At 44.0% G+C, this 72089-nt stretch overlaps 1 protein-coding gene across 1 annotated transcript; it reads left to right on the top strand.

Annotated features, from left to right (window-relative positions):
* Nucleotides 1-49522: 49522 nt before the first annotated feature.
* On the top strand, nt 49523-57787 carry PROKR2 (prokineticin receptor 2). The gene is made up of 3 exons (XM_080683832.1): nt 49523-49627; nt 51707-52309; nt 54805-57787. The coding sequence occupies exons 2-3, from the start codon at nt 51852-51854 to the stop codon at nt 55499-55501; spliced, it is 1155 nt and encodes a 384-aa protein (XP_080539958.1). The 5' UTR covers nt 49523-49627; nt 51707-51851; the 3' UTR covers nt 55502-57787.
* Nucleotides 57788-72089: the final 14302 nt, after the last annotated feature.

The raw sequence follows: 72089 nt of genomic DNA, 5'->3' as shown, positions 1-72089 counted from the left end.
TACAATATGATTGGATGGACAAAACATTCACACACTGAAGTTATAATTATCCTAGAGGCCCAGTGCACGAATTCATGCATGGGTGGGGTCCCTCAGTCTGGCCAGCGATTGGGGCCATCTTGCCCACTCCTGATGGAGCTGATCAGGGCCAATTGGGGCTGGCCAGCTGGGGGACAGGGGAGGGACAGCAGGAGGTTGGCTGGCCACAGGAGGTTGACTATGGGATTGCACTGGTCACCAGGGGGCAGTTCCTGCATTAAGCATCTGCCCTCTGGTGGTCAGTGTGCATCATAGTGACCAGTCATTCAGTCAACCAGTCATAATGGTCGCTTAGGCTTTTATATATATAGATTAAGCAACATTGACATTCTGAGGAGAGAGAGACCACCTTTGGGATGGCTTAAAAGAAGATGCTTGTAGGACATGTAGAATTCAGTTATGCTGGGAAGGGACTGAAGGGCACTCCAGATAAAAGGAAGGGCCTTGGCAAAAGCATGGAAAGAGAGATGTTCCATGTGTTGAGTTGTGGGAAGGTGGGCAGTGTCAGTGAGTAGGCATCTATAATTAGATCATTGAGTAGATATGGTAACTATAGGAATCAAAACTTAAGGATGTCCATGGACTTTGGTTTCTCTCACCCTAAATCTGGTTCCAAGAAAACACACACACACACACACACACACACACACACACACACACAATAAGCCTAGAAATGAAAGAGCTTAAGACAGAAATTTTGAGATCACTTTATTCATTGTTAAAAATATTATGAGGACCTGCTATGAAAAAGACTCCATGTACACAAAAATAAATGTAATTGAGTACCTTTTTATGTTTTATATGTTTTAATTCACTTGATTACCAAAACACCTTTGTAAGGTAGACAGAAAGGAGAAGATGTGTACAAGGTCCAGAGGAGAAAGCTAACCACAGAGAGTTCAGATGGCTTGACTAAGGTCATGAGGTTATTTAGAGACAAAGTCAATACCATCATCTGAGTCTTTTTCCCCCCACTAGGGTAGATTTACGCCAAATATCACAAGCAACCCTGAACCTTTCTAGAGAGTAATGTACAACAAAGAGAGTAAGAAATTGTGTCTACTGAACATCAATAGGTCACCAATAGGTGCCTATTCTGCTAGAAGGTATGGAATTCAGCTGTAAAGGAGTCATGGTCCTGACACCATAGAGTTTTGCTTAGACTTTAGCCTAACTTAGGACTCTGTCTTAATTATTGATCCATACAGTGTTAGACTCTTGCAAAAGCTGACACATGTGTTCTACATAGTGGGAGTGCTGGGATGTGGGACAGTCACAGAAGCTGATGCCCACCTCTTTCCTGCTAGGCAATTTGCAATAAGCCAATTTGGAGAAATCTCCCCAGAGGAGGTCTCAAACCTTACACTCTAATTGGCTTGATCCACCATGTAGACATCTAAAGAGATTTGTTCCCCAAGTGAATTGATGTCATGTTTAAAGAAGGTTGGACATATGGGATTCCCCTCTTTTAGGTCTAAAGTCAATTGGTGATTATGCAGGAGATGTAATTGATCCCTCAGGGTTCTCCATGCTTTTGTAACTCAGTCCTATTTTCCACTGCTTGCTTTTTTAGCCACTTAATTAGTACTATCACTTAAGAGTAGTCAAGGTTAATAAAGGGAAGGAAGCCATGTGATCCATTTCAGCACACGTTTTGGCAGCACCACCACCAAATCCTTTTCATCACAAGGCATAGGCAGACCTGTTTGCTATGTGATTCCTTAAAATGATTCTTAGTCGGGGAAGATATTAAGGCAGAAGTCATGTCTTATCGTCTTGCTTATTCCAGAACCAATATCTTGCTTCATTAGTCAGTAAATATTTAATCTTCAACTCAGAATAGTTTTTCCATTGATTATTTTAGAGAGTAGAAGGAAGGGGGAGGGAGGGAGGGGGAGAGAGAGAGAGAGAGAGAGAGAGAGAGAGAGAGAGAGAGAGAGAGAGGAAGGTGAGATAGACACATGGGATTATTTTAGAGAGTAGAAGGAAGGGGGAAAGAGGGGGAGAGAGAGAGGTAAGATAGACACATGGACTGGTTGCCTCTTGAATGCACCTCGATCAGGGCCAGGGATCAAACCTTGACCGGGAATCAAACCTGTGACCCTTCAGTGTGTGGACTGACACTCTATCCACTGAGGAACACTGGCCAGGGCTAGTCAATAAAAATTTTTTTTTAATAATAATGACAAAGTGATGAGGACACCTAGTCAGAATTGTATGAGCAAATTACAGGATTTAGGAATCAGCAATCTGATATCTAATCTACCACTTCAAATTTAAAAGACCCTTTCTATTGACTCTGCCTATATATTTGTCAAAATAAACCCATACTCCTATTTCTCAATATATTTTTCTACATACACATGCCTCCTTGAATAATTGTATTATTTACATAAGTGTCTCATTAGATTAACTATGTAAACTTCCTAAGTCTTATGTTTTCCTTAAATATATTTTCTCCCACCATGGATATGATTAGAGCAAATGTTATGCAGACACAGAGAATCCTAAGATTAGAATGGATCTCTAGTCTCACCTTCTATTTTCAATAAGTTACCTAGTTAAGAATTCTAAGATGATTTTTAAGAAATTTCCCCTATGATTTTTTAACAAACCTTCATCTTTCCTGGATGTGGAGACAATAAAGTGAGTCAATATACTGAGCTTAGGGATCTCTAAAGTCCTTTTCTTCAGCCTGCTGTCCCATTACCAACTCATGTGATCCTATAAACAAGATCGATTTTTTTTCATAAGCATCTTCAAGAGTTGTAGGGTCCTTTTGTGGAAGTCCAGACAGGTTGCATTATCTGAGTTCTTCCAGCAACCTAGTTATTAGAACTCAATTAAAAATGAAAGTCTAGTAAGAGTGACTCAGGACCCAGGTTGTTCTTATTTGCTGTTCATGGTTTTATTGTGGCTCAGAGCAGGATGCTGGAGCTCAAGGAGAGGGGGGGCTGGTAGAATAAAGTCACTAATGCAGGCTTTCTGCCCAACAACTCTATATTGCCTGTAGACTCAGGGTGTGAATTATTGTGGGAGAGAAAAGAGTAGTGTGAATATATCAACCAGTAGATGACTGGTATTTTGTTTTGTTTTGAGTTACGAGCAAAAAGTTTTCTCTCAGCTGGCTCCTAGGCTGGAAATACTGGAAGAAGAAAATGGTTAGAGCATTGGTTTTTCACCTTGGCCGTGTATTAGATTCACTTGGAGAAGTGTTTAAATCCCCTGTGCCCAGGCTGCATCCCAGATCCATTAATCAGTATCTCTGGGGGTGGGACCAGGCATTAGTATTTTTTAAGGCCTCCCAAGAGATTCTAAATGCACAGCCAAATTTGAAAACCACTGTCCAAAAAGCCACTAATTCCTGGGTCCCATCACAAGCATCCAGATGCAAAAGATCTGGGGTCCAGCCTGGGCACTCGGATTCCTACAAGCTCCCCAGGTGATTTCAGTGGGGTAGCCAGGCCTAGAGATGAGGGAGCAATGCAGTGTCTGTATAAAATAAAATACGTTCTATCTGTAGTGAGAACACCTTCTCATCTATCTTATTCATCACCCTTTCTCCCAGCCAGGGGAACATGTCTATGCATTAGGAAGGCCTAATCTTTTTTTATTTTTTTTATTTTATTGATTTTTTACAGAGAGGAAGGGAGAGGGATAGAGAGTTAGAAACATCGATGAGAGAGAAACATCGATCAGCTGCCTCTTGCACACCCCCTACTGGGGATGTGCCTGCAACCAAGGTACATGCCCTTGACTGGAATCGAACCTGGGACCCTTCAGTCCGCAGGCTGACACTCTATCCACTGAGCCACACCGGTCAGGGCAGGAAGGCCTAATCTTGCATAGAGCGTTTCCTTATCAAGCTCCTGAGAGAGGACTTGTAATGTAATGGGGCAGCTAGGTAGATAACTCTACTATGTACATCTGCTAAGGGTTTCCAACAAGAAGCTGCCTCTAGCAATGTAGGCTATATATGAGTTTTAGGCTCTCAGGAAAAAGGGAAAGCTTTCTACCTGGAGTGGAGGTGACACACACCTCACAACCTCTCCTTCCCACCTCGGGACTTTGAGTTCCTGTACCTGACAGAGACCAGGTACCTCTGATTCATATGAGGCCACCAGAAGTTTCAGAATTAGTAAGACCCACGTTAGAGTAGAAACTTAATGGTTCTTTATACTGGAAGGGAGAGACGAGTTTGAATCTTTGGAAGGATGAAAAGATAGAGAAGGGTGGAAGAGAGAGGAACTGCCAAAAGAAAGGGTCCATCGTGGTTGGACACCTGAGAATCGAGAAGACAGGTGGGTGATCAACTTGGTGACATATCATTATTTAAATTGCTTCCAAACTCTGTTACTCACAGGAGAGTCACAACCGAAGAGCCACAAAGGTGACATTTGGGACAAGTCTTTTAGGCCTCCTTCCTTTTTGAACAAAATCGAAGCCCTGGAAACATAGTGAGCAAAGGAAAATGTTTGAGCCAGTACTTGGACATCAGAAAGCAGCAGGATTTCACATGGGGAGAAAGAAAACCTGACATGATTATATTCACGGTTTCTTCCCAACCTGCAGAGCTTATGAGGCCAAACAGAACAAAATTTCATCTTATAATACCCCAAATACCTATTTTCACACATAGAGTGAAAGTGTGATTCTTGAGTGTAAAAATGCATCTTTGTGTTCTCTCTGAGAGAGCATGTGGGCCAGGCGAGGCCTCTCATACAAGCCCCTTATCCCTGCCCACTCAGCCAGCTGGCTTGGCCTTGGGCCCAGGTGGCATTCTTGGTGGGCAGGGCCTCCGTCTCTGGGATGACCAGATGATGAGGAGGCAAAGAAGGTTGAGAGAGGTGGCTGGCATGAGAGACTTGTGCCATTACTGACTTTCAATTATGCTCTTATCCTGGGATTTCTTTATTGACTCTGATTCAAAGCCAGTGGTCTGCCAGCACCATGGTGTCAAAGACGCCCATCACTCCAACTCTTCTACTTCTCACCTGCTCTCCACAGCATTACTCATTTGGCAGCATGATCTTCAGGGCTTCCCTTCCCCTTTTGGTTAGCTTGTTATCTGCTTTTGAAGCTAAGCCCTCATTAATGAATTCCGGGATGAGAGAATATGCCCAGCCATTGCCAGCATAATTCATCCCTCAGGAATCCTTTGCTTCCCATCAGAAAAGGGGCAGACGTTTGGCTGCTGTTCAGCCTAGGGCTTTACAATTCCAGTTTGATAAAGCCTTGGAGGGCCTCTCTCTCTCTCTCAGAACCCACTTCCTCAATCACAAGCATTTCAGGGCTAATTACACTGACTTAATGCACCTGGCTTTCTCTTACACTTAAAACCTCAATGGAAGAGAAAATACTCTGATTGATCAGCATTTATTGGAGAGCCAGGGAACCAATGGTGCATAGTCCATTTCACGGCATATGCTAGGTCAGAGGGAGCAGTAGTCACCTTCAGCCCCGGGGAAAGCTTTCTACCCTCCTAGTGCTAGCGGGTCATAAATCATCCTGAGAATCTAAGTGCTGAGGCATCTGTGGGCTCCGGCTGCTTTCTGCAGGTTTAATGTGTGTTAACACAAGAATAGATTGCAAGCTGGTGTATCTCCGTGGGAGGCCAGAGAGAGCAGTGGTTAAGAGACAGGCAGCCCTGAGTTCCAATCCTATCTCCATCACTGACTGTATAGGATTCAAGATAAAGTAATTACTCTCCCCAAGTTTTCGTTTCTTCAGCTGTAAAGTGAGAGTAGTCTTACCTAGTGCATACAGCAGTTCTCAACGTTAGCCTGTACTAGAGCCACCTGGGTCTCACTCCCAGGGGTACTGACATGATTGGTATGGGCTGCATCGGAGGATTAGAAGGCTTTACACCCCCTACCACCAGGCGCAGTCAGGAGTGAGAGGCTCTGTCATGTGGGTTTATTGTGAGGCTGAATCAAGGTGGTGCATATAAAGCATTGCTACTCAACGTGTGGTCTGTGGACCTGCAGCATCAGCACTGACAGAACTTATTTGTTAGAAATGCAGACTCCCATGCCCCATCCAGACCTGCTGAGTCAGCTGCTTGGTGTATTTTAACAAGATTCCCAGGTGATCAGTGTGCATATCCCAGTTTGAGAAGAGCTGGCAAGAAGTACCTAGCCTTAGCCTGGCACAGGCCATCTTAACAAATTAAAAAAGAAAAGCTGATGATGTTGCATTAATATTCCATGAAACAATGTTATTTTGATGGATGAACTCAGCCTGGAATGAACATGAGCTAGAATAAGAATTATCCACACTCTGAGAAGCAGCAAAGTCCATAACCTCCTCAGAAAGTGAAAAACAGCCCACTTGCCATTTGGCCCTGCTTTCTTAAGTCCTTCTTATTCTAGTAAACCCCCAGCTCAAGCTCCTCCCAGCTCACTCCTGCCTGGGCGCCCCATGATTCCTGCATGAAGCCTCAGTGTGAGTCCTTTTGTGTTGTACTAAGCTCAGTAAACCTAACCTATCTTTGACTACAGAAGTGTACCTGGTCATCCTTGACTGGTGGGTGCTCACAGAGGTTGTTGTATGAATCCCTTTTTTTTTAAATTTAATAAATCTTTATTGTTCAGATTATTACAATTGTTTCTCCTTTTTCCCCCCATAGCTCCCCTCCACCTGGTTCCCACCCCACCCTTTGCCCTTACCTCCCCCCACACTGTCTTCATCCATAGGTGTACGATTTTTGTCCAGTCTCTTCCTGCACCCCCCCATACCCCTTTACCCCAGAGAATTATCAGTCCACTCCCTTTCTATGCCCCTGATTCTATTATATTCACCAGTTTATTCTGTTCCTCAGATTTTTAATTCACTTGATTTTTAGGTTCACTTGTTGATAGATATGTATTTGTTGTTCATAATTTTTCTCTTTACTTTTTTCTTCTTCCTCTTCTTTAAGAATACCTTTCAGCATTTCATATAATACTGGTTTGGTGGTGATGAACTCCTTTAGCTTTTTCTTATCTGTGAAGCTCTTTATCTGACCTTCCATTCTGAATAATAGCTTTGCTGGGTAGAGTAATCTTGGTTGTAGGTTCTTGCTATTCATCACTTTGAATATTTCTTGCCACTCCCTTCTGGCCTGCATAGTTTCTGTTGAGAAATCAGCTGACAATCGTATGGGTGCTCCCTTGTAGGTAACTAACTTTTTTCTCTTGCTGCTTTTAATATTCTCTCTTTGTCTTTTGCTCTTGGCATTTTAATTATGATGTGTCTTGGTGTGGTCCTCTTTGGATTCCTTTTGTTTGGGGTTCTGTGCGCTTCCTGGACTTGTAAGTCTATTTCTTTCACCAGGTGGGGGAAGTTTTCAGTCATTATTTCTTCAAATAGGTTTTCAGTATCTTGCTCTCTTTCTTCTTCTGGCACCCCCATAATTCTGATGTTGGTACGCTTGAAGTTGTCCCAGAGGCTTCTTACACTATCTTCAACTTTTTGGATTCTTTTTCCTTTTTGCTTCTCTGGTTGAGTGTTTTTTGCTTCTTTGTATTTCAAATCTTTGACTTGATTCTTGCGTTCCTCTAGTCTGCTGTTGGGTCTCTGTATAATATTTTTTTTTAATATATTTTATTGATTTTTTACAGAGAGGAAGAGAGAGGGATAGAGAGTTAGAAACATCGATGAGAGAGACACATCGATCAGCTGCCTCCTGCACACTCCCCACTGGGGATGTGCCTGCAACCAAGGTACATGCCCTTCACTGGAATCGAACCCGGGACCCTTGAGTCCGCAGGCCGACGCTCTAGCCACTGAGCCAAACCGTCTAGGGCTCTGTATAATATTTTTTATTTCAGTCAGTGTATGTTTAATTTCTAGTTGGTCCTTTTTCATATCTTCGAGGGTCTCATTATATTTATCGGCCTTTTCTAGGATATTCTTGAAAAGCCTTATAACCGTGGTTTTGAATTCTATATCCAGTCATTTGTTTTCCTCCATTTCTTTCGTTTGTGATCTGTTTCTTCGTCTCCCCATTTTTCACTGCTTCCCTGAGTTGGTAGGGTAGCTTTGTGTGCTAGGTTTCCTATATGGCCCAGTGGGTCGGCCTCCCCAGTTAACCTGAGGTGGACACTCTTGGTGCACCCCTTTGTGCACTGTGTGTACAGCCTTGTTGTACTTAAGTCTTGATTGCTGTTGGTATCACTGGGAGGAATTGACCTCCAGGCCAGTTGGCTGTGAGGATCAGCTGTGTCTACACTGGGAGATTTCCGGTGCTGGAGACAGCCTTATAGGATTAGCCTTGCCAGATTGAAAAAGCCTCTGTGCTCAGCTTGGAAGGGGTGGAGTCTCAGGGCGGAGCAGACAGTCTTGGCTTCCCATCAGCCCTGCCCTTGCACGCAAGTCTCCAGACCTCTGCCTTCCACGGTTCCCGAGTTTCCGCCTGACAGTCCAGATTTCCCCCGTAAGAGTGTGGGTCCCCAGGGGCTCGCCTGGAACTGCGGTTCAGTGCAGTCGGAACTGGGGTTCAGTGCAGTCAGTAGCTTCTGACTCCCTTCCACTAGGGATAGCCTGTGGTAACCTCTGCAGTCAGTCTTTGTGCGCACTGGCGCCTCCAGACCCCTGCTGCCGCGGCTCCCCTGAGTCTCCAAGTCTCCATGTGCCTTTCTCTCTACCTGACAGTCCAAACTCCCCCTGTATGAGCCTGAGTCCACAGGGTTTCGCCCGGAACTGAGGTTCAGTGCAGTCGAAACTGGGGTTCAGTGCAGTCGGGGGCTTCCTTCCCCCTCCCACCAGAGAAAGCCAGCCAGGCACTCCGCCGCCCTTCCTCTCTGCGCACACGTGTCTCCGTACCTCAGCTCTTTGCCGCTCCTTCTCCGTGAGCTTTCCTCTTTCCTTCTAGTTGTACAATTTCCACTCAGCCAGCTTTCCTGTGGTTCTGGATGGTGTCCGTTCTGTCTTTTAGTTGTAGTTTTGAAATTGTTGTGCAGGGCAGCAGTTTAGGTGCTTACCTATGCTGCCATCTTGGTTTCTCTGTATGAATCCCTTTAATTGTGGGACTCTTGTAGTCAAATCTCTGAGTAATGTCCCACTCCAGGAATTAGAGTCTAGTAACAAAAACAACAAAATCCAATCTGTGTGAAAGAGATCTAAATATACTACACCTCCATGCCCTAGCCCAGTGGTCGGCAAACTCATTAGTCAACAGAGCCAAATATCAACAGTACAACGATTAAAATTTCTTTTGAGAGCCAAATTTTTTAAACTTAAACTTCTTCTAACGCCACTTCTTCAAAATAGACTCGCCCAGGCCGTGGTATTTTGTGGAAGAGCCACACTCAAGGGGTCAAAGAGCTGAATGTGGCTCGCAAGCCGCCGTTTGCTGACCACTGCCCCAGCAGGTTTGACTCTGGGGATAGAGCGACAGCCTGTGGACCAAAGGGTCCCAGGTTCAATTCCAGTCAAGGGCATGTACCTTGGTTGCAGGCTGGATCCTAGGCCTGGTCAGGCCCTGCGGGAAGCAACCAATCAATGTGTTTCTCTCACATCAATATTTCTCTCTGTCTTTCCCACTATCTCTAAAAAAATAAAATAAAAATGGAAAAATATCCTCACGTGAGGATATAAATAAATAAACAAACAAACCACACCTCCAGAAAAGTACTGCTTCTCCTACTCACTTCCTTTACATGTCCACTGTTTGGAGGCATCTCCTTGTGACCCCAGTCTCCACACCATTTGACTCCTCTCTTCCGTCTCCTCTCTCTTTCCATTCATTTATGTAGATCAATTTAGTGTTCTCCCAGTGTGAGAGATGCTTCCCTAGGAGAAAGTGGGGGGGATGCGGCTCTGGTTTTAGGGTTCTTTGGGTGGGATAAGAAAGGGGGGAATGTTCAAACTGCCACATTTTTAGCTCTTTGTCCTCTCACTATGATGGAGTTCGGAAGTTTATGAGCAGGTTCCGTTTCAGTGACTCACCCCAATAGCTGCTAAACAACTGAGAAGAGGTGTTGGCAGTTGTGATTCTTCCCTTTGCAGAGTTGAGGGGAAAAGGCAATTTATTTAGATCATTTTTCTACGTACTATCTCTCATAGAAGATTTTGTGGTAGGCATTTTATACCTCCCCATTTGTGTCACTTTGGTAAATTGTATTTTTCTAGAAATGTATTAATTTCATCAAGATTTTCAAATGCTTTTGCAGAGTTGTGCAAAGAAGCCTCTTAATGATTTTTTTTAAAGTTCCTGCTTTGATGGTTTTTCCCTTTGACATTAATGGTATATGTTTGTTTGCTTTCTCTTTTTACTATTTAGGTTAGCAGTTTGTTTTACTGATCTTTTTTTAAGAAAACATTTTTCTTATTAACTTCTGCTTTCATCCTTATTAATTTCTTCCTTCTACTTTTTCTGGATTATTTTTGTTCTTTTTCTGCTTTTTTAAACTTGATTACTTAATCCATTTGTTTTTCATTTTTATTGATATAGTTATATTATAGATTATATCAATCACCTATTAATTCACAATGTTTCAAACATTTTTCCAGTAAAAAAAAAATGTTACGGTATATAACCAGTAAAAATATATCCCAGGAGTGGAGTTTCTAGGGTGAAGTGTATGTGTACTTTTCATTTTAAGTATATTGGTTTACCCTGTCCACTGAGGAGTGACAGAGTGGTCATTCCCATCATGTCAGTGGTTCCTCTGACCTTCTGCAGACATGGCTCCCAGAGTCCCATCACATCATGCAAAAGTACAGTGAGTGGACACACAGGTAGGGCCACCCTAGCCAGGACCTTGCACAGAAGGACCTTATTCCCAGACCTGCATCTCCCCACATGCAGGCAAATTCAGTACAGTCTCACTCGGCAGAGTATGGAACTCGGGACCAGGTGGAACAGAATAAATCACAACTCAATTCAGTGGTGATGATGAATCCTAAAAAGTAATCCTATGAAAGTAGACATTTTGGCTACAGATTCTACCCTGAGCAATTCGGTGATGTCCAGAGCTTCTAAGATGCACCTTCAGTCTAGACAATGCATTCAGTTTTCTCCAGGATTCCAGCAAACAAACGCTTCAACAATGTAGGCCAGTCAGACACTTTACCCAGTCAGAGCAGAAGTCTAATTCTGAAGGACACACAGCGGGCATGAGGGTCTGGACAAGTAGTTCATTCTAGCCAGAGAGTGGATGACAAGCTGGCAAGAGCAGAGGAGGAGGAGCTCTCAACGATGGCTCTGATCACATAAGATCTCAGAGAAGAACCCTCCACCCCAGGAGGGACTGCTCAGCAGCTATGCACTCCCTGAGAAGGCTGAGTAAGCCATAGAAGCACAACTGTGGGAGGAGTTTGGCTGCTCCAGACAGCAATTCTAGCCTCTAAATCCTGATCCAAAAGATGAAGGTGCTTAAACCCACTCACCAGCATGCTCCAAGCTGCTTGACAAACTGGACCTCTTTCCATGGAGTGAAGCAGAACAAGAAGCTGGTGAGCCCCATGGACATAAAGCCTAAATGCCCCTAAAGACCAATCATGGCAACCAAATTCTAACACACTGTGGACCAGACTTGTTGGGTGATGTTCCAGTCCTCTCTTGCTATATTTAAAAAAACACCACAATAGTTTAAAATAGCAACTGACATTTTGCTCAGGAATCTGCAATTTGGACAGGGCTTGGCAGGTGCGGTTCATCTCTTCTTCTTCTTTTTAATTCTCACCCGAGAATATTTTTCCATTGATTTTTAGAGAGAGTGGAAGAGAGAGGGAAAGAGAGAGAGAAATATCAATGTGAGAGAAACACATGGAATGGTTTCCTCCTGTATGTACCCCAACCAGGGCCCAGACCAGGGAGGAGCCTGCAACTGAGGAAATGCCCTTGACCGGAATCGAACCCGGGACCCTTTGATCCATAGGCTGATGATATATCCACTGAGCCAAACCAGCTAGGGCGAAGTTCTCTCTTCTTAATGGGATATCGGCCACTAGACTGGGGCTGAGTATCCACTTTCAGATGGCTCACTCGGGTGGCTGTCAGGATGGCACTAGCTGTCAGCTTGGAGCTCAGCCCGAGTTGGCATCCTGGGGCTCCAGTTCCTTTCCATGTGAGTGACTCTAAAGGTCTTCTTAAGCTTCCTCCATGGCATCTGGGTCTAAGAGTGAGTGTTCTGAGGGGCCAAAGGCTTTCCGATGACCTAGTCTCAGGAGTTCCAGAACATCACAGCAATCTCTAGGACAAGCCAGTCATTAAGTCCAGCTCAGAATCAGGGGAGGAGGATTGGCAGCCACCTCCCACTGGGAGGCATGGGAGGATTCACCTACCGCTGGTGGGACCTGCATCTGGCTGTGTAGTCTTCCTTGAGGAAGCCTCGGTGCATCTAAGCTGTGTGTCATGGTGCTTAGCAGTAGACAGCCATGCTCACTTGGTTAGGAGAGCACACTGGATGATGATATGGATGCAGACAGACTTGGAAACCCATGTTCACCATTTGATCATTTGAGCTGTGTCTAGGCACTGTCCTCATAGCCTTATAAATCTTTACAAACTATATTTTCATCTACCTACCTTTTAAGGGCCTAATGCCAAAGGGGTAAGAGGAACTAATCTAAACTGAACACATCATATAAGAAACTTGGAACAACTAGTGGACTCATGCAAGGAGATCACAAAATCCTTGTGGAATTTTACAAATTTAATAACTTAATGGTTTAATATTTTCACTAACATAGAATGTAGCTATAATAGAAACCTGGGAATTATCTTTATCAATCCATTAAGAACTTCAGCTATATGACATAAACTCCCCTCTGGCCCACAGCTGCCACTGTTCATTTGCACAGGATCTGAAATTAGAATAACTTGTGTGCAGTGTAAGGCATGCATTTTAATGAAATTGGTTTTGGACATTGTGTATGGGTTGTTTCTGTGGAACCTGCAAGCCCAAGTTATTAAAATTTAGGCATGCACAGGGATTTAATGAAGCACTCTCTCTAGCTCCTCTCCCTTTACTCACACACACATAAACACACATACATACACAAACATATACGCGCACACACACACACACACACACACACACACACACACACACACACTAAAGGCAAGATACATTTCTTTTTGATAAGAAAAAATTCTGAAAGAGGTAAGGGGACTGCATTCAGGTTCTTTGTGGCTGACAGACGAAAGTGCTGGAGCAGCTATGATGTTCCCAATTGGTTTCCCGTTTGGGCCTCTCTCTGCACTGAGTTCCTCCAACAGAGACACACACAGGCCCTGCGCAGGTGGTGGTGGCCCTCTGCAGCACGGAAGCGGCTCTGGCCTCTGAAACACACCCAGAGAGGACTCTGACTCTAATAAAAACTGTCTTGATTTCCAGAGGATCAACCATAGGTGTATGATTTTTGTCCAGTCTCTTCCTGCACCCCCCACACCCCTTTCCCCCTGTGGACTGTCAGTCCACTCCCTTTCTATGCCCCTGATTCTATTATATTCACCAGTTTATTCTGCTCATCAGATTTTTTATTCACTTGATTTTTAGATTCACTTGTTGATAGATATGTATTTGTTGTTCATGGACCTACAACTTCAAAAGCAAAATTATTCATTAATTTCTAAAAAAAATATTACCTACCCTTGTCTGAAGAAATCAGTAGGTTTTAGGAATGAAAAAAAAGGATATCTTTGCAACCCAAAGAATGCTACAAATTTTCTGAAATTGTGGCTGTTACTGTGTAGGACATCTCCCTCTGAAATATTTACATGCCTTCCAGAAAAAAAGGATGTACCAACAGCTGCAGAAGCTGGCTGCCCACTGGTCCCCCTCCCTGCCCCCCATCCTCTCAACCCCAATCAGAAAATGTCTTCTGTCACCTCCTACTTTCCTCCCCGTGTCATTATATCTCTACAGGTGGCTCCAAGTCATGGTAGGACAGAATACCTACTATTTCCCCTGAATTTAATGTGTTCCAGGAAATAGATTGTTTGGCCCTCATTTAAATGGTTTAATTTATTTTCTGTTTTTGTCCTTTTTGTGTGTCTTTGCGTCACTAGGACAAGAGAAGGAGCATACTAGTAGATGTATTCTGAGGTGAACTAGAAGTACAATACAGTCACCAGAAGTGGTGGAACCATTTCTTCTGTTTGTAAGCTTAAAACTGTGTGTGAACTTGGCTGTGCATGTGCTAACCCTCCCAACCCTGCTTCAACTCACTTTGGCCGTTTCTACAGAAACTTCCCCAGGCCAGTTTTCCTCGTGTGTCTCAGGGGGTGTGCAGGGGACAAAAGAAGCCACATTCAGGACACCCTCCCCACCTTGACCGTAGACACTGACTCTGGCCCCTAACCTGGCCCAGGCTGCGCAGGCTCCTCCTGGGAGGCTCCGGCTGCCTTGCATCTGGCCCTTTGTTAGGGTGACAGCAACCTAATTGCATATCTCTTTTCTCATTGAAGCAAAATTGTTGGCATTCCACAGGAGCTGTTGGCTGTATACTGTGCCATCTGGTCCTCTGTGATAAGGAAATAATTGATTATTCTAAAGACTTTTTTTTTTTCTGAAGACTCTTAACTCATCATGCCCATGGCACTGAATGAAAAAAGAGGGACCTACTTGCACGATAGCCCTACTCTCACTAAAATGGAGTAAGCGGCAGCTTCAGGAAGCCACAGTTCCCTTCTTCTTCTTCTTCTTCTTTTTAAATAAATCTTTATTGTTCAGATTATTACAGTTGTTCCTCTTTTTTCACCCCATAGCTCCCCTCCACCCAGTTCCCACCCCACCCCATGCCCTTTACCCCCCACCCACTGTCCTCATCCATAGGTGTATGATTTTTGTCCAGTCTCTTCCTGCACCCCCCACACCCCTTTCCCCCTGAGGATTATCAGTCCACTCCCTTTCTATGCCCCTGATTCTATTATATTCACCAGTTTATTCTGTTCCTCAGATTTTTAATTCACTTGATTTTTAGATTCACTTGTTGATAGATATGTATTTGTTGTTCATAATTTTTATCTTTACCTTTTTCTTCTTCTTCTTCTTCTTCTTCTTCTTCTTCTCCTTCTTCTTCTTCCTCTTCTTCTTCTTCTTCTTCTTCTTCTTCTTCTTCTTCTTCTTCTTCTTCTTCTTCTTCTTCTTCTTCTTCTTCTTCTTCTTCTTAAAGAATACCTTTCAGCATTTCATATAATACTGGTTTGGTGGTGATGAACTCCTTTAGCTTTTTCTTATCTACGAAGCTCTTTATCTGACCTTCAATTCTGAATGATAGCTTTGCTGGGTAATCTTGGTTGTAGGTTCTTGCTATTCATCACTTTGAATATTTCTTGCCACTCCCTTCTGGCCTGCATAGTTTCAGTTGAGAAATCAGCTAACAGTCGTATGGGTGCTCCCTTATAGGTAACTAACTTTTTTCTCTTGCTGCTTTTAATATTCTCTCTTTGTCTTTTGCTCTTGGCATTTTAATTATGATGTGTCTTGGTGTGGTCCTCTTTGGATTCCTTTTGTTTGGGGTTCTGTGCGCTTCCTGGACTTGTAAGTCTATTTCTTTCACCAGGTGGGGGAAGTTTTCTGTCATTATTTCTTCAAATAGGTTTTTAGTATCTTGCTCTCTCTCTTCTTCTGGCACCCCCATAATTCAGATGTTGGTACACTTGAAGTTGTCCCAGAGGCTCCTTACACTATATTCATATTTTTGGATTCTTTTCTCTTTTTGCTTTTCTTGTTGGGTGTTTTTTGCTTCTTTGTATTTCAAATCTTTGACTTGATTCTTGGGATCCTTTAGTCTGCTGTTGGATCTCTGAATATTATTCTTTATTTCAGTCAGTGTATGCTTAATTTCTAGTTGGTCCTTTTTCATATCCTTGAGGGTCTCGCTAAATTTATCGGCCTTTTCTAGAAAATTCTTGAAAAACCTTATAACCATGGTTTTGAACTCTATATCCAGTTGTTTGTTTTCCTCCATTTCTTTCATTTGTGATCTGTTTCTTTGTCTCCGCATTTTGGCTGCTTCCCTGTGTTGATAGAGTGGCTTTGTGTGCTAGGTGTCCTATAGGGCCCAGTGGCTCAGCCTCCCCAGTTAACCTGAGGTGGACACTCTTGGTGCACCCCTTTGTGGGCTGTGTGCACAGTCTTGTTGTAGTTAAGCCTTGACTGTTGTTGGTATCACTGGGAGGAATTGACCTCCAGGCCAATTGGCTGTGAGAGTCAGCTGTGTCTACAATGGGAGAACTTCTATGCTGTAGACACCCTTATGAGGCAAGACTTGCTTCAGTGGGACTTTGGTGCTCACTGAGTCTGCCCCCTGAGTGTGTCCCTTATGAATCTGAGGAGTTGTAATCTGGATGGTCTCACTCTGACCACTGGGTACACTGGCTCTTGGATCTCCAAGTAGGTGCTAATTTAGCCTCTGCCTAAAGCCACCCAGCAGGAGCTACAGAGAGATCTGCAGATTCCTCTTCTTTGTTTGGGTTTTGGAGGTGCCCAGATGAAGCCCAGCTGTGAAGCAATGCAAGCTGCTGTGGGGCCTTGGGCCTGCTTTTGGATGTTCTGGGTCTCTGACTCAGCTGCAGTTCGTTAGGTAATTTTAGATTTCAAAGGACCGGGCCATTCATATGCAAAAGCCTCTGCACACAGCTTGGGTGGGGTGGGGGTCTCAGGGCGGAGCAAACAGCAATGGCTTCCGTCAGCCTTGCCCTAAGAGGCCCCTGGGTCTCAGTGTACCTCGGTAATCACTGCAAGCACCTCTGAGAGAAAGCTGCCCTCGAGTTCCGCCCGCTGCCAGACAGTCCAGTTTCTCCCCGTATGAGTCTGGGTCCCCAGAGTCTCGCCCGGAACTGGAGTTCAGAGCAGTCTTGTTTATCCCTCCCGATTGAAAAAGACAGCCGTGTACTCAGTTGCCAGCCCTCTCCGCATGCACGCGACTCTGTACCTCTACACTTTACTTCCGCAGCTCCTCTGAGTCTCAGTGTGCTTTCTCTTTCCTTCTAGTTGTAGAATTTCCACTCAGCCAGCCTTCCTGTGGTTCTGGATGATGACCGTTTTGTCCTTTAGTTGTAGTTTTGAAGTGTTTGTGCGAGGCAGCAAGTTCAGGTGTTTACCTATGCCGCCATCTTGCTTTCTCTCCACAGTTCCCTTCTAATTAATTTATTTTCTGACAAACTCCAATAAAGTGATTACGATATGCCAAGCACTGTTCTAAGGACTTTACAAACAGTAGCTCATTTAATCTCAATGCAGCCCTGTACTGCAGGGAGTAGCAAGTGAGGGTCTCTGGAACGTTCTGGTTGTTGATCACTGGTTACCTGAGTGTGCTCAGGTGGTGAAAATGTGCTGACTATGCACTTATGGTGTTACATGTGTATGTATGTTATTCTTCAAAAGAATTAAAACAAGAATTGCAGTGTAGTAGATACTATTATTTTTACCCCTTTTACAGATGGGAAAACTGAGACCTAGAACCTGCTTTTGGTCACATAGCTCAAAATAGTTCAGCTGGGAGAATAGAGGGGGCCAATGGGGGGGAAGGGGGACATATGTAATACTTTCAATAATAAAGATTTTAAAAATAAATAGTTCAGCTGGAATTGGAAGCCAAACAGTCTCCCGATGGACTCCAGGCTCTTACTGCCCCTCTGCGTATGGCGTGAGGAATGCAAGCAGACAGGCAGTGCAGGGAGCCAGTCCACAGGGCAGGAGGGGACTCTGGTACAGAGGTGATGGAGCACCATGAAGCAGGTAATAAGTTGGTCAGGAGGGGCAGCGGGAGATGTCAGGTAACTGGAACCTCCACCCTGGAGCCTTTGATTTACCAGAACATTCCCTCTCCTTTCTCCAAGTTGACTTTTGGTAAAAATGAGACAAGAGACAAATACTAGTAGATTAAATGACCTGGAGAGTATTCAGGCAGATGCCCACACTCACAACTCTATCCCTTCCCACCCAGCTCAGAAAAAGCCCCACGACTCACCGAAGGAGGAAAAAATACTAGTAAACCAAACTTTCAAGGCACATCCTGAGACCCCTAAGAGCCGGGTGGCTTCTTCCTCCCTCTCTGGTTCATCTTCAGATACAGGTCACACATTCCTAGTTTCTATAGCACCATTTCACCTTCAACAATAAGAGCAATGACCTGGAGTCTATGGGCCGGGAATTTGACTTGTGTTAAAAAAAATAAAGACTGAAAGCCGAGTATCTCCTCAACTGTGCACTTAGGAGCTGAAGCCCAAGCAAACAGCGGGCACAGCGCTGCGAAGGGAGTTCTTACCGAGAGAGTCCATCTGAGCAGACATGTGCCTGTGAGACAAAGGAGGCTCTGAAGCCACAATGCCCTGGACCCCCATGTAGGAGCTTATCCTCTTCTGCTGACCCTGAGATGGAGATTCAAGTGCAAATAGCTCATGTGGGAAGTGGTCCCAAGAGGTGAGGAAGTGAGACAGAGAAGAGGGAGCCAGCACAGGGAGTATGAAGGTGTCCACTGTGTGCAACAGGTGCTCAGTCCTGCTGGGGCCTGTGGGAGACTGCACAACCCACGCCGGAGTTGTCCATCATTCCACTGAGGACCGACCATCGCGACTATGACCGGCCCTGCCATGCACCAAGCGTGCTAGCAAATGGAGAGCCAGGGGGCTTGAGGAGGAAACCCATGGAGCGAAGCAAGGGCGAGTGCTGATGGGCTGTGGGTAGCCACTGACAGCCCCAGCTGCATCTTTAAACCCTAAAGGCCATCTGGATGCAACGGCCACCTGAGTCTCGTTTAATGATCTAGACCTGCTGTTTTGACTCCCTCTCCTACTCCCTGTTCTGGGTGGGTCCAACCCTCCAGGTCAGGCAAGAACCCTGCCTCAGAGCACGAGGTCAGTGTCAGGTCTGCATTCCTGACTTCCAGAATTTCCTTTCAAGCACAGGGCTGGAGTAGACCAGTCTCTACCAAGTGGGTCCAGACCTATAGCTATATTCTCTAAGAATACATTCAACTGGAAAGTAAGATCAGCTTCCCCTTGAGCACGTGGACTCAAGATAGATAACCCTTGAATACTTAGCGTATTCTTCCTGTTTGTTCCTGAAGTACACCCGTCTCAGTTCCTCCCCAGCCCTTCCACAGGCTGGGTGCACTGTTCACTTCATTTGCATGTTATTTCCTCCTCACCATACCATTGCCATTGTTGGGGTTCAGGGCAGTGGCCTGAAAATATCCCATGATGGCATATTGATTATTTTGAATTAAAATCACTTGAGAAGCAGCAGGAGTGGAGTTTCTCTCTCACGCTCCTGTCTCTCTAACTGAAGAAAATAAATCTCCAGGAGAAAGCTGCCCTCCTGCTACAGAAGGGTTAACAAGCAAACTAATTAATGAAGATACAGTCGTGTTGCCAGAGAGAATCAGATCTGAGAAGCCCATGTGCACAAATGCTTGTTAATTTGCCAATTTACTGCCCTAAGCCTACATTCTACTTAAATTCCTCATGAACCATGTGCCCCCAAAACCTAGGCTCCTTTGTCTTGTTAAATCCTCACACATCTATTGTTTCTTTATGTAAAGAGTCTATAATAATAAAAGCGTAACATGCTAATTAGACTGGACGTCCTTCCGGACATCCTTCTGGATGACCTTCCAGATGAAACCAGGGCTGCGAGGGAAGCCCGGCCCCGGGTGCCAGAGGGAAGCGGTGCCAGCAGCGGGGGAAGGTGATTTTTTTTTTTTTTTTTTTTTAGAGTGGAAGGGAGGGCGGGAGAGAGAGAGAGAGAGAGAGAGAGAGAGAGAGATGTGAGGGATACACTTTGATTGGTTGCCTCCCAAATGCGCCCCAACCAGGGCTAGGAATCAAACCTGCAATCCAGTTATGTGCTTTAATGAGAATTGAACCCATGACCCTTTAGTGTGTGGGCCAATGTTCTAACCATTGAGCACACTGGCAAGGGAAAGAAGCCCATTTTATTCATTAAAACTCAAAACCTTATAAAATGCTCCCTGATTTTGGTGTAAATACTTCATGTAATGGTTTGTATGCCTTTGGTTGCTTCTGCTAACCCTTTCCTGGCTCCATTTTGACAAGAAAAATGAATTTTTCTGCCACTCTATTTATCTGGATGAACATTTTTGCATATCTCTACAAGACAACGATAATTTGCATTCATAACAAAGGTCCCGAAGTGCACAAAATCTTGGAGTATCTTCTGATTTGTCAAAAGAAAAGTGTACTTTGATGTATTTTGAAAACTAATATATATGATAATAATTACTTAGTAACTGTTTAATTGATCCAAATGTTCCATTCATTAGCAAGGCAGGATAATGGGAAATTTAATGTTTAAGGGGAGAATTAAGATTGTATTAATAAAGAGTAAAATTTAAGTGACTCTCTCATCCCCAACCCACTTTCTCAAAGCACAATTTTAAATACTAAATTTATTGCTTTCATTGTTTGGGGTTTTTTACCATATACCTCCTAACATTTGACCTTTTCATCTGATTCCTTTAATTTTTATTCAAAAGGTAAATTTATAAAGACAATTGGTGATGAGTCAGAAAATAAAAGCAGCTGAGTCATCATCCAATTTGATAAACTCTGGAAGTTACAACAAAATGTGTGGTGAGGGAGATGAACTTGTTCATCAGTCAAAAACATCTGGGTTGCACTTACCCTGCATGTGCCAGACCCCCACATGCACCCACCCTGGACTCTAGACCAGTTTTAGGTCCCTGGTCTTCAATTTGTTGTTGTTGTTGTTAATCTTCACTAGAGGATATTTTTTCATTTATCTTTTTAGAGAGAGTGGTAAGGAGGGAGAGCGAGAGAAACATCAAAGTGAGGAGACACATAGATTGGTTGCCTCCCGCACATGCCCAGGCTGTGGCTGGGGATCAAACCCATGACCTTTTGGTGCGAGGAATGGCACTCTAACCACTGAGCACACAGGCCAAGGCTGGTCTTCAATTTTTTTATTGTAAACCTATTAAATAATTCTTTAAAACTCTATCTCCCCCACCCAAACATTATTAAGTTGACATCTAAATATTTTCATCATGACTTTAAAGGGTCAAAAAACAAGGTAATTTCTGGCATATTGGAAAAAATTGATAGTTAAATAACAATGTTCTCTCCCTTTGTAACCAATAACCTTAATCCATCCAGAGCACACTTGTCATCTCTGCTTCTCCCTCCCAGTCTGTCCTCTGAATAAAACACCACTAGCCATCTTTAAAACCGCTCAGCTCTTTTTAGAAATAACTAAACACTTGAGTGAACATTTGTTTATCCTTTCTTTTTCTGCTGCCAAACTTCATTTCTAACTGATCCACTGATCTTGACTCCCACTCAGTAGAAATGGATGATGTATTCCCACTGATGCTAGCCCAAAACTGTTATGTAGATGAAACCCCAACACAAGACCTGGCATTCGTCACCGTGGTATGAAGTGCCTATTCAATTCTTTGCCTACTTTTCTGTTTGGGTGTCCAACTTTTTCTTATCCATTTGCAGAAGTTCTTTATGCATTCTGGATATGAATCCTTTAATGGATATAAATATTACATGCACCTTTTCCCATTCTGTGGCTTGCTTTTTTATTCTTTGAATAGCCTTTTTGTGAACAAATATTCTGGATTTTGATGTAGTCCAATTTTTCGGTATGTAACCTGTTTAAGAAAGCTTTTCTAATCCCAAGGATATAAAAAGTATTCTTTTTTTTTTTTCCTAAAAACTGTATTGTTTTACTTTTCACATTTACTAGTAGATCAACATCCACCTAAAATTGATTTTTGTGTAAGGCAGGAAAGGTGAAATATAACTTCCTGGTACCTGTGGGTGGTAGTTGTAAGTCAATGCCTCCTGCTACCTGTGACTGCCAGCAATAGGCCTGGATGGACGTGGCATTCTGGCCCTCCCTTGAGTCATCAGGTAACCTGGGTGCTTCAGAGCTAGAGCAAGCATAGAGAGGCTCCTTGAGTTTTTTTCTATTTGCCAGTTTTTTAGAGGAGAATTGATATTTTGGAACTGATTTATTTGTCTTTATTTGCCAGTTTCTTAGAGGGAAACCTGAGTGTTATCTATATAATAAAACCCCAGTGGTCGTAATGCCGTAACGACCAAAGACCGGTCACCAGGAGGTGCCTTGATGCTGCATCCGTGGTGCTGGCAGGACTTGACACTTCATCCCGTGAAGTGCCAGGTCTGGGTCTCACGCGATGTCGCGCACTGGGCCCCTAGTGTGAACATAAGAGCCAAAAAAGAAAAAAATCCTTTAGAGCAGAACTCAACCTCTCCCCAACGGGTTGCCCCCACTCTGTGAATTTAAGCTTTGAAATTAATAAGAGCAGTCCCCTTTGGAGGCAGTCCCCTTTTGTGACCATTAATGACCAGTGCAGCAAAGGTGGCCAAGCCTCCACTCCAATTTATTTCTATGCAGACAGCCAAGCCTCACAGACCTTTCATCTCAACAATTCACCCAGCACCATTCTCCCTCCTTCCTCACCACTGCATTGGCATGGACTGGAGGGGTGCGCCCCTGGCTATTCTGAAGAGGAACTATAGACTTATACCTAGGACTATATTAGGGAGTCAATGGCAGAGTAGGAGGAGCTCTGGCTTGTGAATCAGGAGACCTCATTTCTAGTTCCAAGACCTAGGCAAGTCACTTAACCTCTCTGAGCTTTGGTTTTCTTAACTGTGACAAGGGGGGTTGGGATGGGCAGTCTCAATGGCCCCTTAAATATTGTATGATTCTGTGAGATTTGAAACAATACTGAAGTCAAGCATGTTGACAAGTGTTTCTAAAGTAGAAATTAGGCTTTGGGGGCACCTCAAGTCTTAAGTGAGGTGTCTAAAATCAAGGCATAGAGTTTCAGTGATGACTATTCCTCCAACCAGCAATAAACCTCCTGTATACAATTAAAATAGTAAAATCTGGGAGCCACAAAGGAACTCCCAGTTCATCTTTTCTTTTTGATGATGAAGAAACACAGACCAGGAGTCATTCTGAGCTAATTGTTGGTTGATTCTAAGTCCTTTGACTCTCTGCCTCATGCTCTTACAAATAATCCAGCTGGCTTTATTAAACTGCATTTTCCAAATGAGTAAATTGGATGATGAAAATGTCACATTTAAAGTTCTCTAGCTGTGCTTTGGCATTTAATAAAAGGAAAGAAAGATGGGAATTATGTTGGGTTTTTGTCGTGTGTGTGTGTGTGTGTGTGTGTGTGTGTGTGTGTGTGCGTGTGTGCCCTCATTATTCAGGAATGCCAGAGAGATTTGCTTTTTGTCCTCCATAGTAACTCCTAGACAAAGGCAAGAAATAGAGACCCTTCCCCAGCCCAGACTTGGAACCCATCAAAAGGTTGCAAACCATTTCGCCAAAGGCAAAGTTAGAGTGGAAAGATCCATCTTGTCACCATTTACTGGTGGAAGCTTCGCTGGGATGTGAGAGCTATACCCCAAGGGAATGGGGAGTTGTGTGCAGAAATTGGCCCCCTGTGCTTCTTTCTGAATGTTCCAGAGTGAAGTTGAGTGGTCCTATTGCAGGGGACACTGACTTCCATCTAAAACAATCAAGGGAACAAATTTCCTCAATTCACTGAGCGGAGCCACTGTTTTCTTCATAACAAATGACCACAAACTAAGTGGCTTACACAGCCCACATTTATTCTTTTACGGTTCTGGGGGTCAGAAGTGAGGTGTCTAAAATCAAGGTGTAGGTAGGGTTGTGCTCCCGCTGGCTCTCCAAAGTGCATCACTCCAACCTTTGCTTCCATCATCCTATCTTTTTTTAACTTTGACCTCCTCCCTCCCTCTTGTGATTACACTGAACCCACCTGAATGATCCAGGAAAATATCTCCATCTCAAGATCTTTAACTTAATCACACCAGCAAAGTCCTTTTTGTCATGTAAGGTAACACATCCATAGCCAGGAATTAGGACATGAACATCTTTGGGGAGGAAAGCTGGATTATTCTGTCTGCCACACCCACTATATAGATTTAATGTTTAGAGGAGAAGGAACTATACCACAGACAGTCATTACAACTACTCATGTGCTTTGGAAACTTACTTCTCTCTCAGCTCCCATTTGCCCAGCTGTACAATAAGGTGGTGGTAGGAGCTGTTTCTAAGTCTCTTCTAATTTCAACATTCTGTGGTTCTAGAACTGTGCTGTTGCAACAGTAGCCACATATAGCTAATGAGAAATTGAAATATGGCTAAGTGTCCCCCTGGCTGGGGGCTCAATTGGTCAGAGTGTCATCCTATACACCAAAATGTTGCGGGCTCACCCAGTCAGGGCACATACCTAGGTTGTGGGCTCGATTCCCTGTCAGGGTGGGTTCAGGAGGCAACCAATCGATGTTTCTCTCTTACATCAATGTTTCTCTCTCTTTCCCTTCCTCTCTCTAAAAAATCAACAAAAACATGTTCTTGGGTGAGGAGATATATAATGTATATATCTATGTGTATATATATACATATATATGGTACATGGCTAGTGTCATGTGTTGAAATGATAATATTTTGGATATATTAGGTTAAATAAGAGATATTATTAACTTCAGTTTCTTTTTTAAAAAAAAAATATTTTTATTGATTTCAGAGAGGAAGGGAGTAAGAGAGATAGAAACATCAATGATGAGAGAGAATCATTGATCGGCTGCCTCCTGCACACTCCTTACTGTAGATCAAGCCCACAACTCTTGTACCAGAATCAAACTTGGGACCCTTCAGTCCCAAGGCCGATGCTCTATCCACTGAGCCAAACAAGCTAGGGCCAATTTCTTTTTTTTTATATGGTTACTAGAAAATTTTAAAGTACATGCATGGCCCACCTTAAATCATCATTGATGGCAAACACATAGCATGCATGAACCACTCCCCTTCCCACTCCTATGACAATACTCACCAACCCTACTCTTTCCACTCTACCAGGATTGGCCTCCGGATCCTCCTCCAGCACAGTGCTATGGGTGGTCACTAGCAATTGATCAGAGTTGGCACTTGTAACATTTGGGATTCGTTTTTTTGCAACTAACAGAAAACCCAACCCGAGGATTTATGTTATAAAGATTCAGGGTGGATTTCACTTCAAGCACACCCAGGTCAGGACTTCCCCTTTCTCTCAGTCCTGCCTTCTTCCATGACAGCGTCATTCTCAGCTTTCACATGAGGGTGGGCCTGTGGGAGGCAGCTGATCAATGATTCTCTCTCATCATTGATGTTTCCATCTCTCTCTCTTCCTCTCTCTGAAATCAATAAAATAAAAAAATATACATCTTTTAAAAAAATCTCTCAGAAGAGAGAACTGCTTCCCCTAAGGCTGGTGTCGCATAGTCCAGGCTTGAGGGACAGAGACTCAGAGGTCTCCTTGGAGGTGACACTGTCTCTTGAGTCCACGCTTTACTCGTGATGCTCCATCTGACAGGGGCATTGTCCCCAGCCCGGCTGCTCCTGGTCTTCTCTGCCTTACGCCAACTCATCCTGCCCTTCCTAGCTTAGAGAAAACTTGAAGAGCTTTTTCTCTGTCACCCTGGACCAGCTTCAAAACCTTGTTTTACATCTCTCATCACCCTGCATTTCCCCCTCGTTATGATTTACTTAACGTCTGTTCTTCAACACCATGAGGGTAGTGACAGCGAGCGTTGTTTACTGGCAAATCCCCAACATCTAGCTAAGTGCCTGGCAGGCACATAGCTGGCAAAATCTCATGCTCTGAATTGAATAAGTAGAGAAAATTGGAAAGAGGAAGAAAATTCACAGTAGATAGAAGGGGTCCAGTCTGAATATGCACCTGAAAACACACACGCATGCACACACACACACACACACACACACACAACAGTTCAGGAGGCAGGATTGGAATGCCCCAATCTTCCACTTTGAGCCCATCGGGTTCAGACAGTAGCCTGCTCTGCTTTAGGCACCTAGGGCTCTCATCACTTCCATTCCCTCCCCTCCGGGGCCCACTTCATGCTGAGTTTTCAGCTTGTCCGTGGGGAAAGCCCAGGCAGCCAGTGCACAGACTGAGTCCAGCCAAACCCTTTTATTAACCAGGTGCACAGGCTGGGGGAGGCCATGCAGCCTCTCGGGCGTCCCTTTACCTGTCAAAGAAGCAGCTCACACAAAAGGACCTTGAATGTTCCTTCAATCTCAAACCACACAAGTCTAATTTGGATAGAGTGGTGGCAGGATTTTCCATTAAACCTCATTCTGGTTAATAGAAATGAAACCAAGCCTTGCAACTCTCAAGAACAAAAGGGGTCATTGTTCTTTCTGCAAATACCTTGTAAATTATAGCACAGAGCGGCTGCACCATGACGTTTGGGGTTTGAATAAATGCTGATTATGTTGGTATGTTTTTCTGTTTCACCTTCTTTTCTGATTACTTATCTAAAATGCAGGTTAGGTCATGCATATGCAATGAGTATTTGTGGGTTTTTGGAAAGAGGCTGTAATGATTTGTAAATGTCTTCATTTTGAGTTTACTAGTATAACATCCTTTAGATGTTCCTTTCACTCAGTGGTCGGCAAACCGCGGCTCGCGAGTCACATGTGGCTCTTTGGCCCCTTGAGTGTGGCTCTTCCACAAAATACCACAGCCTGGGCGAGTCTATTTTGAAGAAGTGGCGTTAGAAGAAGTTTAAGTTTAAAAAATTTGGCTCTCAAAAGAAATTTCAATCGTTGTACTGTTGATATTTGGCTCTGCTAACTAATGAGTTTGCCGACCACTGCTCTAACTCAATACAATTGCTTCCTCAAAACTCTTTGCCCATGTGTTTACTGAGTGGGCGTATGGAGAACAAATAATCACACATTTTTCTCTGCCACAGAATTCCAAAGGTAATCTAAGAGGGCCTGCAAGCAAAAAACATGGTAAGACCACTATTTCAGAAAAACAATCTGGTGAAATTGTTCGTGGGTTGAAAAATAAATTTTATTGCAAAGCTTTACTCAGAAACATTAGGCAGATATATTTTAACATATTTTTCCAATGTCAACACTCCATTCCAAGTGAGGTTTTGGAAATTAATTCACACAACCATGTGGTTTCTGATCCCATGCATTGGAAACAAGAAATTGGACCAAAACCCCAAATTGTAGGCTGTAAAAAATATGCAGTAGAAAAATCACATCAGGACTCAAACATTTACAACAACCACCAGTATTTTTAAAAATTTTTATGGATGTATAATAACATAGATACAGAAAAGCACACAAATATAAGTGTACAGCGAGATACATTTTTGCAAAATGAACACACAGGTGTTCTGAGCACTCAGAGCAAGAAACAGAACCTTACCAGCTCCCCTGTGCCTCCTTCCAGGCACTTCTCCCTCCAAGGTGACTTCTGAATGAGGTGAGAGAGCAAGGCACCTGAAAAGGTACATCTAAGTCAAGAATGTCAGGATGAGTAGAACTTGGACCAGAAAGAGTGAGGAGACAGGCTGAGGTGGGGACAGTGTCCCAGGGAGGTGGAGCCCCATGTGCAAAGCCTGACTCCTCACAACGCAGATGACTTTTGCCTGTGTTGGTACTTGATATAAATGGAATTATGTAAAGTAAAATCTCGTGAGACTCAGACCCGTGGGAAATCACACGAGACCCAGGACCCCAGACCCCGTCACACCGCGGGACTCCCCCAAGTCTCACTGCACTGTGAGACCCAGAGTCAAGTCCCCGCCCACCCACATGCGCCTCACCGTGCATGCAGCCTCCTGGTGACCAGTCTTTGGTCGTTACAGCGTTAGGGTCACTGGGTTTTTATAATATAGATGTGCTCTTTTGTTCCTGGCTTCTTTCATTCAACATTTTGTCTGTATCTGTAAATTATTCATTCTCATTACTATATTCTAGGGTGAGAATATACATTCATTTGCTTATCCATTTTGCTGTTGTGGGCATTTGGGTCCTTTTCAGTTTAGGTTTATCACCAGCATTTTTTAATGGATATTTTTATTGATTTCAGAGAGGAAGGGAGAGAGGGATAGAAACATCAATGAGAGAGAATCATTGATAGGCTGCCTCCTGCACGCCCCCTACTGGGGACCGAACCCACAACCCAGGCATGTGCCCTTGACCCAGGCATGTGCCCTTGACCGGAATCGAACCCAGGACCCTTCAGTCTGCAGGTTGATGCTCTACCCACTGAGCCAAACCGGCGAGGGCCCCTGTTTCTTAAATAGCTTTTAAAACCACCTTTCTCTTTCCAGTCCCATCACCACTGCAATAATTTTCTAACCGGTTTCTCTCAAGTACCTTGCTCTGATCAGGAATAAAACCAGGACCTCCTGGTTCATAGGTCGATGCTCAATCACTGAGCCACACCGGCCAGACTCCCACCAGTATTTCTATCAACGGCTTAGATGTGACATTCCCAGGTCATTTGTCCAGTCATTGTGAAGATAAGTCAGTGGAATAAAACCAATGAACCAGAAAAATGGTTCTCAAGTGCCACGCTGCACCAGCATCCCCTGATGGCTTCTTAAAGTGCAGATTGCTGGATCCCACCCCCATGGTGTCTGATTCAGGAGGTTTTGGGTGAACCCTGGGAATTCATGTTCCTAACACATTCCTGAGTGATGCTGAAACTGGTCCAGGGACCACACTTAGAGAACCAGAGATATTGGAAAGCTTTGCCTCTGCAGGACCAGGGCCAGACAAAGGGCACAGGCAGTCAGCAGCAATCCCTAACACCCAGACACATCTTCAAAATCGCTCCAACTTTATACAGCTCTTACACAGAAAAGTATTTCTTCCTTTCATGGGGAAAAGGAGAACTTTCAGGTTATAAAAAAAAACAGAGACCCACTCAGGTTCCCTCAGGTGATTCGGTTTTTATAAGGAGAAATAGGAAGGGAGTAAGGAAGCTCAGGAAATACTAACAGGAGCCACTCCGCTAGGCCTTATGTAGCTGTGCTTAACAAACTTATGGAGCAAATGAATCACCCGGAGATCTTGTGAAAAGGAGGTCAAGGATAAGGCCCAATATCCTGTGTTTCTAACGAGCTCCCAGAGGATGCTGTTGCTTCTGGTCCACAGAGTGACAAGATTGCAGAGAATGGAGCCTCTTTCATCCCAGTGCAGACACAGCAGCTGAGCTGCTTATCCCCGGGCAGCTCTGAGGACCCTCTACTAACTCGGGAAGTCTTCCAGGCTCAGACTCAACACTTCTACTTTTCTCTGTAGCTTCTCTCCTACTCCTCCATGTCCCTGCCAGTGGTTTCTCCTGCCTTGAGTGTGTGCTCACTGCCTTCTCTCCAATTTGGTGCCTCTCAACTATCTGCTGATACTGTTTCTATACCTTACATTCTAATTTCCCAAGAGAGAAGATCTGATTGGGTCAGAACACAGCCTTTTCTGCATAGGATGCTCCTGTTGGGCAGAGTTCTTCCACTTCAAAGGCCAGAGCATACCTACCTGTGGGTCAGAAGTGCCAGTCATTGGCCTCATTAGTAGGGGCCTAGGGTACAAAGAATGATTACCTTATGGTGGTTTCGGCCTTAGCTGCACATTAGAATTACCTATCCAAAAGAAGGAGACATTTAAAAAAATATCAAGCTCAAAGCTAACACCATAGAAATTCTATTGGTCTAGGAAAGGGGGGACCAGGCATTGGTATTGTCTATGAGCTCCCCGGGTATTTCTAAATACCAGCCAGTGTTGAGAGTCTCTGACTATATTATGTCCCTAAGCCTGCTGTAACAAAGTAACCACTATCTGGCTTAAAAGAGCAGAAATGTATTCTCTCACAGTTCTGGAAGCTAGAAGATTTAAACCAAGGTCTGGACAAGGCCAGGCTCCCTCTGAAGCCTTTAGGGCAGGATCCTTCCTTGCCTAACCCAGCTTCTGGTAGCCCCAGGAATTCCTTGGCTTGTGGCAGCACCACTCCAACCACTGCCTCCATCTTCACATGACTGTCTACACTCCGTGTGTGTCCATATCCAAATTTCTCTCTTCTTATAAGAGCACCAGTTATATTGGATGAGGGGCCACTCTATGACTTAATCTTAACTTGATTACTGGTATGTCAGTAAAGATTCTATTTCCAAATAAGGTTACATTCCCAAGTATCAGAAATTAGGACTTCAACATACCTTTTGGGGGACAATATAACACTGACTCCTATATAGGAACCTTTCAGAAGGGGGTTGCAGCTTAGGCAGACAGGCTGAGAGTGTTCTTAAGGAGGTAGTACAGGTGACTGTCCCCTTGCATGGCCTGTCCTTCCCACATTCCCTCCCACCCACCCAAAACAAAGCCACCTTGGAAATTAATAGTTTCCATTTTTCCACCCAGTCTTGAGAAAGCCCACCTTGACCTCAACACCAAAGGAAACAAAAGCCATACCCTTAATGTCTGCATTTGGAAGGTGGTTACCCCCTAATTTATTCTCAGACCTGTGTACAAAATCGCAGAGAGAGAGCATTTTGCTATCATGTAATCAGCATCACAGACCTTGTAAAAATATCACAACTCTTCAAAAGTAGATCAAGCTAACACAAAATGTTCATCCTAGCAAAATCTAGCTGTTTTGTCAAGCCTTGTTCCATAAATGATGGGTTTGACAATTTTGCAGGAATTATGGGCTTTCTCTATTTATATCCTATATAATAAAAGGGTAATATGCAAATTGACTGAACAGAGGAATGACCGGTCGCTATGATGTGCACTGACCACCAGGGGGCAGGCGCTTAATGCAGGAGCTGCCCCCTCATGGTCAGTGTGCTCCCACAGGGGGAGCACCGCTCAGCCAGAAGCTGGGCTCACGGCTAGCAAGAGCAGCAGCGGTGGCAGGAGCCTCTCCCACCTCCGAGGCTGGCCCAGGGGGAGCGGGCCTAAGCTGTCAGTTGGACATCCCCCAAGGGCTCCCAGACTGCAAGAGGGTGCAGGCCAGGCTGAGGGACCTTCCCCCCCAAACCCCGCCTCCCCCCCCCCCCCCCCCCCGCCGAGTGCATGAATTTCGTGCCCCAGGCCTCTAGTAAAGATATTATAAACAAGGAGAGCTTCTTCAAATGTCACTGACTTTTTTGCATATTGACATTTAAGACATTTGTAAATTATCTGAGAAGTGTAAAACTGTTCCAATATTCCCTGAGAACTGCATGAATAATCCTTCAAATGTAAATACAGTTGCTGCCTCCCACTCTTACTGCTCCTCAGTTATGTAAGTACTGGCCCAGCGCTCATTCCAAAAGCCTAAGAGTGATTTGGGTTGAGAGTCGCCAGGGCCACAAGACTTCCCAGTTGCCAAAGAAATCACAGTTTCAGGACAGAAGCAACTTTTCGCTGTGGCACTGGCCAAACAACACACTCCAAATGTTTAACGGTCACTAAGCGACCTGGTCCCGTGTACTCGGACATCGCCTTTCCCGAGACCTTGGAATAGGGTGGTTAGCCGAGCACACCCTGCAGTCAGCCAGACCTGGGTCCTGTCCCAGCTTAGCTTACCGCTGTGTGCAGCCTCGGTGTCCTCACTGGAAAGTGAGAATCATACTACCTCCCTCAATGTATTGTTTTGAGGATAAACCAAAACAACACATTAAAGTGCTTAGCACAGAGGCTGTCACACAATAGAGACTCAAAAGATATTGCATGACCAGAGAACGGGGTGTATCCAGTTAGGGGTCAAAAGGAGTTTCATGGAAGAGGAATTATTTAAGCCGAACCTTGAAGGAAATGGGTAGAGGGTTTGGTGGCAAGTGCATTCCAGAGAGAGGAAACAGCATAAGCAAAGACCCAGATTACAGAGAGCAGAAACAACAACATGAACCCAAAGAAGGAAGATTAAACACACACACACAAAAACAAACAGAGAAAAGATGCAAAAATACTGCTGAAGAATTTCTCAGCATTGAGTAAAGACTCTCAGCATATAGAATTTTTTTAAATTCATACATGCACATATGGTGAGGCTTCAAAACAAAAGGATACCTGAGTGGTGGGTCCCTTGGTTTGTGTGTCAATGAAGGACGAAGAATGGGCTGGCTATGAGCATGTCCACTCCAATCAATCATCGACACTGGGAAGGTAATTGTAGCCCTGGGCTCCTACCAGGGCTTATTAAAAAGAAAAAAAAATTTAAAGATAAACACAAAATCCATCAGAGTGGAAAGCAGGTTTGCTACAAAGGACACATGTTTGTCTTTAGCAACTTGGCTGCAGAAGTCACATGAGTAACACATATCTTCCAAGTGTTGAAGAAAAATAACTTTAAAACAAATTGTACAAATGGCTCGATCCTTGAGCATTTGATTCTTTACCAATTTTGATGTTTTTCCTTTCCTGTCAGAGAAAGAAATCAGCAGCATACTATCATTTGTATTTTAAAACCACATCCAAAGGTTACAACAGGCTATGAAGAATGCTTTGTAGCTAAATTCAGCCGAAGAGTAGATACAAATCCATTCACAGCTGGCTCCCAGGTGGAAACACTTGACTCGCCAGCCTGAGGACCGAGTTCCTGTTGACTTCCATCCAACAAAGTGCTGGATGTGGTCTTCCGGGAGAATCCTCCAGAATGCCTGTCTCCGTTGAGTCCATGTATGCAGATCCGTCTGAAAGAGCTGCTAAACATTGGCTGCCATTCCAGGTATGTAGTGTGAGTGAGGAATTTCTGAACTTAGGAAGACTAGGAAAATAAATCGATGTGATACAGTGACACAACTTTTCTACCCTTGAGCTTTGATAAAAGTGCAGAAAATACCATCTCATGATATGAAACAATTATTTCATTTCTTTTTTTTAAAACATGCTTCGGTGTTTTTTAACATTATGTTGAACTGTTTCTTCTTAATTTGCCTATAGTCAGTGATACTTTTCAGTAACAGCATCCAAGAAACAACTCACAAATGGCAGAAATGGAAAACCAAAGACCTAAAAAATGAAGTCCACAGTCTTTAATGTACCAGGAAGTGAGACTGCCTGTGGTCTGTTTCTTGTCCACCTCTTCAGGGTTACCTTTCACCGTGACCCCCTGCCTCACCCTACTCTCCAGCCTCACCGGATGGCCGGTGGTTTCCAGAATGCTCCATGCAGCCTCACACCTCCATACGCATGGCCACCGGCCTGAACCGTCTTCTCCTCTCTTACCCATTGTTTGCCCTCCCCTGTGCTACCAGCTCATCATCCAAAACCAGCTCAGAGTCACCTCCCTTACCTAGTTTTGCTAACATGAAAACCTGATGATTTTATTTTCTTGTCAGAGAAAGAAAGAGCATACTGTTACCTGCATTTTAAACCCACATCCAAATGTTACAATAGAATATAAGGAATATTTTGGAACTGAATTCAGAACTGGAGCCCTAGCCGGTTTGGCTCAGTGGAGAGAGTGTCGGCCCTGGAACTAAAGGGTCCTGTCAAGGGCACATACCTTGGTTGCAGGCTCAATCCCCAGCCCTGGTCAGGGCATGTGCAGGAGGCAACCAATCAACGTGCCTCTCTCACATCGATGTTTCTCTCTCTCTCTCTCTCTCTCTCTCTCTCTCTGTCTCTCCCCCTTTCTTCCACTCTCTCTAAAAATCAATGAAAAAATATCCTCAGGTAGGAATTAACAAACAAAACCAAAAAAGTGGGGGGAAAAATGGATTCTGTCAGTTTAAGGCCACTACTGTTCAGTCTAGGAGCTGTGGGTACCAATGGGTGGTAGCTGCCCAGTTTTGGAAAGTGTTCGTGAGACCCTACAATGTATGGGGAGAGGAAAAATTCTCTAACCAGGGCTCAGAGGCCCAGCTGGCACTTCCCTTGGAAGGAACTGTGGGAGACAGGAAAATTTTAAAATCTCAATTTCGGGTCTTTCTTTAGGAGTAATGATTAAAAGTGGTGCATGCCGAGTCAACAGGAATACATGAGCCTGGAGTCCATCCCCCATGGAGACAACCAAAATTTCATAGAACAGTACCCATTTCCTGTTTCCCAACTGCATCTGGGATGAGTAATTTTGGAAGTGGAGGGGTGATGAGTGATAATGACAGTTCTCTGTTCCCTGTGGCTTCCTCAGGGAACACACAGTGAGCCAAGGCGGTGTGAAACCAGAACCCTCCAGCGAGGGCAGCAGAAGGAAGAGTAGGGCACTTTCTGTGGCTAAATTGATTTCAAAAGCCAAACTGAGCTCTTAGACCTGCTGGTGAGCAGGTGGCAGGGAAGTCCTGGCTTTCAGCAGAAAGATGCCCCTGGGCAGGACAGGCACAGTTCCTGGGCTCTCCCCGCCCCAGCCTCCCCAGGGACTCGTGTCCAAGGATTTCCTGGGCCGCAGTACAAGATAACCTCGGAGGTTTTTGCTCTCGTTCTTGTTTGTTGGCCTAAAAGCAAACTTGAAAAATTCAGACCATGATAGAGAATGAAAGCTTGTCATTTCAGTTTTAGTGCAAATGTCCAAAACGTTTTCTCCAATCTTTTTTATCTTGAAAGTTTAAACCTACTAGAATATGAACATCCTGTTAACGTTAAAAAACATTGAAACCTGTAAAGAATTTTTGTGAGTTTATTTGAGCAAATTGTCGACATGTGCTGGGAAGCAGAACCTCAACGAATTGAGATAATGCTCCGGAGAATGGTGGATTACATCTGTATTTATACATTGCAATCAAAGGAGGGACATAGGTGGGTTACATGAAATCCATTGGTGATAGATTAAGGAGGTGGGATAAAGCAAAGCGGTGGGAAACCCCTGGGATTGGATAAAAAGTAAAACGATGGACACATACTTAGGTGGGTGCAGGAACAATTAACATGATAATGAAGGAATTTGTGGTATCTGTCCTGGCGCCCACCACATTTGGTTGTGCCCCAGGGGGTCCAGAGAAAGGGAAGTTACAAGTTACCCAGACTTTTCAAGGGTATGTTATCATAGATGCAAAAAGACAGAGAGGCTCAGTTAAGGTAAAGTTGACCTTGTCAGTGAAGATACCGGCCTAGGATGTAACTGCCCACCTTAACTGCTTTTAGTTAGAGTTTAATTTCAGACCATTCTTTGTGGTTACATTAGGTCTCTGAGTTTGCAAGCTGCCATGCAGGCCTCCCCTGAGCTTGTCATGTCAGCATGTGGCCCCTTTCATCCACAATCCATATGCCATTTACCCAGAATCACCAGTCGTTAACTTCATGTCCCATATGCTTGTTTTCTACTGAAACTAATTGAAAGCAAGTTGCAGATATTATGATAGTTAACCCTTAAATATTTAAGTTTGTCTCTTCTAAGAGTAGTCTCCTACACAACAATAGCATCAGCACATCTTAGAAAGTTATTTTCAGTTTAATAACATCTAATACACAGTCCATATCTAAATTTTCCAAGACTGTTCCACCAATATCCTTATAGCTTTGAAGCTGGACAACAAATGGGTCCGGGCTGCCTGTCACTACTTGAGCCAATTAAGCAGAGACAAGGTTGAATCCTTTATGAGTGTTTATTCTCCAGTATTGTCAGCGCATGGGAGAGCATCAGGTCATCCACAGAAATCTGCTCTAACCCCCCTCCACCATAAACCAGCTGCTTATATTGAGTAGAGGACAAAGATTACTTGGGGAAGTAAGTAAAAGGCATGGGGAAGTAGACAAAAGGAATACGAATGGGTATAATGGTTACAGATTCTAGGCAATGTGGGCTGGGAGTTGCAAAGGGCGGGGCACCTCCAGGACTCCATTGTTTGTTTTAACAACAAGGTTGTTAATCTTTCCGTGATGATAGGCAGTTCTCAGATAAAGAGAATGGATCACATTTTGAGGTTAATTCCCAGGTCCTAGGACGTTCAATTCCCAGCCAGGACAGAATGTGCTTTCTTTAATCAGAACAAAACAATCACGGAGCATGATTAATATTTCTTACAACTATAGCTAGTCCCGCTATTCTTTGTCTCCCTCCTGCCCCTAACAGCTTCTTTTTCAATCTAGAATCCATTCTAGGATCACACTGCATTTGATTTTCATGTCTCTTTGATTTTCTTCCATCTAGGAGCCTTCTCCTGCCCCTTTTTATCTTGCATAATATTGACATTTTGAAGTGTCCGAAACATTTATTTGATACAATGCCCTTCACCTGCATGTGTGTGGCTTTTTCCTCATAACAAGATTCAGCTTATGCATTTTTGGCACAACCACAGAAATGAAGTTCTGCCCATCTCAGTGCATCACATCAGAGGTCACCTGCTGTCACCTCGTCCCATGGTTTAGAATGTTAAGGTTGACCCCTTGACCTCTGGGTAACTGTTGTAAAGCTACCTTTCCTCCTTTATAATAACAAGTAGTCTGAGGGCTGATCCCCAGGCCATACTCCAGACCAATGAAGTCAGAATCCCTAGGAGCAGACCCTCGGTATCAGGGTTTTTTATAACTCCTTTGGGTGATTTCAGCGTACAGCTACACCAGAGAACCAGACCCAATGAATGTGCCTGTTTCTAAGTGTATCAGCAGATGTAAGTCATTCTTCAGTCTGGGTGATGGAGGAGAATACGCTCACTAACACATGTTCTGTGACAGCCTTTACAAAAGCATCAGAAGGCATGTTCATTCATCTCCAGTTTCTACTCCTAACGATTTCATAGTCTAGGTAGGGTAATGCAAAATGAGTTCTCTGACACCCACGCTTCACAATTTTCTCTTCGTGAGCATCTCCTAAACTCTGGAAAGTTATCAAAATGCCCCAGAAGGTGTCCAGCTATTTAATTAGAGGATTAACTCTGTCATGGTTTTCTCAATGGCCTCCTTTGCTCTGAGGATCCCCTTTTCTGTCTCTGCCTGCCTGGCAGAAAACACTTTAAAATCTCGTTTGAAGACTCTTCTTGCTACTCTGAGTTCCTTGGCCCCTACATCCTAACAATTTTATGGCTCGACCACGAGATTCCTAAACCATGCACACAGAAAGCCATTGCATCTACACTGTGCCTTTCCCATAAGGGTCCTCTGTTGCTGAGAGATTTGTCAACGTTTTATAACCTGGCTCCTACAAATCCTCTTCAGCTTTTAAGCCAAGACCTTTAGAATGAGCCAAACTGTTATCTCCCTAGGCTTTTAAAACCTTAAGTCACGTCACACGTACAGCATAAGACATGTTGAATAACTCAATATTCTCCAAACAAGAAGATAACACACCAGGATGATGGGGTTAGAAGAGATACAGAAACTCCACAAACCTGCTGCACAGACAGGGCTAATCAACCCAATTATACCCAAGGTGTAAATGTGACCATCCTAGGCTCCTGCCACCATTGGCCCATCCAGCCCAGAGTTGGTATCGATCACCTTGAATTGAATCAAGTTGGGGTTATTTGGAGGCAGAAAATAGGCAGCAAACTCTGAAACAGAAAATCTAGTAACAGTCCCAATGTCTCAAAGACTACTCTAAGGTCAATTATAAATATGTTGAGCTTCAACTACAAGAGAAGAAAATGCCTTGTCGTTTTACAAAGGCCAATGGAATGACATTTTGAAATGTGTGTCCAGCTATCTTGGGTCTAAAGGGATGGTGAGGAGCTGGGCAAGGGCCATCAGTGGCAGTTGAGGTCAAAGGAAATTTCATGTCACCAGAAGGGCAGAGAGGTGAAGCTGAGCGAATGATGGCCCAGCAGGAGAGTGTGCTCTGCAGGGAGAAAGGGGAACCCGGGAACTCCTGGCGCAGCCGAGTGTTGTCAAACATAGCAGAGGGCGGGGAGTAGGGAGGAAAACATATACAGAGGAGACCAGCCACTTTCCTGAAATACATATGGGTTTTTATGTCTAACGTGGGAACAAGCTTGACAATTACAAACAGATTTCAGAAAACCATGAGCCAGTTTGTGGGAGTGGGTTCAAAGAAAGTTCAAAAAGGAAAAATCAGATTGCTTTCTCTGAGCCAGATATCCTGGGACCAGAAGACATACTGGAGACCTCGTCTCATGCCTGCTCCCTCCCCCCCTCACCCCCCAGACACAATCCCAAACCATTCCAGGTGTCTAAATTTCTAAAATGAAAACCTGAAGAACATTTCTTTCTTTCTTTAATAAACCATTTGTTTTTCGGTGGTAAGTCTCAAAAAATTCTCATATTTCACTGTCATTTAATGATACAAGTTGAGGCCAGGTGATCTCTATTTTATTTTTCCTTAGCATATTTATCATCTTTAATTTAGTCGTGCTCTCTATGCTTACAAGCTTAAGTTGCTTCATGGAACATGCCAGCACAAAACTGGTTAGCCCCCCTGTAACCAGATTTGCCTGAAAGTAGTGGGGTAGAAAGTCCTAGAGCTGTTTTTGTTCCTGGTGTGGGGAGTCTCCCCACCCACATGCTTGGGGAGACCATGTGATTCTGCCTGCTCACATCCCAGCCACAGCTGAGTGGACCAGCAGTGCACAGGGGCTGCCATGCACTGTTGTGTGGGTTGTGTCCTGTACAAGGGAAGGGGTGGGTGGGCTGCATCTGCCTGGAGGAAGAATGCTTTCTCCAAATTACACAAATGCCCCCTGTGGGCTAGGGGCCACCTGGGCAGATGCCCAACCCACGCTGAGTCAGTTAGGTCCTCTTTCTCTCCTAAGCATGTAGGATTCCTGGGCTTGGAAAGTGAGAAGTGAGACAGTTCTGGGTCTGAGACAGGGAGAGAGACAAACACACACACACAGAGGACGATGCAGAAAACCAGGCAGGACCCCCAGAGTGTGGAGACACAAGCCTGTGATGATCCTGCAGCTGAGATTCTGTTCCCTGAGAGCTCTGACTTGGGTTTCATGACATGTGCCTGGCTCTCTGCTCCTCATTACCCTCTCAGCATGGGCTGGTTCAAGTTGCAACCAGTGATGTTTGATTGAGGCAAAGGCCTGTGAGAAGTTGCTCCTCAGGTGACTTTGAGTTGAATCATCTGAGTCCTATGCCCAGTCAGAATAACTTCCCCTAATATATCCTATAGATGGAACTTCCTGACTAAGGAAGCTTCACCAATGTGTCTACCTTTCTAATAGCCAAACAATTGGCTAAGAGCCATCTTCTCAAATGGGAAGCCTCTTCACTACTTAACCATTTGAGCAGATGGTTCTTGACCAGTTGTTTGGCTATTAGAAAACATTTGTGTAAAACTATCTGATTGGTTTAATTCATTCCTCAATTATCTTTTCAAAAACATTGAAAGTATCAAAAAGAAACGTTATTTACATGGTACCAAATATCTAGATAATTTATTGCTTTTGTTTTGTATATATCTACTAGTGGCCTATCGGGTAGTCGGGGGGGGGGGTGTCCTCAGCCCAGCCTGCACCCTCTCCAATCGGGGATCCCTCGGGGGATGTCTGACTGCTGGTTTAGGCCCTATCCCTGTGGGCCTAAACCGACAGTTAGACATCCCTCTCGCAATCTGGGACCGCTGGCTCCCAACCGCTCACCTAGCTGCCTGCCTGACCGCCCCTAACTGCTTCTGCCTGCCTGATCGCCCCTAACTGCCCTCCCCTGCCGACCTGATCTTGCCCCCAATGGCCCTCCCCTGCCGTCCTGGTTGCCCCCAACTTCCCTCCCCTGCCAGCCTGATTGCCCCTAACTGCCTCTGCCTCGGCCCCCACCACTATGGCTTTGTCTGTAAGGAAGTCGGACGTCTGAAAAATGGCTGGTCAACCCAGTCTAATTAGCATTATTACCCTTTTAGTAGTATAGATAGATTATATAGGATAGGATTGCTTAAATGGGGGGGTGAGCCTTTTTCAACAGGAGGAGATGCTCTTGGCAGACAAAAATACATAATCCCTATATCTGGACTGATAGCCAGCCATATGCACTATACTGCCAAACGGGTCATTAAAAAATTGAACAGCTTTCTTACACCTTACACCAAACAGCTGTTGCCCTTAAAACCCCTCCTCAGCCCCCACCTTAGGTTCTGCCTTCGCAGTTCACCCAGATTTGGTTCTGATTGGTCAGTTTCTATGCCAGTCAGCATCTCCGAGCCTATCTCCGTGCCTGATCAGAGAGGTGGGGCTGATCAGCAGCCCCCTTGACTGCTGGCAAGGCCCAGAGAGAAAGAGAGGCAAGGGCTGATCAACAGCTGCCACGGAGGCTGTAGATCAGACCCTGCTTTTCTCTCCGGGCCTCTCTCCGGGCCTGATCTGCAGCCCCCTCAGCAGTCTGTGCTGGATCGCCATGGTGCCCGCAGTGGGGCAGTCAGTGCTGGGTCACCGTGGTGACCCTGCACTGACTGCAAGACTGACTTCCTGTGTTCGGTCGTCCGTTCGGTAGTTTTGGACATTACAGACCCTGGCTCTTTATATATATATATATATATATATTCTGTATTAGACAAGTAATCCAAGTTTTCTGTGCATCAATTTAAAAATAAAGACAAATTAAAAGTTCTTTCACAGCCCACTGCATGGGAGAACATATTTGCCAATGTTATCTCTGATAAGGGTTTAATCTCCAACATTTACAAGGAACTCATACAACTTAACAAAAGGAAGATAAACAACCCAATCAAAAAATGGTCAATGGACCTAAATAAATACTTATCTAAAGAGGACAGTCAGAAGGCCAAGAGACATATGAAAACATGCTCAAACTCACTAATCATCCAAGAGATGCAGATCAAAACAACAATGAGGTACCATCTCACACCTGTCAGAATGGTTATCATCAACAAATCAACAAATGACAAGTGCTGGTAAGGATGTGGAGAAAAAGGAACCCTCCTGTACTGCTGGTGGGAATGCAGACTGGTGCAGCCACTGTGGAGAACAGTATGGAGTTTTCTCAAAAAACTAAAAATGGAACTCCCATTTGACCCAGTAATCCAACTTCTAGGAATATATCCTAAAAACTAGAAACACCAATCACAAAATATATATGCACCCCTATGTTCATAGTAGCACAATTTACAATAGCTAAGATTTGGAAACAGCCTAAGTGCCCATCAGCAGATGAGTGGATTAAAAAACTGTGGTACATCTACACAATGGAATACTACACTGCATTAAAAAAGAAGGAATTATTACCATTTCCAGCAGCATGGATGGAACTGGAGAGCATTATGCTAAGCAAAATAAGTTAGTCAGAGAAAGATAAATATCACATGATTTCACCATTTGTGGAATAAACTGATGAACAAAAACAGATCCAGAGACAGAGAAGCATTGATCAGACCATCAAACCTCAGAGGGAAGGTAGGGAAGGGTGGGGGTAAGGGGGAGAGATCAACCAAAGGACTTGTATGCATGCATATAAGCATAACCAATGGACACAGATACCAGGGTGGTGAGGGCATGAGCGGGGGGTCGGGGGGGGGGGGATGATGGGGGGATAAGGATACATATGTAATACCTTAATCAATAATATATATATATATATATATATTTATATTTATATTTATATTTATATATATTTTTGGCTCAGTGGATAGAGTGTCGGCCTGCGGACTGAAGGGTCCCAGGTTTGATTCCAGTCAAGGGCATATACCTTGGTTTCGGGCACATCCCCAGTAGGGGGTGTGTAGTAGGCAGCTGATCAATGTTTCTCTCTCATCGATGTTTCTAACTCTCTATCCCTCTACTTTCCTCTCTGTAAAAAAATCAATAAAAATATATTTTAATAAATAGATAAATAAATAAATAAATATTAACAAAAAAAAGTTCATTCATAATTTTACCATCTGCAGATAATCGCTGTTAACATGTTGCCGTATCTTTTTCTGAGATTTTTTTTCACATGTATAAAGTATCTGAAGTATGATAGCTTTCTGTTACAGAACATTAACTTCTTATAGGGCCAGCCTGGCTTGGTGTGCCAGTTTCATTAATAATAGTTTTTAAGGTGAGGCTAAAAGGGCTTAGAGAAAAATCATAACTGGAGTAACCTATTGAGCTACCATCAGGCACAATGAGGGTACTGCTTTGGCATTTGAGGTAGATGCAAAGATGATAGACTCAAAGACCTACATTTAATTCTTTTATCCATTTTGAGTTTATTCTTATGTATAGGTGTTAGCTGGTGGTCTAGTGTTTTTTTTTTCTTTTGTTTTTTGCTTGCACGTGTCCAATTTTCTCAACACCATTTATTGAAGAGACTGTCTTTATTCCACTGTATGCTCTTGCCTCCTGTCAAGTATTAATTGACCATAAGGGCATGGGTTGATTTCTGGGCTCTTTGTTTGGTTCCACTGATCTGTATGTTCTTAGCCAGAACCAGGCTGTTTTGATTACAATGGACTTGTAGTATAGTTTGATATCAGGTATTGTGATCCCTCCAGCTTTGTCCTTCTTTCTCAAGATTGCTGCAGCTACTCAGGGTCTTTTAGGTTCCGTATAAATTTTTGGAGTATTTCTTCTAGATCTGTGAAATATGCCATTGGTATTTTAGTAGGAGTGGTATTTAATTTATACATTGCTCTGAGTAGTATGGACATTTTAATAATGTTAATTCCTCAATCCATGAATGCAGCATATGCTTTCCACTTTTTTGCATCTTCCTCAATTTCTTTCTTCAGCATCCTATAATTTTCCAAGTACAGGTTTTATACCTCTTTGGTTGAATTTATTCCTAGGTACCTTATTTTTTTCATTGTAATAACAGATGGGATTGTTTTCTTAATTTCTCATTCTGACAGTTCATTATTGGTGTATAAAAATTCCACCAATTTATGATTATTAATTTTTGTATCCTGCTACTTTGCTGAATTCATTTATTACATCTAGGAGTTTTTGGTGGAATCTTTAGGATTTTCTATGTACAATATCATGTGATCTGTGAATAATGACAGTTTTACTTTCTCCTTTCCAATTTGGATGCCATAGGCAGAAAGTGTGACTGGCAGGCACCTATCTGATGCCTCATCTCCCTCTGGACTGTCATCTTCCTGGTTCTGCCCTGGAGGCACCAGAAAACCTGAAAAGAAAAAATACTTTGCCTGGATCAAGTGAGCCAGCCAGCATGTCTTACAGAGCCACTCCTCCAGAACCCTGTGGAAGCCAGCTGGATTGAATGAAAGAGAGGAGCCAGTGTCAGGGCACCTAGAACCATTTAATTATGCTCCACCTTTTCCAACTATAATTTATAAAGCTTAATTACATTTACTTTTAAAGTAATTAAAGAGCTTACCAAAACAATGTGTCTACAAGGGTACATTTTTTAAAAACACGTTTTTATTGATTTCAGGGAGAAAGGGAGAGGGAAAGAGAGATAAAAACATCAATGATGAAAGAGAATCACTGATTGGCTGCCCCTTACTGGGGATCAAGCCTGCAACCCAGGCATATGCCCTGACCTGGAATCAAACTGTGACCTCCTGGTTCATAGGTCAATGCTCAACCCCAGAGCCAGGTCAGCTGGGCAACAAGGGTGCATTTTTAATTTTGTAATTAACTAGAGGCCTGGTGCATGAAATTCATGCATGGAGCGGTGGGGGGGGGGGGGGGGGGGGAGGTCCATTGGCCCAGCCTGCACCCTCTCCAATCTGGGACCCCTTGGGGGATGTCCGATCCCTATGGGATCGGGCCTAAACTGGCAGTCGGACATGCCTCTCACAATCCGGGACTGCTGGTTCCTAACCACTCGCCTGCCTGCCTGCCTGCCTGCCTGATCACCCCTAACCACCCCTGCCTGCCTGCCTAATTGCCCCTAACCACCTCTGCCTGCCTGCCTTTTCGCCCCTAACTGCTCCCCTGCTGGCCTGATCACCCCTAACTGCTTCTGCCTCGGCCCCGCACCCGGGACCCAGGATTCCCTCCCTCTGGCCAGCTGCAGGCACGGGACCAGGGACAGGTGGCTTCTTCCTCTCCCGGGCCACAGCCACAGCCACTGGCACCCAGGACCACGGGCGGGCTTTGCCCGGGCCCAGCTTTGTCAGGAAGGACGTCCAGAAGACATCTGGACTAATTAGCATATTACCCTTTTATTAGTATAGATTATTACAAAAGAGACACACAGACCACAAAAAAAAGTATCTTGAGGTAATGTTCTCAGAAACAGTGCCCTTCCCTACCATACTTTAAATTACTGAGAAGGCACCCTACATTCAGAACTGAGGACAGGTGTGAGAGAACTGCATTCCTGAGAAATCATGCTTTTCAATATTGCCTTCTTTGATCTCAACAAACATTTGATTCATGATTCAAATGCAGTCCCGACAGTCACCTCTACCAAAGATTGCATACTGCAAAAGTGAAAAATGGTTAGACCACTGTGAAGCTCAATGTGGCAATCTCTACAAAATTTTAAAATGCTTTTATGTCTTGGAACAATGCCACTTCTAGGATATTGTCATTCAAATATATTTGGATATATACAAAAAGATGTTATGTATAGTTATTCATTGAAGAATTGTGGGAACCCCTTTCACGTCCCGCCTGGTTCAGGGTTCCGGTTCAGGGTTCGGGTTCTGGAGAAGGCCGCACACAAATGAAAAGAGACTCGGAAAAGTATTAATTTGGAATATTGGGGGACCAGGCGGGAGCCCACCTCTAGTGGGAGGACTACCCTTTGCTCTGGCCTTGCAATCCCTTTTATTGAGACTATGGGATACGCCCATAACCTTTAGGCAGGAAATTCCAATAACAGAAATTTACATAGGAGAAACAGAGGTGGAGGCTGCTTCAGCTAACAATGTTTCAACTAAACAGTGAGTGATCAAAACAATTAAGGTTGTTGACCAGCCTTCCCAGTTTCCTGTCCACATCCTTCCATCAGTGGTAGAATGATTGGCCTCCGGCATTTCCCCCGTTTCTTTCCTTAAAAAAATCTTGTATCTGCAGACCAGAAATAAACACGTAAGAACAAAAATGTTTGAGTCCCAATTTCAATGTCCAACAGTTCTGAGTCCCAGTTTCAATGTCCAACAATTCTTTATATGTACATGTCAGCAATGATATCTGGATGGTGGACAAATGGTGGCAATGCAGGTCCGACCCTCTCTGGTTTGGTCCTAGGCAACCTGCAGCGTCGCACAGCTGCTAACTGCTAGCGTGGCAAGGTGTCGTCAGCATCTTCCATCTCTAGACTGTTTCTCCTCTTTGTCTTCATGGCTGGAGGATTACTGTCAATTCCTCTCTGTTGCAGGAATCCACATGGTCTTGGAGTTGTTTTCTGAAAATATACAAACATATTCTCGACCAAAAGTTAATAAAGGAATCTTTTCTATAAATTTTACTTGGGATCCTTTTTATTTTTTTCCCAGACGATTTTCCTTTGGCCTATTTTGATACCATGTATGTTTTTCATTGGTGTCTTGCTGTTAGCATTACAAATGAAAATGAAAATTTTTTAAAGTAAAAATTTTCTAGATGTAATTTTCTTACAGAATATTTTTCCTTACATGCTATTTTTCCACTATCCCCCCTTTTTTTTGATTAATGGAGGCTTTTGGAAAATTTTTTTATAAATTTTGGTTAATACTTTAGGAACAGCCTCTTGTACAATTAAATTTTCTGTCAAATTTAATACTTTAACAACAATTTTAGTTTACTCTGTAAAAATTAATGGAAAGAATTATATGCATCCTTGAGAAAGCCCTGAGCACTCCTAGATTTAGGTTAGATTTAGATATAGGGCAGTCACCATTAGCCACTTCTCTGTTGCTTGGGTCTCAATATGAGCTGGGCCAAGTCTCTTGTTTGTAGCTGGATCTCAATCTGAGCTGGGCTCTGTTACCTGGGTCCTGATCTTGAGCTGGGCATGGGAAGCGCGAAGCAGCCATGGGGGCAGGAGACGTCCCTCAGAAGGGGTGAGGATTCAAGCCCCTGCAAGGCTGGGGGGGTGAGGGACTGTGCCCCACCTCTGTTGATCCCCAAGTTCTCTCCTGATGGCCCCCTGCGACTGTGCCTGTCTTAGGGTTGCCCCTCCCTTGAGGAGTCTTACCCGTCATTGACTAACCAGTCATCCTCCGGGGCCAAGCAGGGTGATGTGAAGGTTCAGTTCTGTCTCCTTGGTAGCCCTATGCCCCTATGGCCTCCATGCCCAGCACTTGCCTTGGGACCCCCTGGCCTGCTGGCGGGGCCCCGGTACTGATCACATATCTTGGGGAACCCAGGTTTCTTCTCCAGGGAGGGCCCAGCTCACACCATTGGGCCTGAGACAGATCCATGGTACCAGCCATCACGAGGCTTCAACCTCAGCATAAACAGAAAGGTCAGGCAACAGCTGTGGGAGGGTCCCTCTTGTCAAAAAGGCCAGTATAGAATGCTCAAGTGCCTTCCCAGGGAGGCCTTAATTCCTTTCTGGAAGGGATTAAATCCTTTCGTGTCCTTTTAAATTGCTGCCTAACATGCAAAGAATTAGTTTGTAAGTTTGTTTGGGATAATTGTTCAATATGCTGTTGTAAAATATCAAAAATTATGATGACATTGTAGAATAATATCATGTAAGGATATTCTTTGCTCTAGGCCATGGCAATTCAATTTCAAACTGGCTGTCAATTTTTCTTTTTGTATAGACAAGGTCTTAGTTACATTTTTTGCACCTCTCCCAGGAGCAAGTAGTGATAGTCCCCTACTTTAAAGGCCAAAACCTTTATAACATCTAAAAGTAAAATGTATTTATTAATTTATATTTGATAAAGCTTTCCATGAGATTTCAAGTATCAATCGGTTAAATTTCAAAAATATTTCCTTTAAGAAGAGAGAATAAATTTCTTGTATTACTCCAGGCCCTTGGAGCTTTCCAAGAATCATCTCTGTTAAAGCCTTGAAATTTTAACATGGAAAAAACAATCAAATATATATATATATATATATATATATATATATATATATATCCATATATGATTTTAATAACCACAACTATATAATTTCTCCCAATTTAATTTGCACTTTGAACTTTTAAAGCTGGCAAGTCAAACATTTAGCAGTTCCTAGATTAATAACAACATCCTGCGTACTTTGGGGCAAGTTTCAGCAACAGATCTGGCCAAATTTCCTTTCATGCTTAAAAGATAGACAGATCTTAAATTTTTTCTTTCTTTTTCGCTTTCCGAAATAATAACTAGCACCCAATTTGGCCAAGATTTGCATTTCCCTGCGAGTTCTTTTATAATTTTTAAATGAAACCTTAAGTAATCTCATTGCAGGAGAGCGGATAGCCTTGCCCTCTCCTGCCACCTTTAAATTTCTCCATACCAGAGGCGGTTTCAGCAGTGGAGTTTCATTTCTTATTACAGATTTTAAATTCCAAATACCAATTAAGACTTTAATTTGAATAAGAAACCACATTATTTTATAACCTAATTCTTCCCCATTAGCCTGGCTGAAAAAGACGTTCCCACCCTACTTACAGTTCGCGACTCTGCAGTTAGTCTGTGGGCTTTGTGCGCAGTGAACCTCCCTCACCTTTTTCTAGGTGAATTTTTTCCTTTCCTTCGCTCTTAGGCGAAAAATATCATCTCCTCCAGAAGTCCCGAGTTCAGGCGCCAGATGTGAGAACCCCTTTCACGTCCCGCGTGGTTCAGGGTTCCTGTTCAGGGTTCGGGTTCTGGAGAAGGCCGCACACAAATGAAAAGAGACTCGGAAAAGTATTAATTTGGAATATTGGGGGACCAGGCGGGAGCCCACCTCTAGTGGGAGGACTACCCTTTGCTCTGGCCTTGCAATCCCTTTTATTGAGACTATGGGATACGCCCATAACCTTTAGGCAGGAAATTCCAATAACAGAAATTTACATAGGAGAAACAGAGGTGGAGGCTGCTTCAGCTAACAATGTTTCAACTAAACAGTGAGTGATCAAAACAATTAAGGTTGTTGACCAGCCTTCCCAGTTTCCTGTCCACATCCTTCCATCAGTGGTAGAATGATTGGCCTCCAGCAAAGAACTATTAATTTTATATTATAGCACTATATATAGCACTCTGTTTGCTAAAATTTGGGATATAATCCAATTGATAATTTAACAGGCATATTTTGAAAATATTAAACCAATGTGTCTAGCAACAGAAACATTTTTTAAAACCTGTAGTATATTCACACAATGGGCCATTTACAATTATAAAAGAATAAAGAAGTGCTCCATACTTTGATATGGAATACTTGAAAGTTGCTAAGAAATCAGATCTTAAAAGTTCTCACCAGCCCTAACCGGTTTGGCTCAGTGGATAGAGCGTCGGCCTGCGGACTCAAGGGTTCCAGGTTCGATTCCGGTCAAGGGCATGTACCCTGGTTGCGGGCACATCCTCAGTAGGGGTTGTGCAGGAGGCAGCTGATCGATGTTTCTCTCTCATCGATGTTTCTGGCTCTCTATCCCTCTCCCTTCCTCTCTGTAAAAAAATCAATAAAAAAATATTTAAAAAAAAAAAAAAAGTTCTCACCACACACGCACATTATAGTTATGCTTGGTGATGGATGTGTTGACTAACCTTATTATGGTAATCATTTCACAGTATATACATATATCAAGTCATCAAATTGTATACCTTAAACTTACGCAATGTTATATGTAATTTATATCTCAATAAAGTCGGAAAAATATTTTTTGAAAGAGGAGAAGGCAGGCAGGGTTAATTCCACATAAGGTGGGGAAGGCAAAAATCACAGAATGTCACCACTCAAAGGATTTCAGGAATTTAAGTTGGTGCCCAAAGGAACTGCATTCATTTTGAGATATGCTGTCTTTGGCCAGCATAGGTTTTGTTTTAGCCGACAGAGTATAAATCTCAGAGATTCCAGACTCTCTGAGAAAATGGGAAGATCTGACAAAGCAGAGTCCATATTCCAAGCGGACAATAATTGGGAAATATCAGTGGAGGGTTCAGTCTCCTGTCACAACTCCCAGTTCAAATTCCAAAAACCCAGAGCTTCCCTCTGCGCTTTCCAGCAAGGGGGGGAGGGGAAGTCATTAGAAATAGCAGCTCTTTATAGCGTTTAATCCCCTCGCTCAATGTGTAAGGAAATAAAGGACCAGGGAGGTCACGAAAATTGCCTAAAACCAGAGCCTGTTGGAAGCAAATGAAGGACTCCGGAGTCTCCCAACAGACAGGCAGAAGTCCAGCTGGGATGGCCTTTGAATGGCCGAGGAATCTGGCAGTGGGCATCGCAGGGTTTGGTGAGGTCTTCAGGGTCAGAGCTTTGAGCATTCACTCTGCCCTCGACCCCCAGCTTCCTCGGAAGGTGCATCCTCCAACACCAACCCACAGAGCTCTCTCTGCGCTCGTAAGAGTCTCCCCAGCACCAGCTCTCGGGCACGATGGACTGCACCCCGAACTCCTCTTGAAGGAGTCACCGTGCAGCGGGAGCGGACTCAGGCACTGGGATCCTGCTGAAGGCCAGACGCTCAGCTCCTGCACGGCCACTTCCCGCGGGGCGCCCGTGTGGGGTGCAGGTTGCTCCAAATCGCATCAGCTAAACCCTGTGACACTAGGGTGGAAAGGGGCCGACACCGCGGACTGGGAATGCCCGCCAGCGCGGCCAGAGCTCCGTGCGTCGGGCTCCCAGGGGCTCACCAGGTGAGGGAGAGCCCAGCGCCCTTCCGCCTTGGCTAAGAAGCGGGCGGGGACACCCGGGGCGGAGTTGAGCGCGGGGCGGGGCGGGGCGCTTCGGGCTGGGTCTCCGTTCCAAGAACTGCTGCAAGACCAAGACCGCTACGCTCCCGGGAAGCGCGCTGGGGCAATTAAGAAGGAGAGACACCGCCCCCTCTCCCCCCACCCCCGCCACACACACACAACGCTGCGCCTTTGCAAGTGCAAGTCTGTGTCCCCAGAGCGGGAATCGATCGGACCGAGCCACGGAGCGCGCGGGAAGGAGGCACGGAAGCAGGTAAGTGCTGAGGACGGCGGACCAAAGCTCCACTGGCAGCCGACGCCCACTTTTTCTCGGAGGGATTGGGGCTGCTTTGCCTCCAGCCTTCCTCGGGATGCACCCGGAATGGCTCAAAGTAGAGGAGTTGGTGCGGGAAGAGCGCCCCACGCCACCAACCTGCTGAGACCGGGCAGAGGATGGTCAATGAGACTGGGGAGTATGGGCGGGGGTGAAGGATGCTAGCGGCGAGCGCCAATTTACAGGGAATGGCGTGGGGAGGGATGCACCTTCTTGAAAGGAGAGCAGGAAAGGGAAGCGTTTGGGGGAAGTGTCCTCTCACCGTATCTATCCCCATCCGCAGTTTTCTTTCCGCCCTGAGGCCCCGCACGCTTTGCTTTTTTGGAGCCCGAATTTCTGACTTGATTCTCGCCTCCGCCTAGGCGGCTCCTCTAGGGACCGCGCGGCCACGCTGGATGGTTAATCGGGAAAGGAGAGGAGAGGGTTCCTGGGCGAGTTGGTCAAGGACAGGATGCACCCCGTGGAATGGGACGGTGGTCTGCCCAGGCCGGGTGCACCCCCTTCCTCTGGGATCTCTGGACTGGAGAGGCGCGGAGCTTAGTAGCCAAGAGGGCGTGATTCCTGCTTCTCCATCTGGGGCTGTCCTGTTGGGCGCTGGGCCCTCCCGTAAGTCCTAAGGCGACCGGGAGGAAGGACACCCCGTCTGCGAATGCCACTGGGACTTGGACTTCACCTCTCCGAAGGTTTACCTCTGGTATGCGGCGGGCAAAAGCACCGCAGATGGTAGTGCTCCGGCCGCTGTCCGTTCCTCCCTTCCCGGGGCAGTTCCCTCGCTCTACCCCTCCTCTCAGAGGGCGGGGCCATACCGCCTGTCCAGTTGGGTCCACTTCTTGCTACCAGCATCCCACGGCCCCACACTTGGAGTCTTTCCAGGTGTGCTAAGGGGAAGGGGTGCAGGCGGTCACTGGAGCCCCCATTTTGGGTGTTGGGGGTCCGCGTTCTTTTTCCGACCGCTCTGATGTCTTGAACTCAATGACATTCTATCTCCTGAAGGCTCAGTACTTCAGAAATTTTATTTCCTCTTCCGTGGGCATCTTGAGGATATAAAGGACAGCCCAGTCCTCAGGCCCTCCTGGGTCCTCGCTGACACCTGCCCGCCCCTAGCAGAGCTGTTTTCAGTTAGGCCCAGTCTTGGAGCAACTACAACTTTCAGAGGACACACACCTTGGTGACAGGCCATGGTGCTTCCCAGTCAGGGCTGGTTCTGGGAGAGGAACTGGGGACAAAGGAGGGAGGGAAAGCAGACAAAGGATTTCTTTCTAAAGCTGGTTCCCAGAATGTAGAGTAGCCCTTGAAGAATGCCTTCCCACCCACAGCCCCCTACACCTGTGGATCCTGGTTAGGATCCTCATTCATTCATTCAACAGATTCCTATGGGTCTCCCACTATGTGCCAGGCCCTGGGTAGGCAGCAGGACTTTGGTTTACAAGAAGATTGGCATACAGAGAGCATAAATCACTGCCCCAAGATGACTCAGCCTGTCCATGTGAAGATAGATTTGGTCATTTCCAAGTCCGTGGTTTCGCCAGGAAAGAAGGAACAGTGCCCTGCTCTAGAGGAAAGACCCTGTTGTATCCCAGTCCTTCGGCTTCATTGTCCCTGGCTAACAGATGGCACCACATTGTGACTGCCCTAAGTGCCTGGGCTAGCTGCCTGGAGCAGCCCTGGAAAACTTCCAGGACCCCTGGAAGGCTGTTGGGAAAGGGGAGAGTGGTGACTGGGCAATCAAAGGGGTCCCTGCCCCTGGGGCAGGGGGAGCCAAGATACACATTCTTCTTGCATGTCTTTGGAGAGTCCAGTTCATCCTATGCCCAGTCCCTCCTGACAGCCCAACAGCCAGTGGAGGATTTCCCAGTTTCTAGATCTCATGTCTCCTCTCCCCTGTACCCTGGGTAGTTCTGTCCGGGGGCAGGGGGGGTGGGGAGGGCACCAGGTCTAGTTGGCCTTACCTGGGGGGCTCTGTGGAAATGCTACCAGATGTTCTCCTGTATGTTGTGCACTGGTTGTGTCTCCTTCCAGGATCCAGGATGGCATGTTGACTCTCCCAAAGATGTGGGCAGGGTGCTAGGCTCACCAGCCTCGTGAGAGCTGAAGATCTGGACCCCGAGCTCAGTGTACTCAGATCCTGAGACCTCCACCCACCGTTCCACCTGCAAGCTTCATCATGGCCACCCAGAATGTAAACATTAGTTTTGCACCCAACTTCAATCCATTCCAAGACCATGTCTCCTCTCTTCCCTTCAATTTCAGTTATAGTGATTATGACCTCCCTCTGGATGAGGATGAGGACGTGACCAAGACTCGTACCTTCTTCACAGCCAAGATAGTCATCGGTATAGCACTGGTTGGCATCATGCTGGTTTGCGGCATTGGCAACTTTGTCTTCATTGCTGCTCTCGCCCGCTATAAGAAGCTACGGAACCTCACCAATCTGCTCATTGCTAACCTGGCCATCTCTGACTTCCTGGTGGCCATAGTCTGCTGCCCCTTCGAGATGGACTACTATGTGGTGCAGCAGCTCTCCTGGGAGCATGGCCATGTGCTCTGTGCCTCTGTCAACTACCTGCGTACAGTATCACTCTACGTCTCCACGAATGCTCTGCTGGCCATCGCTATTGACAGGTGAGGATGTTGGGCAGGGGTAAAGATGGGGGTTGGACTGGGCTGCCCCTTTCCTCACTTCAGCTCTGACTGTTCGCGTTGCTTCATATGGGAATTCTCACTGAGCTATCATGGGGCAAGAGGAGACCTGGTTTTTCCATTTGTGGCTCATGCTCCCAAATGGGAGCAAGAGTGAGGCCCCTAAGCCCCCCAGCTCTGGACTATGTCCCCGGATACCACAGCTGCTTCAGATGTATATGCATGTTACATGACCATGAGTTGTATCAAACACAAAGCAAAAGCAGAAAGTTTAGGCGGCTTAATACTTAGAAGCCACATGAGAGTTAACCAGGACAGCTTCCAGTCAAGATAGATTGTACCCAGTTATTCTGTAACCACTACCCAGATCAAGATATAGAACATTTTCATCACCTAGAAAACTTCCTGATTCCCCTCACCTGGCAATCCTCCCACCACACACAACCCTGTTATTTAACTTCATAAAAATGGAATCATTCAGGATGTACTCTTGTTTCTGGCGACTATAACATAACAACAGGGCTTGTTTGCAGAAAAGGAAGAAAAAGCTTCTTTGCTTTTTTGTATACATATATATGCTCATTTGCATATATTTGCATGAGATGCTCTGGAAGTCCTTGCTCTGTTAAAGATTTGTAAAGTAAAATTTCTAATAGCAGCTTATGATAAATCAGACACATGTTTTATTTCTGCAAAGTGTTGTAGGCCAGCAGGGGCAGTTTGAGGGGAGCAGTTGGTGTCACATTCTCTTGGTCGATCATTGTGAGCTGTGCTGAGACTTGTCTTGATAATGTTTTTAATCATCTTTTTTACAATTTGTCTCCTTTCAACCCTTTTATTTTTCTCTAGTTCTCAGTGCTATTTTGGTTTGTTGTCCTTTTTATCAACCAGTTGATTATTGTTTATGATAATAAAATGCACATACATAAGAGGCATCTTTTTTTATAACAAAACTAGAGGCCTGGTGCATGGATTCGTGCACTGGTGGGGGGCATGGCCTGCAGGGATCAGCCTGCTGTGGGAGCACCACTCATCCCAGTCAGCCCAGCAGCTGTTCCCGCTGCAGGAGTGCACTGACCACCAGGGAGCAGCTCTTGTATTGAGCATCTTCCCCCTGGTGATCAGTGCATGTCATAGCAAATGGTTGACCAGTCATTCTGGTCGTTCTGCCATTCAGTCGCTGGGCTTTTATATATATAGATTCCTGCAGGAAAAACAATTTTGTTATTGCAACTCTGGGGTTCTCCAGCCCTAAAACTAATGTTTATGAAATGTACCCATCAACCAACTGCAAAATTCCCTAGGCTACCATTTAATACAGTGAAACAAAGATTCCTGGGCCCCACCCCAGCCCTGCTGAATGGGAATTCCTGGGCTAGGTATACATTTCTATCTAATTCCCTGAGTGATTCTGATGTTTACTCAGGTGAAAATTATTACTTTCCTCATCCCCTTTGTCCCACTAAAATATTTTTGTCTTTATAATGTAGGGTATGTTTTTTAATGTAACAAGAGTTCCTTAAAGCAACCAGGTAAATATGCCTGTTCTACTATGTATAAATATCAGAAGGACTACCTACTGCCAAAAAGAATAAGGTTCATGTGTAGAGGGCCTGGAAGAGATGCTATGTCAAGTCATAGAAATTCTAGAAGGAGAGTGTTGACCTCAAGAAACACATCCAAGCAAATAGATGGTAACAAACACCTTGCTTTAGGGTGTCAAGGTGACTTTACCCACCTTCTCATCTGAGCTTGAGAAAGCCCAAGGAGATGGGTGCAAAAGTTTTGTGTCAGAAACCTGGATTCTGGTCCCAATACCAAGTGAGCATGGGCAAGTCATTTACTTCTCATTAGATTCCTTAGATTCCACCTCAGGCCACCCTGCTCTCCTGCTCAGTAATGCAGGATGATACCAGCAGGGGAGGAGAGAGAAAGCCCTAGTCCACTGCCTTGAAAAAGGCCCCACCTCTTTATAGCATGAGATATTTGTAATGAAAAGTTTTCAGAGTATTGTGTTCTTGGTCAAAATGGCAAGATTGAAAGCTGATAGGACATAATAATAATAGGCCATATGTACTTACTGAACACCTACTACATGCCAAGCATTTTGCTAACATTGTATTTAATGTTCACAGCAGCCCTGCAAAGTGGTTGTCATTTTATCCCATGTTGCAGTTGAGGAAATACATCTCAGAGAGACTGAATGATTCACTCCATACCCCAAAGCCAATCAAAGGAAAAGCTGGGATTTATTCCATCTGTTTGACCCAAGTTCTATGTTGTTTCCTCTACACCACTCACTTCGCCAAATGCCAAATGATGTTGTTAATAAGACAAAGCTTGTTGAAGCTGGATAACTAGGTACATGGGATCTCATTGAGACACTTTGCCTGCTTTTGTGTGTGTTTGGGGTTAGTAAGAAACTAATAAATGTTCTCAAGTACATATTATGACTGATGGCTTCCCTCCCCCACCAGATATCTGGCAATCGTTCACCCCTTGAAACCACGGATGAATTATCAAACGGCCTCCTTCCTCATCGCTTTGGTCTGGATGGTGTCCATTCTCATCGCCATCCCTTCTGCCTACTTTGCAACAGAAACGGTCCTCTTTATCGTCAAAAAACAGAAAAAGATCTTCTGCGGCCAGATCTGGCCAGTGGACCAGCAGCTCTACTACAAGTCCTACTTCCTCTTCATCTTCGGCGTCGAGTTTGTGTGCCCCGTGGTCACCATGACCCTGTGCTACGCCAGGATCTCGCAGGAACTCTGGTTCAAGGCGGTCCCTGGTTTCCAGACGGAGCAGATCCGGAAGCGGCTGCGCTGTCGCCGGAAGACGGTCCTGGTGCTCGTGTGCATCCTCACTGCCTACGTGCTGTGCTGGGCGCCCTTCTACGGCCTCACCATCGTGCGTGACTTTTTCCCCGCCGTGTTCATTAAGGAGAAGCACTACCTCACGGCCTTCTACATCGTGGAGTGCATCGCTATGAGCAACAGCATGATCAACACCGTGTGCTTCGTGACGGTCAAGAACAACACCATGAAGTACTTCAAGAGGATGATGTGGCTCCACTGGCGCCCCTCCCACCACGGAAGCAAGTCCAGCACAGAATTCGACCTCAAAACCAGCGTCGTGCCGGCCACGGAGGAGGTGGACTGTATCAGGCTGAAGTGACCCTCTGGTTTTTCACAATTGAACATCCAAAAGCCAGTACTTAGAGTAAAATTTATGGATAGTCAAGTCCATAGGCTGCGTGCGAAAGGGCAACTATGTTCATGCCTCTCTTCCCTCAAGTTACTGGATGCTTCTCAGTCATAACATGGAAGGAGACCATACACAAATCACAGCAGCTGACTTTGACTGATACCTGCTCAGCACCTACTGTATGCACAAGCACACCAATAAGACTAGACAGAAGTAACAGCTACTGACATGGAACATCTGTGTGCTAGCCACACCCAGGAGATTAGACTAGAGCAGTGGTCGGCAAACTCATTAGTCAGCAGAGCCAAATATCAACAGTACAATGATTGAAATTTCTTTTGAGAGCCGCCGGCTTCTGCGCATGGGCCACGAAGTTTCAATCGCACTGTACGTGCGTGCCCACACGTGGTATTTTGTGGAAGAGCCACAATCAAGGGTCCAAAGAGCCGCATGTGGCTCGCGAGCTGCAGTTTGCCGACCACTGGACTAGAGCAACAGGAGCTGATCTTTATTGATCACCTATCCTGTGCAAAAAAATATTTAAATAACAAAACAAGCCCAGCAGGTGTGGCTCAGTGGTTGAGCATCCACCTATGAATCAGGAGGTCACAGTTTGATTCCCTGTTGAGGCATATGTCTGGGTTGCTGGCTCGTCCCTGTTGGGGGGCATGCAGGAGGCAGCCAATCGATGATTCTCTCTCATCATTGATGTTTCTATCTCTCTTTCCCTCTCCTTTCCTCTCTGAAATCAATAAAAATCTATTTTAAAAATAAATAACAAAATGGCAGAAGCTATTGGAATCACCAAGTTATATCTGGATATATAGATGCTCTGAATTATCTGGACTCAGTCTCCATCTCCCCTCATTCTGCGTCTCATCAGTGCAGGAATGTCAATAAAATAAGGCACCTAGACTTGGTGGAAATATAAAAATAAGTTTGTCAGAGTATGGGCTTACAGCCTCTTCAGAAGAGAGTTCATGCCATCACATTGAGCTTTTCCACTCAGCTCTTACTACCTTCCTAGGACATTCTCTAGGATCCTGGCTTCCAGAAAAGAATTTTCCCCATAGCCTGCCCATTGGTTATCTACTGGGGTGTGATTTCCAAGGAAAGAACCAAAAAATATTTTCCACTGATACTTGAAAGCTCATCATCCTTTTGTGTGAAGACAGATAATCCTGAAACAAGGACCACATCCAGTTCCTGATACCTTAGTGTAAAGTATTTCAGGGTTCTAGTGTCAGGGAGGAAAGGGACAGAGAAAAGGGTAGAATTTGCCACTGGCAATGAACATAATCTATGTGGCTGTTTTGCTAAGGCCTGGACCACTTTTCTAAAATAAATCCTCTTTTACAAAATGAGCTATACTTGGAAAGTGCTTTTCAACTATATGAGTAATAAGAACGGGTCGCCCGGCCAGCGTGGGTCAGTGGTTGAGTGCCGACCTATGAACCAGGAGGTCATGGTTCAATTCCCAGTCAGGGCACATGGGATAAGTGATATTGAATGGTGTGTCTGGACAAGGGAAACCATTCACTGGCTTATTATGGAGAAACACTCCCACTTTTTCATCCCTATTTGGAACAAAGTACCCTGAACTCTTCACAATGCAGCCTGTCTACACTGGGGCAAAAAAGGAACCCCTGTCCTGGGTTACAATCTGGAAGATTCAACTTCAGAGTCTCAGTGATCACCAGGCTTTCAGCAACCCATGGTCCTACAAGTGTTGAAAACCTTCCCTGCATGTTTCACACCCCAACACTGCATAATTAGTGGTATTATTATACATCTGTGGTGATTGTGTGTATTTGTCCTAATTTCTTCCTGATTCATTTTGAGGCAAAGACTATACAAATGGTACCTGGTTTGGGATTGGCCCATTCCCATTTGGAAAACGATTTTTTCTATAGAGAAAGTGTTATTTAGTTGTTTGTGTGGTTTTGTAAAATTATTTTTTGTTTCTTCACTAAACAGTGAAGTCTCCATCAATATTTTTTTCCATCACCACCCAGCAGACACCTGCAAGTCCAATCACTATACCCTCAGAAAATGGAAACTCATTTTCATTTTAGCCAAAGCCAAATAACTTGTAAGTTTTAATTTTACAAAATTACACATTGCATTCTAAAGCCAAGCAAGTAATTATTTGGGGTTATCTACATTTTAAAAAATATAATAATAATTGTATTTGTATTTATTACCACCTTCCTGACTCTTCTTCTAATAAGAAGATTCTTTAAGAGTAGACTGTGTAAAAAAAAAAGAAAGAAAGAAAGAAAGAAAAAGAGTAGACTGTGTACGAATTGTGTCTGTTAATAGAATTCATCTCTTTTTCCTTAGATCCAAAATGTATCATCCTTTATTCATTTAAATGTAACTGAAACAATTTTTGTAAACATCAGTGTGTGTATTTGTGACTTTCCAGTGAATAAGAATGCTGTTATTATCAAATGAAATAATTAACATATGGAATCTTAACCACAGTGTTTGAGCATTTCCCCACTAATCTTTAATGTATGTTAGATATTTAGATATAAATGAATAGCCACCTAAACAGTTCAACACTGAAACAGAAAGGGAATTCTTGAAGGTATTTTAGAACAGTGGCAACTCATATCAGCACCAGCCTCATCTTGGGTACATCCTTCCAGTTTACAGCCCAGAAGTGTATTCATGCATGCAAATAAGCAGAAAACAGCTACTCCGTGCCCATTTTACCCTTTCATTTTAAAATTATCTCATTTGTTTAATGAAAATGGCTGTTTGCATGGAAACTGTTCATTCATCTAACTGGTGTTAAGGTAATAAATTAATTACACTTGTGTTTAACCTTTTCTTCTCAAGACTAGTTAATGGTAAGCCTAAGATACTTTTAATATGCTAAGATATATGAACATTTATACATATTATTATATTTTGGAAATTTAATCTCATTTTGCAAAAAAAGGGTTTATTTTCTCAGTCAGAATAAAAGAAAAGATGTCTTTATGATGAAGCTATTAGAGATTTTTCTTTCAGCATCCAACATCTAAAATAAGTTGATTCTCAAGTTGAAGAAATCAAAAGATGGCTTTAAGCTCTTCAGGCATAAAAATCAATTTGAGACTTACAAGGGAGAATATGACATATGGGAGGTGATTAGAAAACTTAAAGTGAGTTCTATTTCTAGGAGGAAATGATAGCTTTAAAACTGATCTCTTCAATTTAACGATTATTTCTCCACTGGGCTCAAGAAGACACACTCACACACACACACACACACACACACACACCAATAGGACACCAGAACAGGAAAAGACTTAAGGGCATATAACTCAACTCACTTCTTTCTTAGGCAAGAAGATCTGCATTCCAAATGAGGGAATGACTTACTTAATGATGCACAGCTAGGGGGGCAAACCAAGATGGCGGCATAGGTAAACACCTAAACTGCTGCCTCACACAACAATTTCAAAACTACAACTAAAAGACAAAACGTCTATCACCCAGAACCACGGGAAAGCTAGCTGAGTGGAAGTTCTACAACTAGAAGGAAAGAGAAAAGAGCATTGAGACGTGCACAAGCACTGAAAAGCTGAGGTACGGAGGCACGCGAATCAGGCTGGCAGCGGGCGACTGGGTGCACTGCTTTTTTTAACCCGAAGGGAGACAAGCTCCCGATTACTCTGAACTCCAGTTTCTGGGTAGACACTGGGGACCCAAACTCCTACAGGGAGAAGCTGGACTGTCTGCCATCAGGTCAGAAAGTGAGGGTGGCTTTCTTGCAGAGATGCGCGCAGCAATCATTGTTTACTGAGCTGGGGCACGGGGTGCAGGGACTTGGAAACGGGGAGACGCAGAGACGGCTGACTGGCAGCCATCGCTGTTTGCCATGCCCTAGCCTAGTGACTCCCTGAGACCCGCCCCACACAATCTACAAACCCACCCAAGCTCCATACAGCGGCTTTTGCATATAAATGGTCTGCCCTGTCGCAGCTTAACCTAACAAACTGCAGCTCTGGTCAGACAGCTCCAAAACCTCCAAACCCCAAGCAAAGAGGAGAAAACTGTAGTTCTTGCTATAGCTCCTGCTGGGTGGCCTCAGACAGTAGCTGACCTGCACCCCATTGGAGATCCAGAAGCTAGTGTATCTAGTGGTCAGTGTGAGATGACACCGGATTTCAACTCCTCACATCCATAAGTGACACATTCAAGAGGCAGACTCAGTGAGCACCAAAGCCCCACTGAAGCAAGTCCTGCCCCATAAGCATGTCTCCAGCACTGCAGTTCTTCCATTATAGACACAGCGGGTCCTCACAGCCAATTGGCCTGGAGGTCAATTCCTCCCAGTGTACCAACAGCAATCAAGGCTTAACTACACCAAGACTTTGCACTCAGCCCACAAAGGGGTGCACCAAGGGTGTCCACCTCGGGTGATAGGCTGAACCACTGGTCACCTACCACAGAAAACCACTCCATCAACACAGGGAAGCAACAAAATGCAGAGACAAAGAAACATATCACAAATGAAAGAAATGGAGGAAAGCAAACTACTGGACAGAGATTTCAAAACCACATTTAAAAGGTTACTCAAGAATCTTCTAAAACTGCCGAGAAACTTGATGAGACCTTTAAGGATCTTAATGAGAATGCCAAAAAAATGGAAAAGGACCAGTCAGAAATTAAGCATACACTGTCTGAAATAAAGAATATACAGAAACTCAACTGTAGATCAACGTACCCCAAGAATCAAACCAAAGATCTGAAATATGAGGAAACAAAAAGCACCCAACCAGAAAAACAAAAAGAAAAAAGAATCCAAAAATATGAAGATAGTGTAAGGAGCCTCTGGGACAACTTTAAGCATACCAACATCCGAATTATGGGGGTGTGCAGAAGAAGAGAGAGAGCAAGATACTGAAAACCTATTTGAAGAAATAATGACAGAAAACCCCCCACCTGGTGAAAGAAATAGACTTACAAGTCCAGGAAGCGCAGAGAACCCCAAACAAGAAGAATCCAAAGAGGACCACACCAAGACACATCATAATTAAAATGCCAAGGGCAAAAGACAAAGAGAGAATCTTGAAAGCAGCAAGAGAAAAACAGTTACCTACAAGGGAGTACCCATATGACTGTCAGCTGATTTCTCAACAGAAACTATGCAGGCCAGATGGGAGTGGCAAGAAATATTCAAAGTGATGAACAGCAAGAACCTACAACCAAGATTACTCTACCCAGCAAAGCTATCATTCAGAATTGAAGGTCAGATAAAGAGCTTCACAGACAAGAAAAAGCTAAAGGAGTTCATCACCACCAAACCAGGATTATATGAAATGCTGAAGGGTATTCATTAAGAAGAGGAAGAAGAAGAAAAAGGTAAAGATAAAAATTATGAACAACAAAATGACAACAAATACATACCTACCAACAAGTGAATCTAAAAATCAAGTGAATAAGAAATCTGATGAACAGCATGGACTGATGAATATAATAGAATCAGGGACATAGAAAGGGAGTGGACTGACAATTCTCAGGGGGAAGAGGGTGTGAGGGGTGCGAGAAGAGATTGGACAAAAATCTTACACCTATGGATGAAGACAGTGGTGGGTGGTAAGGGCATGGAGTGGGGTAGGGAATCAGGTGGAGGGGAGCTATGGGGGGGGGGGGAAGAGGAACACCTGTAATAATCTGAACAATAAAGATTTATTTTTTAAAAAATGATGCACAGCTAATCCTTGCTGGAACCATAACATTGGCCCAAGATCTCATTCTGGTTCAATAAACTGAACTCAGTAACTTTTAGTCCAAAGGAGGGGTCCCTCTCTAAGAATGCTTAAAGGGCCATTTAAGCTGTTTCTGACCTCATGGGAGAATCTTAAGCTGCACAGAAGATAGCTTCCCTCCCTCTGGCAAGCAAAGAGTGCATTCCATCTGGGTTAAGAGATTTCATAACCCAGACTCCAGAATTCCAGAGAAATGAGCGAGAATTATACCAGGACCAATCCAGTGTTGCTGCCTTTCTTTTTCCTGAATGAGAGAAATGTCCTATTGGTGGAGGTCTAAACACATTTTATGTTAATGTAGAGGGAGCTATTTGAAAGTGATTCTGGAGCCAGTGGGATGACATATTGTAATGAGAGGCAACACTGGCCCCAGGAAAAGCAGGTGGTGGGAGAGGGGTTTGCTCACATTTAAAGACAAAGAAAGCCTGGGACCACAAAAGATACAGAGTGCATTCTTCACACACATTACTACTGCTGACCCTGACTACAAGTCATTCTTCATGCCTCTCAAGAGCCAAATGCCTCTGGTCATTCGGTAGGCCTCTCTCCTGAGGTCCACCAACCAGATACACATGATCTCCTAGGGTTCCTTGAACTACTTACTCCTTTACAGATATTCAAAGGGCTCCAGAAACAGTACAGTTTATCCCAGGGATAAACTAGTATGGGAAAAAATGTGACACTTTCTTCAGATATAACAAATTGGTGAGAGGTGAGGCATTCATTGGAACATAGAAAGAATAAGTAATCACTGAACAGGAAAGTAGGCAGGGAGGTCAGCCCCTGGAACAGAAGGTCATGTAGGCACAAAGTCCTTGTATGCCTTTGTTGGTATCCCTTTATGACCTGTGTCACAGGCTGGGATGAAAGAGGTCGCCTCCAGGAATCTCATTTAATGCTTACCTTGGGTTCCCAGCTCTGGATCCAGCTCCTAGGCAAGATCCTGACATAATCCTTTGACCAAACTGCTGTAGGAATTGTCCAGTGAATGTAGTAAAGGGTCTCCCACCCACTCACCTGGTCTCTGTGCTGGTTGCTGTGGAGGAACAAAGATAATGAAGATGCAAGCTTCAGTCTCAAGGTGACTCTCGAAATAATATGTTTGAAATGGAGGCACTGTATGCACAAAAATGGAAGGAATTTAGAAGACAGATTCTTTTCAGCCATGGGGATCAGAGGTTTAGGATGGGATAGTTAGGCAGACCCCTGGAAGATAGTTAATGGTGGAGAGAAGGTATCAGGCCTAGGGAATCAAATAAATAAACTCATAGAAGAGGGGAAATGAGATGAATATAAGTGAGACAGCAAATCATTTGATCTGATGGGTACATAGAATGCAGAGTTTTTAGGGGAGGAACAGATTCAGGCAGCAGACTGAAGATCAGGGTGAAGAAAGAGGCAGGATGTGGGGGTGGATTGGAAGAGCCTGGAATTCAATCACACAGAATTGGGTTCAAATAGTAAGTCTAACTTAGCCATGTGAATTTGGAAAGATAACTTACCCAGGTCTTAGTTCCTCATATGTAAAATGGGAATAATAGTACTTACATCATAGGAATTATATGTGGATTAAATAAATATATATCTTAGAAAAATGCCTAGAACATCATAAGCAGTCAACAGATATTAACTGTTATTTTTAGCATGATTAATTCTAGGAACAGAATTTCTCCTAGATGAATCCAGAACATTGTGTCATGTATAATGGATATAATATTTTGGGATTATCAAATCATTTTTATTTTCTGTGATCCCAAGTCTCTGGTATCATGTACACCCTATTTTACCTGGCCATCTCAAATCATAAGATGTCTTCCATCGTGTAGAGATGATGGCCTTTCACCCTCAAGTCTGAGCCAGGAAGTTTAATGACCCTTAAGAAGAAAACTATGATGTAAGGAAAGTCCCTTCCATAAAGGAAGGAGAAAATAGACCCCATCCCTTCCAGTCCCAATGGTGCTGGGAAAAAAAGAAGCAAAAGTTACTTGAAGACCAGATGCATTTGTCCTTGCTTTCTTCTTCAGGGGCTAAATCTAGGCATTGGAGATGGGGATACAATAGAAACATCAAAGGTATAGGGAAACCTAAGATCATGGAGGAGGGAGGCACCAATGGAATCCTTCCCTAGGCTCAGTGGAGGAGAATCCAAACCTCTAAGAAGACCCTGTATATGGTCCAGAGACATAGTAAGCAGCAGTGGAGGAGACAGCAAGATAGAGGAGTCCAAGGCAATGCCTTGACACCCCTCAGCAGGCAGGAATCCATAAATTTTTATGTTCCCCATAAATGGGTGGACAGAAGCCTGGGGTTGGGTCAGAGAGGCCATTACATATGGGGCCTTTGCAATCAAGAACAAGTATTCAGAACTATAGACTACAAAAGACCAAATGGCACCCCTTATTCCTCAGAAGTCCATTCAGCAGTAGAGCGAGCAAGAATCCAGAATCCATATAACAGTATGTGATTCTCAGTCTTCCTTCTGCCCTCCTCCAGCATGAGGTCATGGGAAGCTCCACCATAATAGAAAGGAGTAATGGGAAGGAGCTGAAATCCAAAAATATTTCATTTGTCAGAAAGTGGATGATTTAAACTGAAGGGATTTTATTTAAGTTCAAAAGACTATTTTTCATTGATAGCTGAATTTAATTTTGCTTCCTTACCTCCCAATGAAACATAGGTTCATAAAGCTTTGACCAAAGACAGAAAAAGTCAAGAAGCTATGTTTTCCTTGTATACCCAATGCAGTGCCAGCCAACATTGCACATATAACAATGTTGAAGAGGCAGCAGAAGATTAGGGACTGGGTTGGGGAGAAAAGAAGAAAAGCTGTCACACTGGAAACACATGATAGAAGTGGAAATTGTCAGACAGAATCTAGATCCAGATCTTCTGAAATAGCACTCAAAACAATAAGCCAGTGTGTCTTCTGACATGGACAGTACAGGAAAGTACAGTTGATATTGACAGCTTTGATATTTGTGACTTTGTTCATAAGCAATGGCAAAGATCATAATGTAATCATTTGTTATTTTGAGAGCTGGAAGTTTCCATCTTGCACACCTCTAGGCCTTGCCAACCACATAGCAGCCCCATTTCAATAGAACTTTCTTGCTCTTAACTCAACATTGCATATCCAGTTGCTCTCATGAAATAATCAAAGACCATATCTCTAATGGAAAAAAAGAAGCCCTCTAAATGAAATACAATGGCTTCCTGCTGTTGAAAGTGAAGAAAGAAATGAAGATATTATTATGTGGGAAGTTCAGAATCCTCTAAGAAAATGATAGTTCTGAACCAAAGAGTAGACGATCAGATAAATTTAAAGAATATAACGACGTCCTTGATTATTCCAACCTATGGCATGAATGAATAGAATAAAAGCTTTATACAGAAACAAGAAGTGATTCGTGACACTTTCAGCAAATACTCTAGTCTGTGAAAAAATTACATTTTACGGAAAATATTATATGCCACTGTGCTAGTCATACAATTGAGGATTCCCAAAGATCTAAAATGGATCCTTCAGGAATGTCAAGGCTTTAACTTTTCCATGTTTTAGTTTAACTTCTGAGACCACCTCTCAAGAGCACCTTGTGGGAAGATGGAGAATTATAGACGAGATACCTAAAATTTTGATTAAGTATATTGATTCATGGCTGTATTAAGAGAACAGTGACTAAAATATCGATGTCAATTTAAAGAGTAGCTGAGTTCTCTCCCACCTAAACACACTTATCAAACCTCTCGGGCCATGAAAATGTCAGAAAACACGTTGGAGGCCAAGTACTTGCTTCCTTGTCCTTCACCTTCACAGGATCTGCTTTTATGTAATAAATCCAGGATGAGTTCTCCTTGGAAATTTAGGAATTCCTATTACCAACTATCCTCTTAATATCTTGGCACCTTTTTTAAGAAAACAAAGAAGAAGTGGAATCAAATTAGGGAAAGGCCAGGAAATAAAAAGGCACCTATACCAGTGGTCGGCAAACTCATTAGTCAACAGAGCCAAATATCAACAGTACAATGATTGAAATTGCTTTTGAGAGCCAAATTTTTTAAACTTAAACTTCTTCTAACGCCACTTCTTCAAAATAGACTCGCCCAGGCTGTGGTATTTTGTGGAAGAGCCACACTCAAGGGGCCAAAGAGCCGCATGTGGCTCACGAGCCATGGTTTGCCGACCACTGACCTATACCATCACCTTCTTGGGTGCCAGGTTCTGTGAGACTTGACATGTGGAAGCACGTTTAAACCTCTATGTCATTCATTTCATCATTTAATGTGGTTAGTTCCCCGCACCCGTGCTCCACCTGGAAGTCCTTGATAAGAAGTGAATAACTGTTGGAAACACAAGGTGTTTACCTTCATCCAGGAGTTGTTCGAAGAATAAGTTTGCAGGGTATTTGTTTAAATAAATTTTTTAAAATATATTTTTATTTATTTTAGAGAGGAAGGGGGAGAGAGAGAAACATCAGTGATGAGAGAGAATCATTGATCGGCTGCCTTCTGCACGTCTCCTCCTCATACTACAAACCAGTGTCCTTTTCATATTTTATGTAGTGCCATGTGGTGGGGTTTTTTGCATTTGTATGCTTTTTGTTGGTGGTTTTTCTGCTTAAATGATAACTGAAGGGTTGTCCAGTGCTCCTAAATGCAAGAAGAAGAAAAAAAGAAACAACACATGTGTTAGATAGTTTCGTTGAGGCATGAGTTATAGTGATGTTGGCCATGAATTTAGTGTTAATGAATCAACAATATATATTAAAATGTGTCTTTAAAGAGAAACACACATTTAACAAGGTTATGTATTGATTGGCTAACAAAAATGTTGTGACCAGAGGCTCACAGAAACCTAACCCTGTAATTCCTCCAGGAGGAATCAATAACTAGGTTTCATGGTGACTTTATACAACCTGACTACTGTGAATAATGAGAATTGACTATAATCTCCCAAGTTGAAACCTTGTTTGTCACAAGACATAACTTGAAGTGCTAGTTGGATGAAACCATGGAGTTCAGGGCTTGACCTGATCAACGTGACACTTCTGGCAGCATCCCAGCCAACCGGTCTGTATCAAACCCCTCGGAAAGAAAGGTCTGCAATGGGCGCACACACTTAATTAACCCACAGCCCACTCTTTCTGGGGATCACATGTCTAGGGGAACAGTCTTTTTTTTCCTTATTAAAAACAACAACTGAGGAGAAACCAAGATGGCGGCATAGGTAAACACCTAAACTGCTGCCTCGCACAACAATTTCAAAACTACAACTAAAAGACAGAACGGACACCATCCAGAACCACAGGAAAGCTGGCTGAGTGAAAATTCTACAACTAGAAGGAAAAAGAAAAGCTCACAGAGAATTGGAGGTACGGCAAAGGGGCTTTGTGCACGCAGAGAAGAAGGGCGGCTGAGAGCCTGGCTGACTTTCTCTGGCGGAAGGGGGAAGGAAGCCTCCGACCGCACTGAACCCCAGTTCTGACTGCACTGAACCCCAGTTCCGGGCAAACCCCTGGGGACCCACGCTCTTACGGGGCGAGTCTGGACTCTCGGGCGGAGACTCGAGCTGGGAAAGGCAGAAGTCTGAAGGCGCACGCGGGCCAGTGCGCACAAAGGCTGCAGAGGTTGCCACAGGCTTTCCCTAGTGAAAGGGAGTCAGAGGATCCTGACTGCACTGAGCCCCAGTTCTGACTGCAGTGAACCCCAGTTCCAGGCGAGCCCCTGGGGACCCACGCTCTTGTGGGGGGAGTCTGGACTCTCAGGCGGAGACTCGAGCTGGGGAAGGCGGAGGACTGAAAGCGCACATGCGCGCAAGGGCAAGGCTGACAGGAAGCCAAGACTGAGACTCCACCCCATCCAAGCTGAGCACAGAGGCTATTGCAATTTGGCAAGTCTAATCCTATAAGGCTGTCTCCAGCACCGAACTTCTCCCAGCATAGACACAGCTGATCCTTACAGCCAGCTGGCCCGGAGGTCAATTCTTCCCAGTGATACCAACAACAATAAAGACTTAATTACAACAAGGCTGTACACACAGTCCACAAAGGGGTGCACCAAGAGTGTCCACCTCAGGTTAACTGGGGAAGCAGACCCACTGGGCCATATTGGAAACCTAGCACAAATATCTACCTTACCAACTCAGGGAATCAATGAAAATGCGGGGTCAAAGAATCAGATCACAAACGAAAGAAATGGAGGAAAACAAACGACTGGATATAGAATTCAAAACCACGGTTATAAGACTTTTTAAGAATATCCTAGAAAAGGCCGATAAATATAACGAGACCCTCGAAGACATGAAAAAGGACCAACTAGAAATTAAACATACACTGACTGAAATAAAAAATATTATACAGAGACCCAGAAACAGAATAGAGGAACCCAAGAATCAAGTCAAAAAATTGAAATACAAAGAAGCAAAAAACACTCAACCGAAAAAGCAAAAAGCAAAAAAAAAAATCCAAAAAGTTGAAGATAATGTAAGAAGACTCTGGGACAACTTCAAGCGTACCAACATCAGAATTATGGGGGTGCCAGAAGAAGAGAGAGAGCAAGATACTGAAAACCTATTTGAAGAAATAATGACCGAAAACTTCCCCCACCTGGTGAAAGAAATAGACTTACAAGTCCAGGAAGCACACAGAACCCCAAACAAAAGGAATCCAAAGAGGACCACACCAAGACACATCATAATTAAAATGCCAAGAGCAAAAGACAAAGAGAGAATATTAAAAGCAGCAAGAGAAAAACAGTTAATTACCTACAAGGGAGCACCCATACGACTGTCAGCTGACTTCTCAACAGAGACTATGCAGGCCAGATGGGAGTGGCAAGAAATTTTCAATGTGATGAATAGCAAGAACCTACAACCAAGATTGCTCTACCCAGCAAAGCTGTCATTCAGAATTGAAGGGCAGATAAAGAGCTTCACAGATAAGAAAAAGCTGAAGGAGTTCATCACCACCAAACCAGTATTATATGAAATGCTGAAAGGTATTCTTAAAGAAGAGGAAGAAGAAAAACGTAAAGAGAAAAATTATGAACAACAAATACATATCTATCAACAAGCGAACCTAAAAATCAAGTGAATTAAAAACCTGAGGAACAGAATAATCTGGTGAATATAATAGAATCAGGGGCAAAGAAAGGGAGTGGACTGATAATTCTCAGGGGGAAAGGGGTATGGGGGGTTCATGAAGAGAATGGACAAAAATCATACACCTATGGATGAGGACAGTGGGGGGGAGGTAAGGGCAGAAGGTGGGGTGGGAAATGGGTGGAGGGGAGCTATGGGGGGGGAAAAGGAGAAATAATTGTAATAATCTGAATAAAGATTTATTTAAAAAAAAATAAAAAATAAAGCAAATTGAGTCATGCAACCTTCTGATTAAAAAAAAAAAAGAAGAAGAAGACAGAAGGAAGGCCAAGAGACACATGAAAACATGCTCAAAGTCACTAATTATCCGAGAGATGCAAATCAAAACGACAATGCAATACCATCTCACACCTGTCAGAATGGCTATCATCAACAAATCAACAAACAACAAGTGTTGGCGAGGATGCGGAGAAAAAGGAACCCTCGTGCACTGCTAGTGGGAATGCATACTGGTGCAGCCACTGTGGAGAACAGTATGGAGTTTCCTCAAAAAACTAAAAATGGATCTCCCATTTGACCCAGTAATCCCACTCCTAGGAATACATCCTAAGAAACTAGAAACACCAATCAGAAAGGATATATGCACCCCTATGTTCATAGCAGCACAATTTACAATAGCTAAGATTTGGAAACAGCCTAGGTGCCCGTCAGCAGATGACTGGATCAGAAAACTATGGTACATCTACACAATGGAATACTATGCTGCCATAAAAAGAAGGAATTCTTACCATTTGCAGCAACCTGGATGGAACTGGAGAGCATTATGCTAAGTGAAATAAGCCAATCAATGAAAGAAAAATACCACATGATCTCACTCATTTGTGGATAATAAAGAACATTATAAACTGATGAACAAAAAGATAGATACAGAGGCAATAAAGCATCAAACAGACTGTCAAAATACAGCGGGAAGGTTAGGGAGAGGTGGGGGAGCTAAGAGATCAACCGAAGGACTTGTATGCATGCGTATAAGCATAACCAATGACGCAAAACACTGGGGGGGTGAGGGCATGTATGGGAGTGGGGTGGGTGGGGGCAATGGTAAGATATGAACACATATAACACCTTAATAAAAAAAATGGAAAAAATAAAAAAAGAGAAAGCACACTAAGACTCAGGAGCTGTGGAAGGCAGAGGTCTGGAGGTGCACGCGCGCAGAGAGGACTGACTGCTGAGTACACGAGCAGCTGAGTGCACGGCTGGCTTTGTAAAGCAGGAGGAAGACGGAAGCTCCCGACTGCGCTGAACTCCAGTTCTGAGCGAGTTTCTGGGAACCCAGACTCATTCGGGGAGAAACTGGACTGTCTGGCAGTGGGCGAAACTCGAGGGCGGCTTTCTCTCAGAGGTGCTTGCAGTGATTACCGAGGGACACTGAGACCCAGGGGCCTCATAGGGCGGGGCTGACGGGAAGCCAAGGCTGTCTGCTCTGCCCTGAGACTACGCCCTATCCAAGCTGAGCACAGAGGCTTTTGCAATTTTGCAAGTCTTGTCTCATAAAGGTGTCTCCAGCACAGAAGTTCTCCCAGAGTAGACACAGCTGATCCTCACAGCCAATTGGCCTGGAGGTCAATTCCTCCCAGTGATACCAACAACAGTCAAGGCTGAACTACAACAAGGCTGTGCACACAGTCCACAAAGGGGTGCTCCAAGAGTGTCCACCTCAGGTAACTGGGGAGGCTGAGCCACTGGGCCCTATAGGACACCTAGGACACAAAGCCACTCTATCAACTCAGGGAAGCAGCCAAAATGCAGAGACAAAGAAACAGATCACAAATGAAAGAAACAGAGGAAAGCAAACGACTGGATATAGAGTTCAAAACCACAGTTATAAGGTTTTTCAAGATTTTTCTAGAAAAGGCCGATAAATTTAGCGAGATCCTCGAGGATATGAAAAAGGACCAACTAGAAATTAAGCATACACTGACTGAAATAAAAAATATTATACAGAGATCTAACAGCAGACTAGAGGATCACAAGAATCAAGTCAAAGATTTGAAATACAAAGAAGCAAAACACACTCAACCAGAAAAGAAAAAAGAAAAAAGAATCCAAAAATATGAAGATAGTGTAAGGAGCCTCTGGGACAACTTCAAACGTTTCAACATCCGAATTATGACAGTGCCAGAAGAAGAGAGAGAGCAAGATACTGATAACCTATTTGAAGAAATAATGACAGAAAACTTCCCCCACCTGGTGAAAGAAATAGACTTACAAGTCCAGGAAGCACACAGAACCCCAAACAAAAGGAATCCAAAGAGACCACACCAAGACACATCATAATTAAAATGCCAAGAGCAAAAGACAAAGAGAGAATATTAAAAGCAGCAAGAGAAAAACAGTTAGTTACCTACAAGGGAGCACCCATACAACTGTCAGCTGATTTCTCAACAGAAACTATGCAGGCCAGACGGGAGTGGCAAGAAATATTCAAAGTGATGAACAGCAAGAACCTACAACCAAGATTACTCTACCCAGCAAAGCTATCATTCAGAATTGAAGGTCAGATAAAGAGCTTCACAGACAAGAAAAAGCTAAAGGAGTTCATCACCACCAAACCAGTATTATATGAAATGCTGAAAGGTATTCTTTAAGAAGAGGAAGAAGAAGAAAAGGGTAAAGATAAAAATTATGAACAGCAAATACATATCTACCAACAAGTGAATCTAAAAATCAAGTGAATAAAAAAATCTGATGAACAGAACAAACTGGTGAATATAATAGAATCAGGGGCATAGAAAGGGAGTGGACTTACAGTTCTTGTGGGCATAGGGGTGTGGGGGGTGCGGGAAGAGACTGGACAAAAATCGTATACCTATCGATGAGGACAGTGGCGGGGGGGCGGGGAGGGGTAAGGGCAGAGGGTGGGGTGGGAACCGGGTGGAGGGGAGCTATGGGGGGAAAAAGAGGAACAATTGTAATAATCTGAACAATAAAGATTTATTAAATTTAAAAAATCAATAAATAAATAAAAGAGGGGACTATTCAAATAGGCCAATTAAGCAGAATATAAAGCCCCAGCCATCAATGCATGTATATATGAAAATTAGCAAAATCAAGTTTTCTCCAAATGTGGAAATTAAGGATCAAGAGCTAATTTAATCTTAGTTATAGAGAAATAAAATAAGACTTTTACACACTTGACTTTCTTTTTTTTTTTACTTGACTTTCTTTTTACTAAAAATTTACACCCCCTACCTCCCCTTACACTCTATTGTGGAGGTGTTGAAAGGAATAAGGGAACAGGATCAAAAAGGGAAATGTACTCCCCCACCACCCCTTCAGCCTTGTGCTAATGCCTGAAGAGAGGCAGCAACATCCAGGTCATGAGGAAAGTACAGTGCCAGGTATTTCTGAGTCACCAGTAGCCAAGGGAGCCGAGGGGGGCATGGGAACAATGATGCCCTGGCTACTGCCAGGTGGATACACAAGGAAGGAATGAAGATAAACTCTCCTGACACTAGGCTGGGAGGCTCGCCCATGAATGACTCTACCCAAGTAATATTATATATATTATTACCTATGTAATATAACCCCCATATATTACAACAGAATTCCTCTACTACAGATAACAAGCTACAACTCACTTCCTAAACATATTCTTCAATGGCCCTTCCTGTGCCAGAGACATTGCTTT

The sequence above is a fragment of the Plecotus auritus genome, assembly GCF_963455305.1.
Source record: "Plecotus auritus genome assembly, chromosome: 8".
Taxonomy (NCBI): Eukaryota; Metazoa; Chordata; class Mammalia; order Chiroptera; family Vespertilionidae; genus Plecotus; species Plecotus auritus.
This window is presented reverse-complemented; position numbering and strand designations above follow the sequence as displayed.

Excerpts from the sequence above, each read along its gene's own strand:
- PROKR2 (XM_080683832.1), top strand. The coding sequence starts at position 51,852 with ATGGCCACCCAGAATGTAAACATTAGTTTTGCACCCAACTTCAATCCA. Across the intron at positions 52,310-54,804 it reads CTGGCCATCGCTATTGACAG|ATATCTGGCAATCGTTCACC; the intron begins GTGAGGATGTTG and ends CTCCCCCACCAG.